Here is a 72089-nt window from a genome sequence, read left to right on the forward strand (position 1 = left end):
GTTTTTGTGTTACAAGCGCGTTATCAAATTTCAAGTTAGATTATGCCCTAATTAACGATATCTATAAACTACTATCTGCATTTTCCAATTAATCTTTGCTGAGTTTATCAATAACATGACTTGTACTTTGTATGTATTTTACTTGTTTAACTTGTTTAAAATACATGTAAGTTGAATGCTTTGAAAAAAAATCTTTTATGTTTATTAGTCGCCGGTAGAAACCGGCGACTATATTTGTAACAGTTTAATATTATACCTATGGTAGGAGAAGGCATTAATTTCTGTAAATAAAAGCATAATAATTACTGAACAATTAAAGACTACAATTGTTTTCAGTAATCTCAAAAATTCAAACATACAATAACGTTGCTCAATGAAATGAAATATTCAAATATTGACATCGTAAAAAGCAACATTACAATTTTTATAAAATGAATTAACGACGTATCCCTATGGACCAGTCATTGAATTTAGGGATGCTTTTACTTTTTTTAAAGTGTCAAGCGTTGCTATTTTATGATAAATAAATCATGCATGATGTTTGAAATGACACCTTTAAAATATCTGGTTGTTGTGTATCTTATGAGACCTATTCTATTTTTTTTTTATCTTATTTATCATAAACAGTCTCTCCCAGAATCACGTGACTACACGTTCTGTGTATGTATGTTATTGTTATAAAATCTATTAATAGTAACAAATGGCTGATAAGACAGACACACAGGTAACTTATGAATGGTTGGCAGCTGATAAAGTGCAAATCAAAGTAATTTTGTATGAAAAATCTCGGTATGACAGTAGGGGCCGGAATCGTATTGGATACAAAGAGAAAACTAATAAACCATCTTTGTGTTGATAGTTTATCGCACTGAAAGGCAATTAAACGTTAACTATATCGTATGTAACGACAGTAATATATTGATTTCAGCCAAATAATACATTTTTTCGATAGTGCATAAGAATATTTTTTTTTTATGCAGACAACACTTTTACAGTAGAATTGCATTGTTTATGCAATAATTAAGCATATATATTTTCATAGTCACTTTGCAAATATTCGATGATCGGTAATAATTTGTCGGTAATTATCGGATGCTGTGAAGAAAACCATACGGAGTTCAAATGTATGGTACAACGATAAATGTATAAAGTAGAATTACAAGTAGAATTATAATCATATCATTTGCTTTACAAGCCTCGATGACAAGGTGTTAGATTTTAAGTTAGTTTCAAACTGAAGACTGTATAGGTTCGATAAAGTGATTTTTTATGTTTTCTTTTATAATACTTTTTGTATTTTGCAAAACTTGACCGTATATCAAAATTATGAAATAAAAAAGTGCTAGCAATGAAACACACGATTTATCAACTTATGTTTCATACAGTTAAAAGATATAATAAAAATCAATTTATGAAAACTACACACAGGATTTGTCCGAGATTCGAACTTGCGCCTACTACATGTAGGTTACAACTTCGTCATACTTACCACTAGGCCATCGAGCAGTATTAATTGATATAATTATACATGTAATTATACTTACAATTAAAACGTTAACATTAATCATAATAAGTTTTGTAAGCAAACGAAACAGCTCCCGAAAATTATTGTGTCTCGGGTAAATATTGCCAAACAATACTTGCTTATTTAATAATGCATAACAGTTTTCTTGACAAAAATTGCTAAGCAAGTTTGCTTCAAATATGATGTTTTATTATAACGTAACATAAAATTTATTGCATAAACTCTCAGCAAGAAAGATATAATTGTGGCAAGTAAATGAAAACGTGTTTATGAATAAACATTACTCAACTTATTGTTCCTCTTTTCTTTATACTCGAACCATTAAACTGATATTTTCTTTTATTTATGATAATACAATCATATTTCTATCCGGCGACTTGATGCTTTAGCATCAAAATCTCTACTTGTTAATATTGAGATCATAAAAGCGCCACTGTCTGTTATATTGATTTTTGTATTGTATTTATTTTAATAACACTTTTACTATATTTCTTAACCAGTATAAAGCGTATAATATGTTACATATAAACCGGGCGCCCTACTGAACGATAAAAGTGTATAACCTTGGTTGTTATCATAAAAAAACGTTTGTTTATATGTTCTGTCACATATTATCTTAGTAAGCACAAAGATAGACAGTTTATTACGCCATATATCACAAGAAATGTGTTTTGTTCCTTCTTTGATAGAATAAACAATGTTACATTTGTTTCTTTTTTAAACGTGCGTTTTTTTATAATGAAGAAACTCCTTTCGATAAAGAATTTAACTTTCTTTAAAGTAACATTCTTATCAAAAGCTCATATTTGGCTAAAATGAGCCGCGCCATGACAAAACCAACATAATGGGTTTGCGACCAGCATAGATCCTGACCAGCCTGCGCATCCGCGCAGTCTGATCAGGATCCATGCTGTTCGCTATTTGTTTCTATACTTGTAATAGGGTTTGCAAGCGAACAGCATGGACCCTGATTAGACTGCGCGGATGCGCAGGCTGGTCTGGATCCATGCTTGTCGCAAACGGACTATGTTGGTTTTGTCATGGCGCGGCTAAAATAGTAAGTTGTTACATTTTAACTGGTCAATTAACGCCAAATACATTTGTTAAAAGTAGTCATGTTACTGCGTTATGTTAATATGGTGAGTTTTGTGGCGTACGATTTATTCAAGTGTTATGTTATACCTATCCTACCTGTACGTCATATACTAGCTTTCGCGTGCACATGTAAAACATATACCTATCACGTGACATGCTTATAACAATCACAAGCGCGCACGTAATGAATAAATGATGTTCTATTCTCTTGACATACCACCGTACCTAACCCATTTTCTCATTCATTAATGGTGAGAGGCTTTTCATTGAGGTAGGGGTCTGTACGAAAATGGTTGATAAAATGTTGACCGCTGAAAGGATAAGCATTCTACCATTCTCGGTCAGAGTAAAATATTTTACAACAACAAAGACAACAACAACATCAACAACAACATAAAAACAAACAAAAACAAAGACAAAAAAAAAACGAACACAAAACGAATCTGATACATATGATATACAGATGTGAATTTACAGCAACAGACATAAATTGTTTTTAATCAAACAAAAAAAAAATTGTAATTTGAAAATTGATTAAAATGTTTAAATCTTTTAATAATTCCATAAGGGATATAACTAGACATAAATAAGATACGCATCACCTCAGGAGTGAACTACCTTGGATTTATTAATGCCTGTAATTATTGACTATATATATGGATATATTACCGTGTTCTTTATTATAATCATACAAGCTACGTTTAAGGATGATTTGGTTGTTTTGAAACGTTTAAGAATTTCATTAAAATGTTTTATCGACTGACAGGACAAATAATTCTTGCATATCAGACTGGCGTTTCCGTGAGTTTTACCCATGCCGGAAATTTCATCTGGCATAGGGGTTCCAGATGAGTCGCGTGCTGTACAATGGCACGATTAGGATGACGTCATTTTACCGTTATGAATGAAGTAATAATTCATCGCTGTTGTAAGAAAGTAGTTACGGTTGTAATGATATAAATTTTCATTAAAAATAAAGATAAAGAATTTAAAATATAATGGAATGTGGTAGAATATGCAAGAAAAAATATCTGACATATGTTTGCGGTTCGGATCGGAATATCCGTCCCTCGGTCACCCGCCCATGGACGGTAACTCGGCAAGCCTCGTTACCACCCAATGGGCGGGTCACCTCGGGACGGATATTCCATCCGAACCGCAAAATATGACAGATATTATTATTAAGGATAATTATACAACGCATCAACAGTAGAGTGTTGGAGTTTAACATTTCCACGTCGTCTTTATAGATAAATATGAATCATATGAGGCATAACTTAAAGAACAATGTGCTCTAAAAATGAGCAGGCATGTTACAATATATTACAGGTCATTCATAGGGAGGGTATATCTCAAGAGTAATCAGTGAACTATGACTAATGTAAATTTGAAAAGTGCATCGTTTCAAACTAGACTATATTATTGTAATGTAAAACCTTGACTCAGATTGTGCATTTATGACAGAGATATAAAATTTCACAGCTACAAAGTACATATATTTAGATGAAAGGACGCATGAAGTATAAACACGTGACAATCACGTGATTTCTTTGCTTAAGAATATGTCAATAGTTAAATGACATAAATTGAAGGCTTCATAACTGAGCTTTCATCTTTACCACACATTGGTGCGAAAACCTGAAATTTGAATTCGCCAGAGTTTTATGCAGTTCAAAAGCGCATCAATTCTGGTTTAATCGATCATATTAGATAAACTAAAGCGTAAAAAACACGTATGTCTAGAGCTTTTTGCATATTTCAAAGGTTTAGCCAGACCCAGAAGATATTTATGCAGAGTAATCATGGATTTTTGTTCTGCTTGTTATTTAAACGTTTATCGCAACGCTATCGCCCCGATAAGGAGTGAATGCTCATTATTTCAGTGCATTTTTATACATATAAACAGTTTAAATTAAAATGAATCATCGACCGTTAAAAAGCACTTATTTACCACCTAAACATGACCAACATTAAAACTGTCATTTATGGCATACTCAGCTTAATAATTATATTGTTATTTCATTATATAGATCATGATATATACATTAGTTGGTTTGATCATTATTTTGATGAATTATTTTATTAAGAATATTTAAAAGATCACCTCTTAAATTTTGGCAGAAAATTATTAAATTCCGAAATAAGAAGGAGAGTACAAACTTCGATGTTCCTTTAGATGAGTTTGTAACATGCCAAGAAACACAGATATGAATGATTTAGAAGTAAACTTTTTAGATACAAAAATCACCAAAGATGAAATCTTAAAAGCGATTTCCTCATGCAATAGAAATAAAGCTGCATCAACGGATAAAATTGTGGCCGAATTTTTTATCGACGCTAAAGATTTCATTACACCATACTTAGTTAAATTATTTAACATTATCTATGATGCAGGGGTTTATCCTGATTCTTTGACCAAGGGGATAATTGTCCCAATTTACAAAAAGGGTGATAAATCCGATCCTAGTAATTACAGGGGTATTTCTCTTGTGAATAGCATGGCTAAACTTTTTTCCCTTGTTTTAAGAAACAGAATAAACAAATGGTGCGAGACAGAAGATATATTTTGTGAAAATCAGTTTGGTTTCAGAGATAAAAAAAGCACAACCGATTGTATATTTTTATTTCATACAATACGTTACCTAGAATGCTACATTCAGAATTTCGCTTGCGACCTACTTATGACTCGCTTGTTTTGGTTAGTGAGTGTTTTCCCAACCTCACTTTCAGATAACCAATCAAGCACGCACTTCCGTTTAGACCACGTGACCTCGCTTTCGTTCTTGGCGACCGTACAAATCGGACGTGTTTTACATCGCTCCAGTAGACTCATATCTTATTTTATATTTGTTTGTGAAAATTATTTTTTGACAATACTATGTCGGAAGAACAAATCCGTCGCTCCAAAGAGCAAGAAGACGGAGAAATATTGGATTATGAATCCACGCCTTCGCGTGAAGCGCAATTAGAAGGCGAGGGAGATTCTGTGCAGTTTCAAGGGAAAACCCCGACTAAGAAACGTTCAAATTCTCGAAGCAAAGATTCGGGAAAAACTAAATATCAGATGCTGGAAGAAAAATTTGATTCGAAAATTCAGTGTATGGACAGTAAGTTAGACCGTCTCTTTAGTATTTTATCTTCCAAACATTCTCCCGGAAATCCATATTCTGATTCTGATAGTACAGATGACGATATTTCGGATAGAAGAAATTCGGATAAGAATTCAGGTTTATCAAAACGTGATGACATCATTACAATTCCATCAAATACGGATGTTGATAATTATTTGAATGACATTGATCCAGAAGCTTCTAATTCTGAATTACAGAAGTCGTGTGATAAAAATGATTCAAATTCAACGTTGTCTGAAAAAACAAAAAGTTGTCTTGTTGAATTATTTGGAGATGACGCTCTTTTACCAAGTAAAGAACCGGAAGAGAATGGTATATTACTTGATGATGCTCAGAAATCTGTAATTTCAAACAGTTATAGGACTAAGAATCCACAACATTTGTCAGCCTATAATGAAAATCTACTTGATGAATTTCCAGTTAGCAAAGAAACAGAAAAATTTCTTCAAGTACCTCAAATTGATCCATTATTTGAATCTTTACTTATAAGAAAACATGGTGAAAAAGCATCCTTCGCAAATTCTAAACCCAAAGGGATGACGAGTTTATATATTCTCAACCTTGCAAGAGTGTAGAAAGAATTGCCTACAAAGGCTCCCATGCAGCTCGCATAGGAATGATAACTCAGGCCTATGTTCAACAAGGACTAGGGAATTTATTACAGGTACTTCTCACAGGTAATTTTGATTCTGAAGATCTAGTTAAACAAGTGAGAAATATTTTTGCTATCACTACCAGAAGTATGGATCAGTTTGGCCGGACAGGAGCCTTTTTCCACATAATTAGAAGATCTTTAGCTATGTCTGACACATCTCTCTTTGAATTACATGATCATGGGAAATTCTCAAGTTTACCACTATCAGGTGAAGGGCTTTTTGGTCCAGATTTTGAAACTTTGTTAAAGCAACGCAAAGAAAGAAAAAAGCAAATAGATGAACTTTTGCCAGATTTTCGCAAAAAAAAGATACAGTGTATAAACGCAAATTGAATTCAAATTCAAAGGCTAATGAACCACCTGCAAAAAAAGCCATTATATGACAGACAGCGCACTGTAACTTCCTCCAATAGTTTCAGATACTTTTCGTATTCCAAAAGTCACAGTATCTGCAGTCAACTCCTCCAGTAAATATCAGGGAGACAGGGCATTCAGCTATGGTAAATCAAACCGTCCCGATACCTCCAAATCTGTTGGCAGAGGACGTGGACGATCAGATAGAAAATGACTCGGTAAGTACTATAGCAAAATTTCCAGAGATACCTGTGGGGGGAAGACTCAGTCATTTCTTTGCAGAATGGCAGAAAATAACAAACGATCAATGGGTTTTAGATATTATTCAAAATGGCTACAAACTGGAATTTATAAAAAAAAGCCACCGTTTTTGGGCATAAAGCATACAAAAGTAAATTCAAGAGTTTCAGATTTAATCGGTATAGAAATTCAAAGAGCTTTTAAAGAAAAATGCTATAGAAACAGTCCATCCGACTATGATAAGAACCGGTTTTTACAGTACATTATTTCTAGTAACCAAAAAGAATGGGGAAATGAGACCAGTAATAAATCTCAAACCCCTCAACATGTATCTCAAGAAAACACATTTCAAGATGGATACTATGAAAAAAGTGCTGAATCTAGTTCGAAAAGGGGATTGGGCATTCAGTCTAGATTTAAAGGATGCTTATTTTCACATCCCTATTCACAAAAAACATCGGAAATATCTCCGTTTTTGTTACAAGGGAATAGTTTATCAATTCAGAGCTCTGTGCTTTGGACCAACAGTAGCTCCAAGAGTATTTACAAAAATCACAGCAGTAGTAGCTGCACATCTTCGAAAAACAAAGCATACGCCTATTGACTTATCTAGACGATTGGTTATCAATAAATCAGTCCAAACATTATCTGATTCAGAATCGTACAACAATGCTGAATCTTCTTTTCGAGCTAGGTTTCATAGTCAACAAAAAGAAATCCAATCTTGTCCCTTCACAATCAGTAACTTACATAGGGGGTCAGTTTGCTTTAGACAAGGGGTTAGTATTTCCAACTCCAGAGAGAGTTGCAGGCCTGAAAATGTCGGCAAAAAATTTACTTTTGGGTCAGAATACAGCCAGAGACTATTTAATACTTCTAGGCAAAATAGCTTCTTGTCTGGATCTGATACCAAATGCAAGGTTGTTCATGCGTCCGATCCAACTTCATTTGCTGCAAAATTGGAGTCCCATAAGAATGTCGTTTTCACATGTAATACCAGTTTCACATTCACTAAAATATCATCTACAATGGTGGTTACAGGAAGTGAACATTCTCAAGGGCTGTGGTTATCTACAGAGTCAAACAAATGTGTCGATAACCACAGATGCAAAGCAGTACAATGGGGTTGGGGTGGACATATGAACAGCCTTACTGTGCAAGGACGTTGGACTCCTTTACAACAACTCCAACACATCAATTGTTTGGAGATGGAAGCTGTGATCAGAACAGTAAGACATTTCCTACCCCGCCTGAAACACAAAAATGTAATTGATACGCTCGGACAATATGACAGTTGTACAATACATCAACAAAACAGGGGGGTACGAAATCTCTGAATCTCTGCCAGAAAACTTGGGATCTTTGGACATTGGCACTAGCCAATGGCATGTCACTGAAAGCAGCTCATATAGCTGGAGACAAGAATATACTGGCAGATGCTCTGAGCAGATACAAGAGTAAAGGAGACAGAGTGGTCCTTGGAACAAAACAGTTGTGAGGAAAGTTTTCAGCATCTGGGTTTTTCCAATGATGGATCTGTTTGCGACAATAGAAAAAAAAACAGACACAACTGTTTTTGTACTTGGATTCCTCACCCAGCGGCATATGCAGTGGAATGCCCTCTCAATCGCATGGACGAACATGTATGCCTATGCATTTTCCACCGATAAAGTTTGATACCACGTGTGGTTTCTGTTCTCACATGCCAGAAATATCAGTGTACACTAATTCATAATTGCTGCCGAATTGGCCCCGCGTCAACATTGGGTTTTCGATTCTACTGGCAAATGTTGATTGCACAACCACTGATACTTACCGTGCATCGGATCTAATTGTGTTCAAGTCAAAGGGGGGAATTTTAAAATCCCCGAACCCGAGATTCTAAATTTTGACGCATGGCCTTCCCTATCGACAAAATACTAATGAAAAAAAGGGGTTTTTCAGGAAAAAAACCCCCCCAAAAATTTAAAAATGGGCCCGCCTCAAAGGGGGGAAATTTGGGGAAATAAGAAAAAATTTTAGATCCCAAATTTTAAAATTTTTCAAATATTTTGGGGGAGTTTAACAACCAAAAATTTACCCTAAACCCGCACTTTTTGAAAAAATGCATAAAAAATTTTTTTTATCTGAAAAATTTTTTTTCAGGTTTCCTCATATAGGAAAATTTTATCTTTCTATTTGCTTATTATGATGATAATATTATTAATATATGTCGTTTTACGACACCCTAGGGTTGAAAATTTTGCGGGAAACATAACACCCCCTGTAGTCATAAGGCATTTAAAAGGGCGTATTTAAATGAAAGACCACCTTTAAAAAAACTTGTTCCTGAATGGGATTTACCTTTTTGTTTTACAGGCACTAACAGAGACTCCTTTGAACCGTTGAGAAAAGCGTCCCTGAAGCAATCTTACATGGAAAACAAGCTTCCTTATTGCTGTAACATCTTTCAGACGATGTAGTGATTTGCAGAATCTCAAGCTTGGTGAGGGAAATGTTAACATACAAAATAAAGGTATAAGATTCATAAGACAAGGCCTTTCCAGCAAGACAGACCAAATCATGTTCCTACACCTGTGTTTATTCGGCGTTTCCAAAGAACAAATTATTAGATCCTAAACGCTGTTTGGCTGTGTATTTAAAACGCACTGAACAATTTTCGAAATATAGGTACAGAATCTGATGTCACTGAACTATTTCTTTCGGTTAACAAAACCTCATCGACCAGTTTACAGCACAGACAATTTCAAGATGGATTGTCAAAGTTATCAAATATGCATACAAGAACAGTAAAAAAAGAACATTAAAAATGTGAAAGGTCACTCAACGAGAAGTATAGGTCCTTCTTGGGCACTTTTCCACGACGGTGCAACAGTGAAAAGCGTGATGGAGTCCGCTGACTGGTCTAAGGAGACCACTTTTGTGAAACATTATTTCACTACTTGTAAATGTAGATTTTCTAAAAACTACTCGTGATAAATAGACGAACTGTCAGTCGTATCTTGGCGAGTCGAATTTGAGGAAATTTCAGTGTTTATAGTTTTTTAAAACTGATATACGTTTAAGTGTTGTACATATGGGTTGTACAGAATATATATACTGTAGATTGTATATAACAATGGGATGTACAGTAATATTGGTTTTTAAAGGTACTTCGGGTACAGACAGTGGGTTGTACAGGATATTTCATATGGTATATCACCAGTGGGTTGTACAGGATATTTCATATGGTATATCACCAAGTTGCATTCAAGTATTTAGATATTCAAAGATGCCTGAAGAAACAGGATTCAGTACTTAGTAAGTACATTTTAGAGTTTATAAACTTTGTTATTTTGGGTTTATATTGTTTTTAGTATATTGGTTAAAACTGAAACCCACCTTCCTGTTTAAATATTGCTTCCAAATCAGATTAAATTCTGAATGTAGCATTCTAGGTAACGTATTGTATGAAATAAAATTGATAAATTTGAAAATCAAAGTTATGATTTTATGAATACAATACTTCCATAAAAGAAAAGGCCCCCAAAAATGAAAACCCCCCTCCTTCCCCCAAGGACCTTCAGGGTTTTTCAAAGGCGATTTGGGAGGTCCCCCCAAGAAAAACGGGGGGTTTACGTGGTCCCAAACCCGGGAAATGCCTGCTTGATTGGTTATCCCGAAAATGAAGGGGTTTGGGAAAAAACAAGCGAGTCATAAAAATAGGTCCCCCAAGCGAAAAATTTTGAATGTAGCATTTCCCCAGGTAAGGGAAATTGGGATTCAAAAAAATCAAAAACCCTTTATTTTCCCCCAAATTTTTCAATTTTTCAAAATTTATTAAACCAAAAAAGGGGTTTAATATAAAAAAGAAATTGTATTTTTGCTTTTTAGACTACGAAAAAGCCTTCCATAAGTTAATAGAGGAATTTTTTTTTAAAATTTTTAAAAAGGGGGGAATTAGCAGTAAAATGGTGAATATGATAAAAGCAATATATGAAAAAGTTTCGTCATGTGTTAAAAATGCTTGTAAATTTTCAGATTTTTTCGATATATAAATTGGATTGAAACAAGGAGAGCCACTTTCACCGATAATGTTTATACTCTTCATAAATGATGTATGCAAAAACATTAACCTTAATAGGTTATCAGACTATGATCTTAACCAATTATGTGTATTTATGTTGCTTTTTGTTTTGGAAAACTTGTTCCGGTTAGGTGGTTTCCTGCTTTCATTTGTTAGTGCATGATTGAACGGGAAACCAGCTGCAATCGTGCCAATCGCAACTTTTCGGCCCTTTCCGTCACTCTTCGGATAAATGATAATAGCCGATGTAGTTCCGATTGCAATCGTGACAATGCGGGCGATTCCGTCATACTGCGGAATCAGTAGAAGTAATATTACGGAAATCTAAGCTATTTTAGTTACTTCGGTAATCCCAGTTTGTTTATATAAATAGGATTTCTATTTTTACTTGATTCCGTTTCAATTCTTTTTCAAGACGCAAAAGTTAGTTTCTTTTATAATTGGTTTTTGTCTTTATTAGTTTTATACAATAGAGAATGGTTACTGTAGTAGTATTCCGTCTCCAAAGGGCGGTCCTGCTTATCAAAAGATCGTGACCGAATCACGCAGAATATAAGTGCATGATCAAGTTATATTTAGATCTACTGACAGAGTTTAAACGTCTTGGTGAGGTAATCTAAAAGTAGCCCATGCATATCATTTACCTTGCCACGTGCTTGATCTCCTGTGTTGTCGATCATATGATATTTTAGGTGTAACATAGTTGATACATGCTTATTAATTTGAACCACGTAACGAAGTCTTTTAGTGCATTTACTTGTCTCTAAAGCTGCTATATAAATGAAATTAGCAACTGCCAAAACGAAAGACTCTCTGCGAAAAAAGTGGAAATGAAATGTGCACACTTGTTTCCCTTCAGTATGATAGATTGATCTCCACGTGAGAGCCAATGTTAGTATTTTTACGATTGATTATTTTCTTTATTAGTTTTATACAATAGAGAATAGATTTCGAATCGTTTTTGACAAAAAACATTCGTTTTTACAAAAGAAAGTTGCTACCGTTATCGTCAGCATGTTCCCGTTCAGTTATAATCAGTGGACTTCTGGTCCCTATTTGGTCCAAATTTGCACGCATAACACTGGTGCTCAAACAAATGGGCACAGGTGCTCGTCCAGTCTTGGGCTTACCCTACATATCCCTTTAAAAGTGAAACTTTTTTTTCGAGAAAAAAAAACAACTAAATAAACCCTTTATGATATACAAATACCGTAATTAAAAAAAATTGTGATAATAAATTGAAACAAAAAAAATTAAAAGGGAAGGGATTATGGCACAACTGAGCAAGCCTTTCCTTTTAAAAGGAAACTTTATTGCAGATGATATGGTTGTATTTTCTACCGATCCTAATACTTTACAGAATCACCTTAAGTATGTATATGAATATTCGAAACAATGTGGTCTTAAGATCAATATAAAGAAATGAAAAACGTAAATCTCGAGAGCAAAGACAATTTTACATTGATGATATTGTTATTGATATTGTAGACAGTTTCTGTTATCAAGGAGTGACTTTTGTTTCAAATGGTAACATTGCTAAAACAACTAAAATTCTTTCTGATCAGGCTTTAAAGGCAATGTACAATTTTTTAAGTCTTTTTACAAGAATACATGTCGATATTATAACGAAGCTTAAACCGTTTGATTCCCTAGTTGCACCAATATTGCTTGTAAGTATGGGGAATATATTGTCCTAAAGAGGTTGATAAGATTCACATAAAATTTTGCAAAACCATATTAGGTGTGAAATCGCAGACTCCAAATTACGCTGTTTTAGGTGAATGAGGGGGATTCCTCTTATAAGTCATTTGCCAAGAAAAATCTCTCAAATATTATATTACACTAAATAAAAATCAAATCCAGAGTCATTAATGTGTAAGTTATTTTCTACTGAGTGTAATGGTAATAATGATCAAAATTGGGCTCTCTCTGTAAAAAAAACTATTGTATAAACTTGGTTTAAATGATATATGGGATAATTTTAATAAAGATGTAAACTATTTTCCTACTTTGTCACTAAGATTGAGAGATCAATTTATCCAACATTGGCATACGACAATCAATAATTTGCCGAAATTATCTTATTATGTTCAATTTAAAACTTATTTGAATCAGAGGAATAACTTAACAAAATAAAAAGTGACAAATTAGTGAAACTGTTTGCATCCTTTAGGTTAAGCAGTCATAATCTAGCTATAGAAACTGGTCGTTATCGAGGTATAGATAGACAGAATAGATTGTGTGAACATTGTACAATGCATGTTGTTGAAAGTGATTACCACTTTCTTTTAATCTGTACTCATTATTCTGAAATTCGCAAGAAATATTTTCCAAACACAGCATGGCCATCTTTACCTAAATTTTATAGTTTAATGTCAAGTACAAAACAGTCAACTTTACTGAATGTATCGAAATTTTTAAATGAAGCATTTTTGAAAAGAAATGAAATTAATATGTAAGTTAATGCATGTCATATACTTTAGTCATATACTTTACTGTTTCTCCAAATCAGCTTCGCAATGATGTAACGATTATGTAACAATTATATGTCATTTGATGCATGTGTGATGCTTTAGCCGGTGCTAGGGGGCGTGGACGGTAACTTGCACTTTCCAGTACCGTCCATGAACAGGCTCAATCAAACCGAGCCTGCAACATTTTACAATTTTGCCGTGTTGGACTTTCTTTAGAGATTCTGTTTTTCACTATTTTATTTGTATATACATGTATATTGTAGTTTGTTAACCTTTGCCAGAGGCATTTTGTATGCTGATTATTGCAAATAAAATATTGAATTGAATTATTGAATTTGATACATATAAACAGTTTAAATTGAAATTAATCATCGACCGTTAAAAAGCACTAATTTAATACCTAAACATGACCAACAGTAAAACTGTCATTTATGGCATACTCAGCTTAATTATTTTATTACAAATATTTTATTTCAACATGATGGTTATTTTGACTAGATGTTATTACAAAATAGTTTGTCTCTTGTTTTAAGAAAATAAGTGTAAAAACTGAGCATTAATGAATTTACATAAAGCTATATTTTATAACATGATGGGTACCTTAATCCTTGTCATGCAAGCTGCAAGATAAGCCTTGTGTGTGTGAATGATAGACAGTAATAACTATGTGTCGTGCACACCAATTCTTTCAATAAATGATAAAGAATTGATAAGTTTATTTAACTTCTGATGAAGACAACAGTCGAAACTAGTAAAGATTAAAGAAATATGTGTTGTTTTGGTGTATTTTAACTGTTTAACTTCCTTAAAAATCTTTATTATATTATGTTTTATAATATCGTTATCTAAGTCTATTATAGGTAATGGATCATTGCAGTTTAGCAAATAACACGTACTATACAGGAGAATGACACAATAAAATCAATGATATCTGCTGTCTGCAAATATCTACGACAAAGGCAGTGGTATTAATTTCCTCTAATATTGATCGTGTGCGTGGGTTCATAATTGTATTGAATAGAGAAATTATTTTGTAATAACATTAAAGATCTGTTACGTAACATGGGTTATTTTCTAAATTAATTTGCAGTTAATTGTTCGTCAACTTGCATTGATGTAAGTAGCTGTATCCGACGATTTCCGGGATGATGAGCCAGACATTTAAATATAGGTTAATCTAGCGTGAGATTTACTGATACAATATTTAAGCGTCGTTTTTACATATACAAAGCGTAACAGAGTCTATTCATAAAAAGGAAAAGGATATTATAAGAATTTTTCTGGAATAAACTGGAAGGTTAGGACCGGTTAGTATTTTATACGTTTTGTTTCTTTACTTAGGAAATAGATATCAATTCTGAGCGCATTGTTGTAGAATAATGCACGGTTTGAGTTCAAATGCGTAGAAATATAATCACGAAGGCCGATAGGCCTGAGTGATTAATTACAAAGCATTTGAACGAAAAACGTGCATTATTATATAATAATGCACAAAGAATTAATATCTTTTTCCATTCTAACACGTCAAGAAAAAATTTAATTATTATTATAATGTTGGACTTTATGTTTGGTGGTTAAATTTGTTTTCGCCTCAGAGTTTCCAATAGAAACGTTCTTTAAAGGCTGTTACAGTGGTATGAAAATCTTCAGTGTGTAGAAACATTTTGAGAATAACGCATTTTGAAAACGTTGATAAAACTTTGTTTATTTTATTTCACTCTATAATTTTTCAAGCGAAATAAAAATGATAAAAAGTGAAAAAAATGTAAAACTTAACTCGTTTGCGACATTAAAATAGCGTACTTGATTTGATTGTTTTGCACGTGCTGTTTGGCGCTACATTGTGACGTCACGTAAACAATACTTTAAACGTCTGTATAGCGTTAACGACTGAATAAAAGATATTGGTGTTCGGATACATTATCTTAGTTAGACCATTTTCTTTCATTCTAGATAGTTTTCACAACAAAATTCGACAAAAAATTGTCTTTATTTATCAGATTTTTCAAACAAAATGGCGCCCTCAATGTGCAAATACACAGGGAGATAATAGGAACGGCGAGTGCATTGTTGTAGAATAATGCACGCTTCGGGCCTTCTTTGTTTATATAGAAAAAAATCCGATAGTGTTAGAATTGTTAATTTGAAATAGCTGTATTGTAAATGATACGGGTCGTCGGTGGCAAAATCAGAAGATCAAGAAGAAGTCCTCTATTGTAAATCGGAGATATATTTTATAAGTCAATGTAGCATGATACTGTCAAAAAGTAACATAAACCGGTGAGGGGGCGTCCGTGTCTTAGTTCGCTGATTGAGGTCGCTGACTTCAACTTGCTTCTCACCGCGCTTGATTCGGATCGCGACAGGGAATTTTGATTCCTAAATGTGAGGAAGTTATCTATACCTAGGTGCCCGTTCGTGCCTGAAATAATGCGAGGAAGAGCACCCAAGGTCTTCTTTCCCCAGTAAATCTGGAAGGTCATATGACCTTTACTTTATTGATGCCACGTACACCCCCCCCCTCCCCCCCCCGAAAAAAATAGATGAATAAATAAATAAATAAATAAAAATAATTAAATAAAATAGAATAAAAAAATAAATAAAACAATAGAAAATAAATGAATAATAAAAACAGAAAAGAAAAAGAAGCAGTGTTCTTGATAGTGATATATATACTAAATAAATGACACAGTTCGTTTTGTTTTTTTCTTTGAATTGTGTGATATTATAAATACATGTTTACCTCGTGACATCTTAAACAATATGATAACGTTTTAGACCGGGATATATAGTGGACTTGACAGCCACGTTACTAGAAAATATATTACATGTAATAGTACAGTTTAATACCTCCGGTTTTATTTTTAAGACATGTATAAACAATTATCAATGGTCTTGTACATTCTGAGATTGCAATATGAAGGTTTTGCACAAATGAGAGTGTAATGTGAATGATTTTACACACTTAAGTGTGAAATATAAACGGTCTTACAAACTTAACAGTGTTATGTAAATGGTCATACACACTTAAGAGTGAATTGAAAATGGTCTTGCACTATAAAGTATGTTATACATATAAACGTTAGAAAGCATACATTAGTTATCTTCATTTCAGACTGTATTGATACATCAATATACTGATTGGTCCAATTGTATCAAATGGCTAACACAAGAAGGGATCGCCAGTGCATAGTGGAGGTATTTCAGCATCACACACGAAGAGACTTTCATATAAGCAGCTTCATTGAAAAACTGAAAAAACACGGTTTAATAAATCAACGGCAATACAATAATTTACATAGCACACATGACGATTCTGGGTATGTACAACTTATCGATCTTCTATGCAATTTGTTGACCCTTCTGTCGTATGACAACATGTGTTTTCTTTTTGAAGAAGAGGGGTATACTGATATCGCCTCTAATCTAAGAACAAAAAGGTTTACAATTCGTTACCGGAGACTCCCACAAATAGAAATGCCTCATTCCAAACGGACTCATGATTACTACCAACATATTAAAAGCTGCATAGATAATAATTCGTTTTGGGGTGATAATAGAGTAATATTAATGCAATTCATGCACAAACAAGATGAAAAAATCATGATGAATAGAGATCAAATATCGAACCATGATCGACAGTTTGCCATGGAGCGAAAAGCAGCAGCTACAGTTTTACTAATTCAACATTATAAAGACATTGAAGAACGCAAACGAATATTGCATCAAGCAATAGGTACAGAAACGAACGGGGTTGATAATACATCATTGCAAATTGTTTTCCATTCAAAAATGGCAATAACAGAAGTTGAAGCAGGTAATATTCGGAAAGCTGAAGAGCATATCGTTAAAACAAAAGAGTTCTGTTTAATGTATAGACCTTGTTTTGCAATAACATCCGCGTTCCATGACATTGAGTATACATATAAATGTCTTTACTTTAAAAACCCATCTGACGAAATGTTGGAAAAGATTCTCGTTGAAGGAGATATAGCTATTCAGAGTTTGAATGAAGAAAGTGAGGACGTTCAAAACCTCTGGAGAAGAATAATGCTATTGTTTATGGTATTATCATTGTTATTCATAACAGCAGATTTCGTGGTTTGCGACATAACGAAGATCAAAACAATTCATAAGAAACGCGCAAAGAAAATTTTGAAAGAAATTAAACGCTGCAGTCATGAAATCCAAATTCGGCGGCAAATGATATTAAATCTGTGTTTAGCCGTGCTCGAGGAAGAAAAAGATATTAAAGCCGCCGAAATGTATGCGAAACATGCAGTAAACAACGCAGAAAACGGTGGTTGTTTTCGTGAAATAGAAAAACAAAATGTTAAGGCATATTTGAAAAGTATTCAAAGCAAAATGATTGCACAAAAAATAAGAACATGTTTTATGCTTGTTTCTATTATAATTGGAATATGCTTTGGAATTCACTATTTCATGGTTTATTTCACAACTGATGATAAATGTATTGTATTCCTAATATATTGTTCTACAACGACTATTTGTGTGGTTCTTGGTAACTATTTTAGTCAGGTTTTACCATTTTCTTTCATGTCACGAGATTAAAAAGACATTATGCATTTTAGATGACTTTAGATAATTCTATGTTTATAATGTACTATAATTATCTCATTGTATACAAGTCGTACAACAATTTAAAACAATGAAAATCACGTGATTTATTTATTATTTTTTAAATTGATGAGCAAAATATTTCAATATTCAATTATTGTCAATAGTTAAATTGCATTCATTGAAGGCTTCATAATACTTACTGAGCTTTTATATTAATCAAACATTTTTTGTAAAAAACTGAAATTTGAAATGCAGTTTAAAAGCGCATAAAATCTGGCTTAATCGCATACATTATAGATATTAATATACTAAAGCGTAAAACCACATACAAATGTAACTTTATAACTCTGTTATATGTTTATTGTTTTCAGTTCAAACCCGGAAGATATTTGAAATATGGAGAGTAATCATGTATTTTTGTTCTGCTTGTTATTTAAAGGTCTATTGCGCAACGCTATCGTTCCGATATGGGGTGAATGCGCATTATGTCAGTGCATTTTATAATATAAACAGTTTAAATCTAAATGCATCGTCAACCGTTAAAAAGTACTAATAAAACACCTAAACATGACCTATATTAAAATTGTCATTAATGGCATTCTCGCGATTATATTTTTATTTAGATCATTATTTGTAAAATATTTTATTTCTACACTACTGTAAAGTCATAATTATACTGTGATAATGTTTTGTACGTTCGTTATCTTGTAAATATGCTTTTATTTTGTCATCATGGGCTTATAAGCCTAATTTTATTGGAATAAATTGTCTGTCTGTCTGTCATGTAAAACATGATTTTTTTAGACATTTAGACAAGATGATATTATAAAATAAGTTTATATTAGTATATTATTTATGAAAATAAATGAACATTAATGAATCTACTTAAGATGTTTTTTATGTTTATATATATTTTTTAACAGGAGGTTTAATATAGAACTTTAATAATTGTCAAGCAAACTGCAAGATAAGCCTTGTTTTTGAATGATAGGCAGTAACAATTATGTGTCGTACACACCCTATGCTAAAAATAAATGATAAAGAACTGATAAGTTAATTTATCTTCCTTAAAAATCTATATTATCTAAGATTTTATAAAGTCGTTATTTAAGTCTTATAGGTAAAACAAAAAGGTAATCGAATCATTGAAGTTAAGTGAATTACACGTACTATACTGGAACGGTATTCCGTAAGAACGACACAATAAAATGAATACAATCTGCTGTATGACAATATTTATAACAAAGGAAAGGATATCAAATTTCCTCTAATATTGATCGTGTAGGTGTGCGTGGGTTTATAATTTTATTGAATGTAATTACATTAAAGACTGTTACGTAACATGGCAGGAAAGTACAAGGTTATTTTCTGTGTTATTTTGCAGTTAATTGTTCGTCAACTTGCATTGTTTTAAGTAGCTGTTTCCGACGATTTCAGGGATGATGAGCCAGACATTTAAATATAGGTTAATCTAGCGTGAGATTTACTGATACAATATTTAAGCGTTTTTACATATACAAATCGTAATACATGCAAATTCATAAAAGAAATGGATGGATATTATAAGAATTTTCGTGGAATAAACTAGGACAGGACCGGTTAGTATTTTATAAGTTTTGTTTATTTACTTATTAATGTAGAATTAATTATGTCTTGTAAATGATACAAAATCAGAAGACCAAGTTGTAAATCGGAGATATATTCAATACGTAAATGTAGCATGAAACTGTCAAAAAGAAAACATAAAACGGTGAGGGGGCATCCGTGACCTAGTGGTTGAGATCGTTAACAATAAAAGATATACTTAAGGGTAAAACCATTTGTCAATATCTGTTAACTTGCCTCTCACCGCGGTGGGTTCGGTTCCCGACAGGGACTTTTTATTCCTTCATGTGAGGAAATTATCTACTTAGGTGCCCGTTCGTGCAACGGGAGGGGACCCGAGGTCTTCATCCACCAGTTAAGCTGGAAGGTCGTCATATAACCTATACTGTGTTGGTGCCACATAACCCCCCCCCCCAAAAAAAAAAAAAAAAAAAAAAAAAAAAATAAAAAAAAAAAAAAATATAAAAAAAAATAAAAAATAAAAAAATAGATAAAAAATAAATATAAATAAATAAAAAAACATAAAAAATTAATATATAAAAATAAATAAAAATAAAAAATAAATAAACAATAAAAAGGACAAAAAAAGGAACAGCATTTATTGATAGTGATATATATACTAAATACATGTAAATGACACAGTTCATTTTGTTATATATGTTTACCTAGTGACAACTTAAACAATATGATAACGTATCCATACCAAAATAGTGGACTTGACCACCACGGTTTTATTTCTAAGCCATTGATAGACAATTATCATGCAACTCACTATAAGCAGGGTCATTTTCGATTAGATAAATACAGATGTATATTATATATACATATATGATACAAATTACATTAGGATATTACATGTAACTTAAGAGCAATTTAAATGGTCTTCTTTTATTCTCCGATTGCAATATGAAGGTCTTACACAATTGAGAGTGTAATGTAAATGATTTTTCACACTGGAAGGTGAAATATAAATGGTCTTACAAACTTAACAGTGTTATGTAAAAGGTCTTGAGAGTGAATGGAAAATGGTCTTGCACTATAAAGTATGTTATACAAATAAACGTTAGAAAGCATACATTAGTTATCTTCATTTCAGATTTCCTTGATACATCAATATACTGATTGGTCCAATTGTAAAAAAATGGCTAACATAAGAAGGGATCGCCAGTGTATTGTGGAAGTATTTCAGCATCACACCCGAAGAGACTTTCATATTATCAGCTTCATTGAAAAACTGAAAAAACTTAATTTATTAGATAAACGGCAATATAGTAATTTGCATAGCGCACTTGACGATTCTGGGTATGTACAAATCATCGAGCTTCTATGCAATTTGTTGCCCCATCTGTCTTATGACAACCTTTGTTTTCTATTTGAAGAAGAGGGGTATACTGATATCGCCTCTACTCTAAGAATAAAAAGGTTTACAATTCGTTACCGGAGACTCCCACAAATAGAAATGCCTCATTCTAAACGGACACATGATTACTACCAACATATTAAAAGCTGCATAGATAATAATTTGTTTTGGGGTGATAAAAGAGTAATATTAATGCAATTCATATATAAACAAGATGAAAAAATCATGATGAGTAGTGATGAAATATCGGTCCATGATCGACAGTTTGCCATGGAGCGAAAAGCAGCAGCTACAGTTTTACTAATTCAGCAATACAAGGACGTTGAAGAACGAAAGCGAATATTGCATCAAGCAATAAGCACAGAAACGAACGGGGTAGATAATACATCATTGCAAATTGTTTTCCATTCAAAAATGGCAATAACAGAAGCAGATGCGGGTAATATTCGGGAAGCTGAAGAGTATATCGTTAAAACAAAAGAGTTCTGTTTAATGTATAGACCTTGTTTTGCGGTAACATCTGCGTTCCATGACATTGAGTATACATATAAATCTCTTTACTTTAAAAACCCATCAGACGAAATGTTGGAAAAGATTCTCGTTGAAGGAGATATAGCTATTCAGAGTTTGAATGAAGAAAGTGAGGACGTTCAAAACCTCTGGAGAAGAATAATGCTATTGTTTATGGCATTATCATTGTTATTCATAACAGCAGATTTCGTGGTTTGCGACATAACGAAGATCAAAACAATTCATAAGAAACGCGCAAAGAGAATTTTGAAAGAGATTAACGCTGCAGTCATGAAATCCAAATTCGGCGGCAAATGATATTAAATCTGTGTTTAGCCGTACTCGAGGAAGAAAATGGTATTAAAGCCGCCGAAATGTATGCGAAACATGCAGTAAACAACGCAGAAAACGGTGGTTGTTTCCGTGATATAGAAAACCAAAATGTTAAGGCATACTTGAAAAGTATTCAAAGAAAAATGATTGCACAAACAATAAGAAAATGTTTTATGCTTGTTTCTATTATAATTGGAATATGCTTTGGAATTCACTATTTCATGGTTTATTTCACAACTGATGATAAATGTATCGTTTTCCTAATATATTGTTCTACAACGACTATTTGTGTGGTTCTTGGTAACTATTTTAGTCAGGTTTTTCCATTTTCTTTCATGTCACGAGATTAAAAACTTAAGACATTATGCATTTTAGATGACTTTAGATAATTGTATGTTTTTAATGCATTATAAATGACATATAGATATATCTCATTGTATACAAGCCGTTCAACAATACAAAAACACTGTATTTGATGTTTAGAAAACTAAGATATTAATTTTAAGTGCATTGTTGAAGAATAATGCAAGGTTTGAGGTCAAATACGCAGGGGTCGATAGGTCTGAGTGATAAATAATATTTACAAAGCATTTGTATGCTTATAAAAAGAGAACTGATATTAATATGATGATGTAATTTTTCTTGATGGCATTTAGTTTATATTTCATATTTGACGTTGCATTCCTTTATTATGTATTAGTATCGTGTTATAATGCACTCGACCGTCCTATTTGTTTCAATAGGGAATAATGTGAAAAGTGTTAGAATAAAAAATGACAATTATACATGTATATTAGTATAAATATAACATTTATTCATTATAAATATTTTTTCCATTTGTGAAATGTAATATTATGTTTTTATATGTGATTAATGAAAATGACATTATATTTAAACTGTATGGCATAATATTAATGAAGTAATTTTGCACAAAATGTTCAACATATAAATTAATACATGAACTTTACAAATGTGTAATCAAATAACCGGATGGAGTTATATTCATGTAAAAACAAGCATTACTTCCAAATATACGCTTATTTTGTAATAGTATCTTAAATGTCCTGTTTAATTTACATATGAAAGGATACTTAAATAAAATGTTGTTTTTGCTTTTTTATTGTTTGTTTAGTTAATAAATTAAATTAAATGTTATTCACTTCCTCAGACGATTTGTTGTTGGTTAAACATATGACTACAAATGTATATGAAATGAAACACACACATTAAAGTAACCTGAAACAGGACGAAAATAGCTACAGTAAAAAGGCAAATAATTGAAAATTAAATTCCGTTTGAGTCAATATGCAAAATTTCAATAACGAATAAAAGCGACTCTCATCCTCTTATTCTCTAAACCTGTGCTTTTCCTTACATGTTTTATTTTCCTAAAGTAAAAAATTCCTATTTTTAAAGAATTTTAAGTCCCTTAAGCCTCGGTCTCACTTACTCCCGGCAGAGCCCAGGACCATCCCGGTAAGTTACCGGGATGATCCGGGACGGTCCGGGATGAAATTATTGTTGCGGTCACACTTACCCCGGCAGCACTACGGTAGATCCCTACTAACCACCCAGGATGCGCTCCGGATCATCCATGCAGAGCCCAGGTGAAGCTACGGTTCATGCCGGTGCTTCCCCGGTCGTTCCCGGATGACGCCGGAAGAGCCCCGGTTGACCCAGGCAGAGCCCCGGTCGATCCAGGCAGAGCCCCGGCAGAGCCCAGGACGATCCAGGCAGAGCCCCGGTAGAACCCCGGTGGATTGAAAACGCCCGAAAATGATAACATTGATACATAATTTTTATTTAATATAATATCTATTGTTCCAGAATAGTAATTCATGATGATTTTCTGAAAAATCCTTATGCCATACTGGATAGAAGGGAAATGGGAAGGGTTTTAATACAAACAAGTGCAATCATCGCAAATTGTCGTTATTCTTTTGAAATGATCCGGGCTTTGCCGGGGCTCTACCGGGATCAACCGTAGCTCTACCTTTATCCTCCGGGGCTCTGCCTGTAGTTACCGGGGCTCTGCCGGCATATACCGGGGCTCTACCGTAGCTCTACCGTAGCTCTACCGGCTATATCATACCCCGGATCATCCCCGGTTTGTGCCGGCAGAGCTACGGTGCTTCCCCGGTATAACCCCGGTCGTTCCCGGCAGAGCTAAGGATGAAGCCGGCAAAGCTATACCTTCCCGGATCATCCCGGACCACCCCGGTGATATTAAATATTTTATTCCATCCGGTGTCGAATGCCGGATGTTCCCGGATCATCCCGGATCATCCAGGACGTTGCCGGCAGAGTTACGGATGTACCCCGGTTGTTCCCGGTCGTACCCCGGTCGTTCCCGGATCACCCCGGACGTCTACCGGGGCTCTGCCGGGGCTCTGCCGGGATGTAAGTGAGACTGTAGCTTTAATTCAAACAGAAATAACATAATTATGGATTGCATGTTATAATGTTTTGTGATCAACAATAAAAAGAGAAAAAAAAAACATAATTCTGAAAAATAATCAAGATTTTATAGACAAACTCGTATTTATAAGTTATCTGGCCTTCAAATGATCTAGAATAAGTAAATAAGTCTGATTCAAGGGCAGATAACTCAACAATGAGATAGGTGACACCCAACTTTTAAATCGTGACAACAAATTCTATTGAACTGTTTTAATTCTGCCTATATGTTTATCTGAAAACTAACTAAAACATCCCAAAAATTTTAGTGTTTTGATATTTGAATCATCTCGGATATAAAATTAATGTCTTCGTACTATTCATTTACATATCGTGGTAACAATTTCTGCCTTATGTCAACCTGTTGCGGTTATTAAATACTTTAAAGTTTATTAGCACGTATTTACAAAATTAAATTGGTCAGGCTAATCAATTTTAACCAGCTTAGTGTTTACAAACGGTCGATTTACTATACTGATTAACAGTATGCCGATTTACCAAAGTAAATGTGTTATGATTTATTTGAAGTACTGCAATCCCATGGGACAATAATTTATTCAAACACTAATTACATCTAAATCGCAAACAATAACGTTTCCATTGTTCTGTCTTATATTTGTGATATACAAGATTGTGCAAGGTATTCAATGTTGTTATTGAATTATAATATAAACACGCAAGTCGTGTAGCGTTTTAAAACGGTTGAAAATAATGTTTCGAGTCTAAATCTCCAAAGGTGCACACGTTTTTGGATTCTAGTTGGTCACGTGATTATTCATTTTATCTTTTATAAACAGAAGTATTATGATATTGTTTCATTCTAATCAATTACATCTAAATGTTTTCCACAGCTGAAAGTTAAACTCAAAAAGATTAAAAGAAAATATAGTGTACATATTTGAATTTTGAAACAGTAATTAAAATAAATTAAATAATTATGTTTATTCTACTTAAAGCTATGTAAAAAACAACAACAAAAAACAAGACCTGCAATTTATATTTATATAAAAATAATATTGCCGTCTTAACGATATTGATGTAAGTCTATAACGATATTGATGTAAGTCTAATCAAATACTGCTCAAATATAATTTATACTTTTAAAAGGAAAAAAAACAAAACACGGTAACGCTATAAAAGCGTCGCCCTTTATGGCTCAACTTTTGGAACGAAATAGTTGTTTATACGAACGTGTATGCAACGCCACAGTGTTAATCAATCTTCTTTATCTGTACCGCCACTCGGATTTACTTGTCTTTACATACAAATGCAAAATGTAATAATAGAATAACTTGAACGACCCATTTTACCATAATGGAACGACCGCTTTATGTAAACAGATTACAATGAATAGCGACTCCATATGTTATAAATAGAAACACATAATTAATACATACAATTTTCAGAAAATGAAACTACGTCATTTTCTATGAATTAATGTAATCAATATTTTCAAGAATTCTAATTGGAAGTAAAAAAAAAACGTTGAAACTTAACGACATGCGCATTATTGTATGCGGGATATAGTTTGTTCAGTTATAAGAGGTATGTGCATTTTTGTTAAGAAACTAGGCCACTTTATGAGTCTATATAAATTGACTATTCGTTTAGCGGCTGATTATTAATTCAGAAAAGATATAATAAGGGCTTTTTGCATATATTTACATATTTTGGTTTGCAATGTATAAATCACTATTTTAATACTATGGGGGCACTTACGAACTTTCGCTATATGTATATGCAGTATTTCGATAGAGCGGAAGTCAGTGCGCGAGCATGCGCTTTGCCATATCTCGTTCAGTTACCGCTCACGTTTTAAACTCGGTTGCTATGAAGCGACACTAAGTGTACATGGCTTTTACAACTTAAATATCAGACAAACACATTAAATAATACACATAAACTACACATAGTTGTTTTTAATATTAATATTTTGCATTTGAAACTGATAGTCAAACAAATATCTCAATATTCTTACCGATTTAATGTATTGTTTACACGTGATGACAACAGCGCTGTGTGTTAGATTACTTTCGGTTCAGAAAATTCATTTGTTTACCATCAAAAATCATATGTTTACCATAGGAACCATATATAGATAGAAAGCAAATTATACAAAGGTAAAGAAAAAAATTGTCCGTTTCTGAACAAAAAATCAAATAAATAAATACAAAGTCTTTTAAAAAGGTCCCTTCTTTGAGTTCATTTGAAAGGGGAATAATTTGGAGGAATTTTAGACAGGGAAACAGGGAGTTATCATTCATGGCTAGGGAATATGGCCGACTGAAATCATGCAAGCAAGTTTGTAAGTGGGGGGGGGGGGGGCAATGCACATATCTCATAATTGACAGGAAAAGTATTTCCTATTTTTAGTTTTGTCCGGAGCATATCTCCTTCATACATGGAGGGATTCTGATGAAACTTCATAGAAATGTTCACCACTACATATAGGTTACTGCAGCCAAGATCAATGTCGCACATAAGGATAAAAGTTTAGATAAAATATGAAAATGTGTGTTCGGACCATTTAGTCATCATTTATTGAGGGGCTGAAACACAAATGGCCATTATAATGATTTCAGGTGTGAAATATAAAATTTAGGGTAATACAAAAATGTATTTGCAAGGTCAAGGTCACTAAAAATGATAAAATATAGAGGTTTTGTCCAGAGCATACTGCCTTCACGCATGGATGGACATTAATACAGATAATTTAGGTTCATATATGCAAGGTCAAGGTCACGGAAGATGAAAACTATAGAGATTTTGTTAAACGGATATCTCCTAGACACATGTTGGAATCCTGATGAAACTTTTTAGCATAGAAATGTTCAACGCTATGAAAAGCAGTGTCAAGTGCATAAACCAGGTCTCTAGGTCAAAGGTCAGGGTCACTCTTAGAGGTCATTGAAAAACGCTTTCCCGGAGCAAAACGTTAACATACATAGAGGGATTTCAATATAACTAGGCACAAAGGTTCACTATTGTGAGACGGAGTCCCGTGTAAAATTTAGGTCTCTGGGCCAAAGTCAAGATCACACAAGGGTCAAAGTTCATATAAATATATGAACATGTGTATCCAGACCATTTGAGGGATTGAAACACAAATGATCATTATCATTACTACAGGTGTGAAACATGTAATTTAGGTATATATATGCAAGGTCACTAAAGGTGATAAGAGAAAGAGATTTGTCCAGAGCATATTGCCTTCACGCATGGAGGGATTTAATAAAAGCATCATAGACATTTTCACAACTATGAGAAGAGCAGTGTCATGCGCAAAGTTCAAGGTCGCACTTAGAGGTCATTTAAAAACGTTTGTCCGAAGCAAAACTTTAACATGCATAGAGAGATTTGAATATAACTTGACATAAATGTTTACTATTGTGTGACGGAGTGTTGCGTGCAAAATTCAGACCCGTGCAGTCAAGGTAAAGGTCACACATAGGGGTCAAAGTTAAGATAAAACAGGAGATGTGTATTTGGACCATTTATTCATCATTTATTGATGGATTGTAACACAAATTGTTTGTTTGTTTCATTCCACGCCTTTTCCCAACAGTATTTCAGTCATATAGGCGGGTAGTTTCCTAAGAGCAATCCCAAGCGAAATCTTCACAGAAGCTTGCTGTATTCAAAATTTGATTAAGATAAGTCAATCTGAACTGATTTATAGATAGGAAACCATCTTTTTTAAACCGACCGCCTAATAACCAAGATTTTCAGAATTGTAAAACCTGAGAAAACATTGCTAAAAAATGCCCTATGAAATAAAAACGCAGCGTGTAATGTCGTTTATTGCCGAAATAATATTGTTGACGCTTTTTGGTGTCTTCTAACAATGATATATCATATTAAAATTATGAAATTAAAAAGAAATGCGTACATTTGTTTGAAATGTAAAGATGCAAAACATTATAAATAAAGCATAATGAGAATAAACTTTTTTGTTATAAATTATGGTATCTCCATTTAAGACATGGACGAGACTATATCATGTTATTTAAAATATTTGCTAATTTCCCTTTATTAATATGCTATATAATATCGTAATATTCTAAGGAGGCGAGAAGTAAATGGGTCCCCAAGTGTCTTATTATTTACTTTGAGCACTTATTTTACAAGAACGAACTAGTAATTTCTGGCTGAAGGTTTGGCTGAAGATCTATGGAGGTGCAAGAAAATAACACTTTTATTTTAGTTTGACTTCCATAGGTCTATTGAAGCTAATTCTGATGGTAAATCTATAAATAATTACGGCCAAAAATTGCTTCAGCTTTGTATTGCTACTATGCTTCGTATATGTAATGGCAGAATCGGTAACGATGCTGGCAAAGGTTGTTGTACTTGTTATACTGATTATTCTCCTAGTCTTATTGATTATATTTTGTCTGATATGTCATTATCTGATTATGTCTTAGATTTTGATGTTGAAAACCGAATTGAATCTATACACATGCCCGTCTACATTAAAATTAAGAGCTCAACACAATTAGAAGATAGTCTTTCTGAACAAGTATTAAGTAACATATCTGAAAACCTATATACTAAACTGAAATGGGATGAAAATAATAAACAACAATACATTGAAAAGTTAATTATAGGTATTGACTCTATGTATGACTATTTTAATACTGCTTTAGATAATAATGATATACATCTAGCTATACAGAGACTAACAGATTGCTTTTACAATGCTGGATCAAACATAAATAGAAATAATCGTGTTAATAATCTTAATACAAATCAGAAATGTCAAAAATGGTATAATTCTACTTGTAAACGACTTCGTACCAATGTTCTTCAGAGGTTAAGAGAATTTCGTAGATCACGCACTGATAACGCTTTAAACAACTACAAATTAGCTAAATCCGAATATCGAGAAACATGTCGTAAGTTTAAGCTAAGATATGAAGCTAATGAACGATCAAAACTTGTCGCTGCTGCCAATTGTAATAACCCGAAATATTTTTGGAATTATTTAAAGACAAACACAGGGCTTAATCGTGTTAATATAACAACTGAAGAGTGGTATAATTATTTTAATAGTTTATTTAATCCCGTTGTTAACAGTGAGTTTGATGATACCACAAACGACAGTGTAATATTTAATGATATTCTTGATTCCGCAATCTCTCCCTCTGAGGTCAGCTGGGCAATAGGTCAACTCAAATTAGGCAAATCAGCTGGTATTGATGGCATTACAGCTGAGTTTATTAAAGCTGCCTCTGACAGACTTATCCCGATTTTATGTTTGGTATATATTAAGCTATACGATAACGGTGAATTTCCCAACAATTGGTCAATTTCACTTATCACACCTGTACTTAAAAAGGGTAACCAAAACGATCCAAGCAATTATCGTGGAATCAGCTTACTACCTGTACTGAGTAAAATATTTACATCCATTTTAAATAGAAGGCTTGAGAAATGGTGTGATGCAAACTCTGTATTAGGTGAAGAACAAGGTGGGTTTAGGAGTGGTTATAACACTATAGATAATATATTTTGCCTGTGCACCTTTATAACCAAGTATCTACAAAAACCTCAAGGCCGTTTTTATACTTTATTCGTTGATTTTGAAAAAGCATTTGACCGAATTAATAGACAGGCTCTATACAATAAACTATGCTCAAATAATGTTAGTTCAAAGTTTTTAAAAATGATCAAATCGTTATATCATGATATTAAAGCAAGAGTTAAATCCCCATCTGGACTAACAGAAAGTTTTGAATGCCCGTTTGGTGTCAGGCAGGGGTGTACGCTATCACCATTACTATTTTCTCTATTCTTAAATGACCTTAATAATTATGTTAGTGATGGTTGCCATGGTGTCTCATTAGAGCTTAAACAAATATTCACTTTACTTTACGCCGACGATTTAGTTCTAATTGCCGAAACAAAAATAGAGCTTCAGAGAATGATTAATCGGTTAAAGTCGTACTGTGATAATTGGAATCTAAAAATTAATCTCGATAAAACAAAAGTCATTGTCTTCAGGAATGGTGGTTACCTGCGTGCTTATGAAAAATGGTTCTATGGCGTAGAAAAAATACAAGTAACGTCTTACTATAAATATTTAGGAATAGTGTTTTCGTCTAGATTATCATGGTATATGTGTCAAAAAACATTATTTGAACAAGCAAATAAAGCTATTTTTTCACTTAAAACTAATTTATACAGATTCGGACAACTTCCTGTATCTCTATTGTTCAAAATTTTTGACACAAAAATACAACCTATATTGACATATGGCTCTGAAATTTGGTTTTCTTATGAAGCTAAAGATACTGATATCGTACATAACAAGTTTTGTAAATTTGCATTGAAATTAAACTGGTCAACTCCTAATAAGTATGTATATGGAGAGTTGGGCCGTTTTTCACTATATTGTAACAGAGTTCTTAAAGCAATCAAATACTGGTTTAGGATTCTAAAAATGAATGAAAATAGATTACCTTTATTATGCTATAAAGTCCAATACCGGTGGGCAGAAAATAACATTGATTGCTGGGCATTTCAAATTAGGCGTGTTCTTTTCATAAATGGATTTGGTCATGTATGGATTAACCAGGGAGTAGGAAATATTGACTTGTTCTGTCGCGAATTATCTCAAAGATTGCGCGATATTGATGTTCAAACATGGCGGGAGGCTCTTGATTCATCTAGTAGACTGTTGTTTTATAAAAGTATTAAAATTGACTTTATAAGAGAATCGTACCTAGATCAAATTGAAAATTCATATTACAGGTCGCTCATTGTAAAATTAAGAGGCGGTTTACTGCCCTTGGGTTATAACACTGGATTCTTCAATAATATACCAATTGATCAAAGGATATGTCCTCTCTGTTTTACGGGCTTAGACGATGAATATCACATTCTCTTGATTTGTATTCACTTTAATACTATACGTAAAAATATTCTACCAGATATATTGGTGAAAAATCCTTCACGTGAAAAATTTATATCTGTTCTAAGAAACGCAGATGTGACATTATATAAGACTATCGCACGTTTTCTCGATCATGCACTTAAATATAGACGCCAATTCAGTACTTAAAAAAAAATACATACATAAAACTTTATAAAGGAAATTATATAGTGTATTCTACAACTGATCTACGAAATTCTCTTAATATCTCTATATATCTTCAAAGAAAAATTGATATGATGTCTACCAATGTTTATATTACAATTTACTATGTACATGTATATCTATGATCATCTCATTGTATTTTACCATTGCTATTTCATGTTTGTTGTATTATGTTGTATTTTGGGCCGGAGGCCTATGTTACATAAATAAACTTTACTTTACTTACTTACTTACTTAATTGAATGAAAATACAATTCTTCTTCCATAGGTGAAATAAATGAAAATGAAATCAAGGTGTTTCTGGAAGACGGATAAACCTACCAAAAATGAGTGTCATTCTGCTATACAAGACGACAATGTCCTAATCCTACAGCCGTCGGAAACTCTTATCGTTCAGGTAGATGACGGAAAAGGTCCTTTAAATCCGTCAGACACTTTGATATTAAAAAAGTATCAGAGTCTTTTGAGTCAAATGAAAGGTTTAAAAGCATGGACTAAGTTTCTGTCATGCGTGAACATATTATTTATGTGTACTCTTGTTTTCACCATCGTCGAGAACACTTGGCATATGATAAAGAAAAAGCAGACAACGACCTGTCCTTGAACATGCAAACGACAAGTCAGGATGAGAGGACTTTTCCACAAAATCTTCTCTCAAAAGATTCCGGAAAAATCGTGAAAGAACATGTTTTCTGCACTGCATGCGAATCTGTTCGTGGTATGGAGCAACTTTTCTTCGAGACGATTGACACAAACAAATGCTGCTTGAAAGACATTTCAAACCTGATTCAACTTATGAGTTTAATGAATATGAAGGTATATTGAGACTTTATCTTATTGTGTGCATGTTCGTCTTACAGTTTACTGTATATGAACGTGATAAAAATTCACTATCACGATTGATAGAGGAGTTAATGTTTGTTCAGTTGTTTGTACAGTGATTTTGAAGGTCATGCACATAAATATTATTTAGATATGCACATTGCATAAAATGCAATCCCTTTCTTGTTGTTTGAACATTTCTTCATCAGTGAGCGTACGAAAATTGTAAATTTTAGGTTTAATTTAACTTTAAAATGATAGACTGAGACTGCATTGAGCGATACCACTAACAAATTCTCAGCAAAATAAAATTTCAACGTAATTAAAGAAATCGAAAGCGTATAGAATATAGACATTTGTTTAGTTATGATATAAAGATTGTAACTGATTACTAGTCTGATTATTTTAAAAACTGGTTTGTTGCAGCAATTTAACACTTTTGAATATACTTATATTTTTAGACCTTGAATGAGTTCTCATCTGACATTAAAGGTTTGGCGTCAAGTAAGTAATATATTTTGTTATCATATATTTTCTTGCGTGACCAAAACAATCTTACAATCGCTGTCATTTCATAAATATAGTTATAAAAAACCCGCCATTGAATATGCTACTAAGCTCATTTCTGGCCAGGTTTTTATAAAACATATTTATGAAATAACAACACATTACATAGACTTTCCATAAAGCATTTCTACAATTCCTCCAGGTATTGCTGACGTAAGAGAAGACACAGATGCTTTAACTAAGGAAATATTTAACTCCAATGAAACGGATGATGCAGTCGCAACCACCAATGGATCCACCCCGAAGGAGAACATCATGTGGGCAATGATTATGAAAAATAACAAAATACTCAACCTCATACTGAACATAAGACGTTCAGTTATATATCTAGTTGGAACAGGTATACAATAACTGCTTATACTCACATACACAGTTCTGTATGTTTTTTTTTATTTTTGTGTTTGTTTGTAACATTATGCTTCACTGAATCTAAGAAAAGTAACTAATAGTGAAATATACCTACCAAAGACATGCATGCATATGCTATGTCATGAAAAGGAAAATTATCAAACCAAAGATTCGTAAATTTCATTATTATACAATGTTGGTTTGATTTTTATAGTTATACATATATAATCAGTTCAATGTAAACAAACGCTTTCCTTCAGCTTTCGAGGTTTAGTCTTCTACAGAAAATATGGCGTTTATAACATAACAAATGACAAATGACGCAATGTTATGTTATGATAATTGAATTATTCCTTTCACATGTGCTCAAACAGACTGTTGAACACACAGAGATGAACAATCATGGTCTTAGAATATATTGCTTTCTATCTTTCAAAAGCTGGTATAGTTGAGGCACACAGTATATATGCTCTAGCTTTTATTTATGTATAACCTTTAAACATTATAGACTGTACATTTAATATTTAGTTTCAACTCTCATTAATAGTTATGGTCTTCAAGAATTGCCATTGTATTGTCCAAATGATTTACAATGTGTTATATTAAACAATTTGTTCTCTTGATTTAAGCTTTGGACGATGGCATATATTGGTCAGTGGAGACGGCAACTGGCGATTTATCATATGAAGGAAATAGTATTCATGTAAAAAGTGGTGGACAATATATGATAAATTGCAACATCCACTTCTCAAAGAACGTCTGCGACGGAACAGAGTATGCTTAGTTTTGTCACTTTAGAATTATTAAATATTTTTGCATTTAAAAAAAATTGAAATTGAAATATTATAATGTGAACATGAGAGACAAGATTTCTAATTAGTTTTATAATAATGGCATACATGATGTTGTAGAAATTTTTCAATGCAGTTGGTATTATCATTTCAAGTATAAATTTTGTTGATATTCATTTTCAATTACAATATAAAATCACCACAAAATATGTGTCTTCACATTTATTTTAGAAACATCGGTTATACCATGAACCAAGAATATCGACCTAATGAAGTGCTACCTCTGGCTCGTACTCGAACTGTTTGTCCAACCGGAAGAAGTATAGACGAGGACCTACATTTACAAACCATTCTTCAAGTCGGACTGGGACAACGATTGACTCTCAAGCTTGAATATGACAAATCCTTACAGTCTATGATATCGAAATCAAATCGAAATCATTATATTATCATGTATGAAATATAAGATAATAATAACTCCAACACATAAAGGTGGAGGGAGTAGGCCATACTGGAATCACTGTGTTTTTCTTCTTCACACGTTACTCTAATTTTATGTTCACCTTCAAAACTAATTATTAATACACCTACAATACTGTACTGTACCATAATAAATACCGGGCTATAAGTTTTTTCTTTAGCGGCTGTAGTTAAAGGATAGTAATTCAATATAATTTTATCTAAAATATAATTAAACCGTATTGATTGGTATAAAAATAATATTTCGATCTGATGTTCATATCTATGGCTGTTGCAAAGACAATTTTCTTTTTAGAAATAAAATTTTGAAATTACTGCCACTGTTCAATATACAAATGTACCAAACAAGCTATTGTGCTATCCGGTTGGCATCGTGGGGATACCCACGGTCGAACCATTAACAGCTATTAATTTTATTATTAAGTTACATGTTTATCAACCGTGGGTAAACCAACGATGTCCTGTTGATTGCTCTTGACCATTAAGCACATATTATGATATTTTCCCGCACAATATATGCTACACACTGAAATACTAATATCACATAGTATTATGCCATTAAACATAACCTTTAAATCATAAAATGTAAAATCACTCTACTGAAACATGTAAAAGACTTACCTTTAACAATTACAGCTCGATTAGGATAATAGTAGAGTGACTCGACGGTCCAGTAACACCCTATCATATTATACAAGTTATCTCTAGTGAATCAGCTTAGTGACATTTCTTACAAATATCGAAATATACAAACTGTCGACGTAAAGATGTAACGGACTTAGCCGTACATTTTTCGCAAAATTGAAATTCTTGTATTTTTTGTTTGTTTTTGTATGCCTGTATTTTTGAAATATATATTTAATATGTTTTTTTATACATGTTGTATATATTAACTTTTTAAATTGTCATATTTCTCAATTTAGATTAGTTGGCGCTCTGTGTACAACGTGCTACACTGGGCAAGTATTCATTGTATCCGGTATATCTTATATCATTGAATAGTTAGACAGTATGACAATATAAGAAATCTTCTTAAGTATTATAAAATGAAAAAAAAAGCAAAAAAAAAAGCAAAAAAAAAAAAAAAAAAAAAAAAAAAAAAAAAAAAAAACCAAAAACCCACAAAAAAAAAGGAAAAAAAAAAAGAAAAAAAAGTAAAAAGGTAAAAAAGAGACATTTTTTTCTAAGCTCGAACTCGTGTTTGCTTTTAAGCGCTCATGACGGCCGACTTTACCAAGGTCACTATCCAGTCATTTACCATTCGTGTGCAAATTAAACTGTACATAGTATTCTATTCTTTATGTTTTACCGTTTTAGTCCATTGTTGAAAATGTTGGTATACTCAAAAAAGGAACGTCACTCTCGCATGATCATAGTCAAACAGTTCTTCTCTTATACTTAAGTTATTGATATAGAAACTGAGGAATAAATTAAGTTTTTTTAGTTTATATTTATATTAGTCACGCTTCTTCACTCGACGGTTTTATTGTGGCTAAAATCTTTAATTAAGACATCTGTATCACTTTTGATCAATTTTTATTCATGTACCAGCTTTATTCATAACATAAATATTTGTTTCTACGTGTTATAATGTTTTGCCGATAAACGTCATATAGCGTGTTTCGCGCGTTAAATTTAACGCATGTTCCGTCATGATGTCCCTTCCGGTAATAACTACTGAATGATCAGGGGCTTGTTTGTTGATTTTAATATGTTATTCCGCTTTTACACATCTAAAAAATGTTAATTATTATGCAGTTTGATAACAATATGTTCCAAATATGTATATGTTTTAATGTGTTACCTTCTGTAAATAAAGTTCTTGTTATTTGTTATTATTATTATCATCATTATCATTATGCAGGTGAGTCGATTGACAATACAGCGTGACCACTATCATTTAAATGATGGCAGGTTTCGATGTTACCCATCGGCAGTTTCTTTGATAATTAATGCTAAATGTTACTATGTTACTGTTTATTATATGAGTAATGATATTCTTGCTTACGTTAAAAACTAGGAAAGTCGGTTGTTATAGTCAGGTGCCCGATTGTGCTTGCTTGATGTAATATATAGATAGGATCTTCTTCCATAAGCAAAGCAGAAAAGTTGCCATGCGACTTTTATAGTGTCAAGGTGACTTGAAATAAAATAAAATAACAACAACAACAACAACTGAAATACCCTTAAATACATATATTAAATATCGCTTAACTCGTTTTAGAAAGGCAGGCACATTCCCAGATAGTGCCATTATAATTATGTTCGCATGATTTTATAATATTTTATATTTGTTATGATATTTGTCTAGTTATTTGTGTATACAACACTAATATAGCATATAAGATTGTCACACGTGCATGTTTTAGAAGAAATTACTCTTATTCAGTTGTAATTTACACATATTTTTCTTTCCGTGTTGCAACCTTAATAAATAAATAAAATTTACGTATCTTTATGTGTTTAAATGAATACCTACTAGTCATACGATAAAACGTAAGAAAACGAAAGAAAAACAATAAAATCAAGTTAATAGAAAACGGGAATCCATTTCAGACAGGCACAGTTTCAAGTATGACGTGTAAAGTATATTTATTTGCTTTCGACGTGACAGCTGGTTTGCAGATTCGATTTTATATATAACTAGGCTACTGATTTTCAGGGAAACTCATTATAATATTGAAAGTATGCTGATCAAAGGCATGTTTTTTATTACAAGCGGCCTTCAGCTTTCATTTCATGTTGGAAAACAATTATGTGTTGTTTCAAACTAAGTATTTCAGTAATATTATCTAGAAAAAGCACATCTCCTTCGAAACAGTGTTCCGACGCACAAATGTCGTTTGTTTCCAAAAAAAGAAGATAGGGATAGGAGCTGTACTAATTTCAATACAGAGAGCAAACCGGTAGATGGTTTCCTTATTGTCTATGTATTTCATCGTCGGCAAATTTATTTTCTACCCTATTTAGTTTTATTTTACAATTATATGAAACGATTTATCGAAAAATATCATATTTAACCTTAAAAAAGCTGACGGCTGCTTTAAGCCTTGATACGATTAAGCCTATCATTCATGACTTAGAAATCTACCTACCAAACCTCATGATAAAAGGACCAATCTTCTTTATGCAAAGAGCAGTCGCAGTAGTTACAGTAAGCAGGAAGACATGGCTTAGTACTGGCCACTTGTTCATATTGTCTCCAATCAAACATGGAACCACTACTATAAATGATATACAGGCAGGCGGATGCTTACGCATTTTGAAGCTTTTTTGACACCAAAAAATAACCTTTTTATTCCCCCAATATTTAAAAGCAAAAACAATTTTTTACAAAAAAAAACAATTTAAAGGGGATGCCCTATGTATAATTTATTACAAAACTAAAATCAAAAAAATATTATTTTTATTAAAAACCCTTTTTTTCGGATAAAATTTTTTGGGGAAAATTTTTTTTATGTTTTTTTAATTTTTTTAATTTTATTTTAAAAAAGTTTTTTTAAAACAAAATAAAAAACACCCAAAATAAAGTCTAAAAAAATTTTAGAAAAACGGTTTTGACCAGAACAAAGGAAAATCGACCGATGGGAAATGCACCTCCGGTCCGGACGCCAAATGTTTTTTCCAGCCGGAAAAAGTAAGACGGAACCCACTTTACAAACCACCAAGCGGGGGGACAACGATTTACCGGAAAACTTTAATAGACAAATCCTTACAGGGAATAACCCAAATCAAATAGAAACATTTTTAATTACATGTTTTGGAAAAAAAATAATTTTAAAATTTTTTACACATAAAATGGTGGAGGGGGTTGCTATACGGGTTTCATTTTTTTTCTTTAAAAAAATTAATTTCACCTTTTCAAAAAAAAAAATCCAAAAAAAACCTCAATAGTAACTAAACCCCCAATTTAAAATCGGGGGTTAAAAAAGGTTTCCCTTTTTATTTTAGTTAATCGGGGGTGGGAATTTTAAAAAACTTTAATCTTTAAAATTAAAAAATATCCTTTTTTTAATTTACAAAAAACATTTAAAAGAATTTTTTCTTTTAGAATAATATTTTGAAAAAATGCCCAAATTTTTCAAATACAAAAGGGCCAAAACCCCAAAATTTGGGAAAGAAGGGTTTTTAAAATGGCATAAACCCCAAAATTGGTTGCTAATCCGTTGCACCCTTGGGGGAATTTTCCACGCCCCAAACTTAACAGTTTTTTAATTTTAATTATTTAGTTAAAAGCCCCAAAACCCCCGGGTACACGAAAAAATCGCCCTTTGATTGTTTGCCCTTCAAACAAAATTTGCTAGCCCCACATAAACTAGCACTTTAAAAAATACATTTCCTTCAAAAAACAAATTTTTTCATAAAAAATTTAAAAACAATGCGGGGGCCTTAAATTTTCTTAACCGAAAAGGGAGAAATAAAAAATTTTTTGAAAAATTATTGAATAAAAAGTTTCTTTTAAAAATCAAATTTTTAATTTTTAGGGAAACCAAAATTTTTTTAAGACCCACCCCAATTTTGCACAAAATAAAAATTTTGGGAAAAAACCGAAAAATGAAACCTTAATTGTTTTGGCCAAAATTTTTTGATTACATTGGGAACTAGATTTTCCGCTTAAAAATAAATTTTTTTAAAATCCAAAGATTTAACTTTTAAAAAAATTCTTTGGAAGCCTGTATATTTTTTAATATATATATATTTAATATGTTTTTTATTCATGTTGACTGTATATATTAACTTGTTAAATTGTCATATTTCTCATTTTTACTTTATTAATTAATTTTAGATTAGTTGGCGCTCTGTGTACAACGTGCTACACTGGGCAAGTATTCATTGTAACCGGTATATCTTATATCATTGAATAGTTAGTCAGTATGACAATATAAGAAATCTTCTTATGTATTATAAAATGAAAAAAAAAATGAAAAAACCAAAAAAAAACAAAAAACCACCAAAAAAAACACACAAAAAAAAAAAAACACAAAAAAAGAAAAAAAAAGAAAAATGTAAAAAAGAGACATTTTTTCTAAGCTCGAACTCGTGTTGAGGTGTTTGCTTTTAAGCGCTCATGACGGCCGACTTTACCAAGGTCACTATCCAGTCATTTACCATTCGTGTGAAAATTAACTGTACATAGTATTCTATTCTTTATGTTTTACCTTTTTAGTCCATTGTTGAAAATGTTGGTATACTCAAAAAAGGAACGTCACTCTCGCATGATCATAGTCAAACAGTTCTTCTCTTATACTTAAGTTATTGATATAGAAACTGAGGAATAAATTCAGTTTTTTTAGTTTATATTTATATAAGTCACGCTTCTTCACTCGACAGTTGTATTGTGGCTAAAATCTTTAATTAAGACATCTGTATTACTTTTGATCAATTTTTATTCATGTACCAGCTTTATTCATAACATAAATATTTGTTTCTACGTGTTATAATGTTTTGCCGCTAAACGTCATATAGCGTGTTTCGCGCGTTAAATTTAACGCATGTTCCGTCATGATGTCCCTTCCGGTAATAACTACTGAATGATCAGGGCTTGTTTGTTGATTTTAATATGTTATTCCGCTTTTACACATCTAAAAAATCTTAATTATTATGCAGTTTGATAACAATATGTTCCAAATATGTATATGTTTTAATGTGTTACCTTCTGTAAATAAAGTTCTTGCTATTTGTTATTATTATTATCATCATTATCATTATGCAGGTGAGTCGATTGACAATACAGCGTGACCACTATCATTTAAATGATGGCAGGTTTCGATGTTACCCATCGGCAGTTTCTTTGATAATTAATGCTAAATGTTACTATGTTACTGTTTATTATATGAATAATGATATTCTTGCTTACGTTAAAAACTTTAGGAAACATATATATATATATATATACATGTAAATCGCTGTACTATAATAAACTGCTGCATTGCATAGAAAACAAAAAGGAAACCAGAAATGTTTTCAGTTAAAACGTTCAGATTGAAAACTCTGATAAAAAAAACTGTTCACCATCTATTACATATAATTTTTGTTTCTGGAGAGAAAAGGTAATTCAATAAATATGTTTGTTTTCACGCCTACTTTCTCTTTAATCCTATGTATTTCTATGAAAAAATGTCAATGATATTATAAACCGAGCGTCTAAACTAACAGCTGTTCTCTTGTGCATCGCACGAATGTAAAAAAAAAAAATGCACACATGCGTTATAGCGTCGGTTAATCAGTTCATGCGATTTACCTGGTTAGTAGCACTGGTTGTCTGGTTAGTAGCACTGGTTGTTTAAAGTTCATTTACTTAAATAAATTCTTTCAAAATTTGAAAAATACTGCCATCTCATTGGACAAAAATAATCTTTTAAACACTAAGCCGGTTTAAATTTATAAGTACGTATTGACAATTGTATACACACCGGTCTCTCACCGGTAGGACCAGTGTACACAATGCATTTTGACAAATTTATACGCATTATCAAACATGTAGTATAAGAAGAACTTGTACAACCCCAACCGATTTAATTTAAACAGATAACCTTCATATGTTATTTATAGAAACACAATCTATACACAAAATTATCAGAAAATGAAACTAGGTTATTTTTTATGACTTGATGTAATCAATATTTTCAGGAATACAAAGTGAAAGTAAACAAACTAAATAGTTTAACGACAGCGGGAATGTAATATTTTAAGATTAACTTCAAGAGGTATGTGCTTTTTTTACTTTGTTTTACCTCTTTTTGAGTCTTCATAAGTTAATCATTCGTGTTCGTATGGTGGTTGATTACTAATTCAGAATAATTATAATAAGGGCTTTTTGTATATTTTAACATTTATTTGGATTAAAAGTGTCATTTGCAATGAATAAATCACCTTTTCAATACTATAGGGACAAAAGCAACCAAAGTATTAGCTTGTCATCCACAAATGTTCCTTGAAATATTCCATAATTGACCGGAAACGGTTTTACTATGTCCAATTTTATCCGTAGCAGTTCTTCTTCACACAAAGAGGGATTCTAATTAAACTTCATTGAAATGTTCACCGCTAAATTTAGGTCCCTGCAGCCAAGGTCAGTGTCACACATAAGGGTCAAAGTTCAGATTAAAGTATGAAAATTAGTCATCATTTATTTAGGGGTTGAAACACGAATGGTCATATCATGAATACAGGTCTATAACATGTAATTAATGATAATAAAAATATATGTATATGCAAGGTCAATGTCACTAAAGATGATACAATATAGAGGTTTTGTCCAGAGCATTTCTCCTACACGCATGTAGGGATTCTCATGAAACTTCATGGAAATGTTCACAACTATGAGGAGTGTCATGCGCATGATCCAGGTCAGAGGTCTCTAGTTCAAGGTCACACTTAAAATTCATTGTCTGAAGCAAATCTTCAACATGCATAGAGGGATTTCAATATATCAATGTTCATTATTGTGGGACAGAGTGTCGCGTGCAAAATCCATGTCCCTGTGGCCGAGTTCAAAGTCACAAAAAGGGATTACAGCTCAGATAAAATATGAAAATTTGTATTTGGACCATTTAGTCATCATTTGTTATTGGATTAAATACAAATGGTCATTGGACACAGGTGTAAAACATACAATTTAAGGATATATAGTCATGGTCAAGGTCACTAAAGATGTAAAATATAGAGATTTTGTCCAGAGCATATCTCGTAGCCGCAAAGTGGGATACTAATGAAACTTCAAAGAAATGTTCAACGCTATGAGAAACAGTATCACATGCATAAACAAGGTCTCTATGTCAAAGGTCAATGTCACACTAAGAGGTCATTTAAAAACGCTTGTCCGGAGCAAAGTTTTGACATGCAGAGAGGTATTTCAATATAACTTGGCACAAATGTTTACCATTGTGAGGCGGAGTGTCGCGTGTCAAATCTTGGTCCCTTCAGCCCAGGTCAATGTCACATAGGGGTCAAAGTTCATGTAGAAATATGAAAATGTGTATCCGAACCATTTAGTAATTATTTATTGAGGGATTGAAACACAAATGGTCATTGCCATGACTACAGGTGTAAAACATGTAATTTAGGTTAATATATGCAAGGTCAATGTCACTAAAGATGATAAAATATACATATTAGTCCAGAACATAAAATATACATATTCGTCCAGAACATATCTCCTTCACGCATTGAGGAATTCTAATAAAAGCTTATAGAAATTTTCACATCTATGAGGAGATCATGTCATGCGCGTGAAATTGGTCTCAATGTCAAATGTCAAGGTCACACTTAGAGAGGTCACATACATAGAGGATTTCAATATAACATTCACCATTGTGAGACGGTGTGTCGCGTGCAAAATTCAGGCTCCTTCGGCCAAGGTTAAAGTCACACATAGGGGTCAAAGTTAAGATAAAAAATATGTGTATTTGGACCATTTATTCATCATTTATTGATGTATTGTAACACAAATGATAACTATCATGACTACAAGTGTGACACATGCAATTTTGTTTATATCTGCAAGGTCAAGGTCACTATGGATGAAAAATTGTAGGTATTTTGCCCAAAGCATGTCTCCTTTATGCATATCTATAATGCCCACATCTCTGTCAGAAGCTATTGTGACGCGCAAATTTTGCGACAACGTTACCCTTGTTTTATTATTAATGACATTGACCTTCACCCTACATAACCCAAAACAAATTCCAAGATAAAAGTTTACACATTACATTACACAACATTGCAATATCTCATTCCTAATTCTTGTTATTGACCGGAAATCTATTTCCTAATTTTAGTTTAAGCAACCTTGCCATTTTACCCAGGGGGCCTAGAACTTTCCTTAGCGAGGTCTCACTTAAGCTTGCTACACACCAAGTGTCATTGAACTATCCCATTCTAAACTCAATTTATTTACTGGAAACCATTTTTCTATTTTACTAATTGTGACTTTTGCTCTAGTGGGGGGGGGGGGGGGAATCCCAAGCGAAATCTTCACAGAAGCTTGCTGTATTCAAAGTTTGATTAAGATAAGTCAATTTGAACTGAATTATGGATAGGAAACACCCGACCGTCTAATAACCAGTAAAACCCGAGAAAACATTCCTAAAAAAATGCCCTATCAAATAATAACGCAGCGTCTGATGTCGTTTGTTGTCGAAATATTGTTCACGATTTTTGATGTCTTCAAACAATTGAATATTAAATTATAACTATGAAATTAAAAAAAAATGCGTACACTTGTATGAAATGTGAAGATGCAAAACATTATGAATAAAGCATTTTGAGAATAAACTGTTTTGTTATAAATTATCGTATCTCCATTTAAGACATGGGCGAGACTATATCATGTTATTTCATTGCTTTAATTAGAATATTTCTTACTATTTACTTTGAGCACTTATTTTACAAGAACTAGTAATTTCTGGCTGAAAATGGATTGGAGTACCACACTAAATACCGTATTCCGGTATATACCGGACAAGGCGCTTGAATGATAAAATGCTAAAATCTTGCCTTTTTACCCAACGTAATGAACTTTAACAGATCTAATTCATCTTTTCACACCGATTTATGTATAATAATTATGAATGAAAAATCGACCAAACAAACCTATTTTGTGATCATGATTTATGCAAGCGTCTAGATGTACTGCTCCAATACTGTATTGAGTTAAATCCAATGAAAATACAATTCCTTTTCCATAGGTCAAATAAATGAAAATGAAATCAAGGTGTTTCTGGAAGACGGAAAAACCTACCAAAAATGAGTGTCATACTGCTGTATTAGACGACAATGTCCAAATCCCACAGCCGTCGGAAACTCTTATCGTTCAGGTAGATGACGGAAAAGGTCCAGTAAATCAGTCAGACGCTTTGATATTTAAAAAGTATCAGAGTCTATTGAGTCAGGTGAAAGGTTTAAAAACATGGACTAAGTTTCTGTCATGCGTGAACATATTATTTATGTGTACTCTTGTTTTCACCATCGTCCGGGAACACTTGGCACATGATAAGAGAAAAGCAGACAACGACCTGTCTTTGAACATGCAATCGATAAGTCAGGATGACAAATATTTTCTACAAAACCTTCTCTCAAAAGATTCTGGAAAAATCGTGAAAGAACACGTTTTCTGCACTACATGCGAATCTTTTCGTGGTATGGAGCAACTATTCTTCGAGACGATTGAAACAAACAAATGCTGCTTGAAAGACATTTCCAACCTGATTCAACTTATGAGTTTAACAAATATGAAGGTATATTTAGATTTATTTTAGTGTGATCAATGTAAGTCTTACTATTTACTATATATGTATATGAACCAGTTAAAATTTCACTACGTGTGAGCAGTTATCGCTACAGTTGTTTGTACAGGGAATTTTAAAGCTACTTTGATGATTAGATATGCACATTACGTAAAATTGTAATATAATCTTTGAAATTTGAACGTTCCATTGATTTCAACTGCAAAATTTAATATGCATTCTAACATAAGTACTGCGCACGCAGGTATACATTAACGGAAAAGAAAACATGCATTAACGGATGGATTCCCGTGACCACTCGCCTTTGCTGCATGTTTTTTGTAAGCGTGACTCGGGGGCACAATGTAAAATAGCTTGTTGCAATATTGGCCCGGTAGTATCATAACTGCCAAATGTTACCGCACTAACACGTGGAAAGCATGGCACAATCCGTGGTGTCTAAATACGAAATACAGATAACAAAACGCTGAATTGCCGATTTATACCTATACCTTTTTGCAAGAATGACACTAACACATCTTTTTTTGTCGTGCATTAACATCTGCAGAAGCACGACGATTTATTGATTAAGTAATGGGTCTTCATGATTCTGCAGATGTTTATGCACGACAAAAGATGTATTTGCCATCTATTGTATCTTTTCCATGTAATCAATCAAATTTCTGCATACTAATGATTAGTTGTTTCTTTCATGATTATTCATGGACTAAATTTATTTCAGCAATGTAGACCCTTATTGACTTATCGTTTGGAATGCTTATATAAATTATTGTTATTTTCACCGTTTCAATAAGATGTCTGAAGGTGCATATAATATAGATCTAGATTTCTTCAAACTTTAAAGTTTATTATAATACATGTTATTTGTACATTTCTTCAACAGTAAGCGAACGAAAATTGTAAATTTTAGGTTGAGTTAAACTTAAAAATACGCGAGTATATATCCTGCATTGATAACACTGATAATCTTTCAGTAAAATAAAATTTCAACGTAATTAAAGAAATCGAAAGCGTATAGAATAGAGACATTTGTTTAGTTATGATATAAAGATTGTAACTGATTACTAGTCTGATTATTTAAAAAAAACTGGTTTGTTGCAGCAATTTAACACATTTGAATATACTTATATTTTTAGACCTTGAATGAGTTCTCATCTGACATTAAAGGTTTGGCGTCAAGTAAGTAATATATTTTGTTATCATATATTTTCTTGCGTGATCAAAACAATCTTACAATCGCTGTCATTTCATAAATATAGTTATAAAAACCCGCCATTGAATATGCTACTAAGCTCATTTCTGGCCAGGTTTTTATAAAACATATTTATGAAATAACAACACATTACATAGACTTCATATAAAGCATTTCTACAATTCCTCCAGGTATTGCTGACGTAAGAGAAGACACAGATGCTTTAACTAAGGAAATATTTAACTCCAATGAAACGGATGATGCAGTCGCAACCACCAATGGATCCACCCCGAAGGAGAACATCATGTGGGCAATGATTATGAAAAATAACAAAATACTCAACCTAATACTTAACAGAAGACGTTCAGTTATATATCTAGTTGGAACAGGTATCCACTTTCTGCTTATACTCACATACACAGTTCTGTATGTTTTTTTTTATTTTTGTGTTTGTTTGTAACATTATGCTTCACTGAATCTAAGAAAAGTAACTAATAGTGAAATATACCTACCAAAGACATGCATGCATATGCTATGTCATGAAAAGGAAAATTATCAAACCAAAGATTCGTAAATTTCATTATTATACAATGTTGGTTTGATTTTTATAGGTATACATATAAAATCAGTTCAATGTAAACAAACGATTTCCTTTAGCTTTCGAGGTTTAGTCTTCTTCAGAAAATATGGCGTTTATAACATAACAAATGACAAATGACGCAATGTTATGTTATGATAATTGAATTATTCCTTTCACATGTGTTGAAACAAGCATTGTCTCAGAATATATGCTTTCTATCTTTCAAAAGCTGGTATAGTTGAGGCACACAGTATATATGCTCTAGCTTTTATTTATGTATAACCTTTAAACATTTTAAACTGTACACTTAATGTTTAGTAATAGTTATGGTCTTCAAGAATTGCCAATGTATTGTCCAAATGATTTAAAATGTGTTATATTAAACAAGTTGTTCTCTTTATTTAAGCTTTGGGCGATGGCATATATTGGTCAGTGGAGACGGAAACTGGCGATTTATCATATGAAGGAAATAGCATTCACGTAAAAAGTGGTGGACAATATATGATAAATTGCAACATCCACTTCTCAAAGAATGTCTGCGACGGAACAGAGTAATGTTTAGTTTTGTCACTTAAGTATTATTGAATATGTTTGTATTTAAAAAAAAATTGAAATTGAAATATTATAATGTGAACATGAGAGACAAGATTTCTAATTAGTTTTACAATAATGGCATACAAGATGTTGTATAAATTTTATCAATGCAGTTGTTATTATCATTTCAAGTATAAATTTTGTTGATATTCATTTTCAATTACAATATAAAACTCACTACAATATATGAGTCTTAACATTTATTTTAGAAACATCGGTTATACCATGAACCAACAATATCGACCTGATGAAGTGCTACCTCTGGCTCGTACTCGAACTGTCTGTCCAACCGGAAGAAGTATAGACGAGGATCTACATTTACAAACCATTCTTCAAGTCGGACTGGGACAACGATTGACTCTCAAGCTTGAATATGACAAATCCTTACAGTCTATGATATCGAAATCAAATCGAAATCATTATATTATCATGTATGAATTATAAGATAATTATAAACCCAACACACAAAGGTAGAGGGAGTAGGTCATACTGGAATCACTCTGTTTTTCTTCAAACGTTGCTCTAATTTAATGTTAACATACAAAATTAATTATTAATACACCTACAATACTGTACTGTACCATAATGAATACCGGGCTATAAGTTTCTTCTTTAGCGGTTATAGTTTAAGGATAGTAATTCAATATAATTTTATCTAAAATATAATGAAACCGTATTAATTGGTATAAAAATAATATTTCGATCTGATGTTTATATCTATGACAGTTGCAAGGACAATTGGCTTTTTGGAAATAATATTTTGAAATAAATATACAAATGTACCAAACAACTTTGGATGCATGTTTACAATGCATTAAAAGCTATTGTGCTATCCTGTTGGCACCGTGGGGATATCCACGGCCGAACCATTAACAGTTATCAATTTTATTATTATTTAGTTACATGTTTATCAACCGTGGGTTAACCAACGATGTCCTGTTGATTGCTCTTGACCATTAAGCACATATTATGATATTTTCCCGCACAATATAAGCTAGACACTGAAATACTAACATTACATTGCAACAAATAATCATAATTATATTAAATACAATATGGCGACGCTCTTACTTTTCTAAACACCGAAAGGCAGAACAAAAATATTAGAAAAATATTGAATCATAGTTACTTTTAAAAGCATGTTAATTTTACAGTAACATATTTTAATAGACCAGCACAATGTGTCTACAATAAGTAATTGGTAGACTAGAAAATTGAAACTGGTACTTGTTTTGGCATATATTCTGAGTATAAGTTGTTGGACATAGTATTTTGCCATTAAACATAACCTTTGAATCATTTAACTTAAACATTTCTGAGAGGGATAAAATGTAAAATCACTCTACTGAAAACATGTAAAAGACTTACCTTTAACAATTACAGCTCGATTAGGATAATAGTAGAGTGACGCGACGGTCAAGTAACACCCTATCATATTATACAAGTTAACTCTAGTGAATCAGCTTAGTGACATCGAAATATACAAACTGTCGACGTTAAGATGTAACGGACTTAGCCGTACATTTTTCGCAAAATTGTAATTCTTGTATTTTTTGTTCGTTTTTGTTTGCCTGTATTTTTGAAATATATATTTAATATGTTTTTTATTCATGTTGTATATATTAACTTTTTTAATTGTCATAGTTCTCATTTTACTTTATAAATTTTAGATTAGTTGGCGCTCTATGTACAACGTGCTACACTGGGCAAGTTTCCATTGTAACCGGTATACCTTATATCATTGAATAGTTAGACAGTATGACAATATAAGAAATCTTCTTATGTATGATAAAAGGAAAAAAAAAAAAAAAAAAAAGCAACAAAAAACAAACAAAAAAACAAAACAAAAACACAAAAAAAGAAGAAAAAGGAAAAAAAGAAAAAGGTAAAAAAGAGATTTTTTTCTAAGCTCGAACTCGTGTTGAGGTGTTTGCTTTTAAACGCTCATGACGGCCGGCTTTACCAAGGTCACTATCCAGTCATTTACCATTCGTGTGCAAATTAACTGTAAATAGTATTTTATTCTTTATGTTTTACCTTTTTAGTCCATTGTTGAAAATGTTGGTATACTCAAAAAAGGAACGTCACTCTCGCATGATCATAGTCAAACAGTTCTTCTCTTATACTTAAGTTATTGATATAGAAACTGAGGAATAAATTCAGTTTTTTTAGTTTATATTTATATAATTCACGCTTCTTCACTCGACGGTTTTATTGTGGCTAAAATCTTTAATAAAGACATCTGTATCACTATTGATCAATTTTTATTCATGTACAAGCTTTATTCATAACATAAATATTTGTTTCTACGTGTTATAATGTTTTGCCGCTAAACGCCATATAGCGTGTTTCGCGCGTTTTACGCATGTTACGTCATGACGTCGCTTCCGGTGATAACTACTGAATGATCGGGTGGCTTGTTTGTTGAATTTAAGATGGCATTCCGCTTTTACACATCTTAAAATGTTAATTATTATGCAGTTTGATAACAATATGTTCCAAATATGGATATGTTTTAATGTGTTACCATCTGTAATTAAAATTGTTGTTATTATTATTATTTTCATCATTATCATTATGCAGGTTAGCCGATTGACAATACAGCCTGGCCACTATAATTTTAAATGATGGCAGGTTTCGATGTTACCCATTGGCAGTTTCTTTTATAATTAATACTAAATGTTACCTATGTTAATGTTTATTATATGAATAATGATATTCTTGCTTACGTTAAAAACTTTAGGAAAGTCGGTTGTTATAGTCAGGTGCCCGATTGTGCTTGCTTGATGTAATATATAGATAGGATCTTCCATAAGCAAAGCAGGAAAGTTGCCATGTGACCTTTATAATGTCAAGGTGACTTGGAATAAAATAAAACAACAACAACAACTAAAATACCCTGAAATACATATATTAAATATCGCTTAACTCGTTTTAGAAAGGCAGGCACATTCCAAGATAGTGCCATTATAATTATGTTCGCAAGATTTTATAATATTTTATATTTGTTATGATATTTGTCTAGTTATTTGTGTATACAACACTAATAGTGCATGTTTTAGAAGAAATTACTATTATTCAGATGTAATTTACAAATATTTTTCTTTCCGTGTTGCAACCTTAATAAATAAATAAAATTTACGTATCTTTATATGTGTTTAGAAATGAATACCTACTAGTCATACGATAAAATGTAAGAAAACGAAAGAAAAACAATAAAATCAAATTAATAGAAAACGGGAATCCATTTCAGACAGCGCACAGTTTCAAGTATGACGTGTAAAGTATATTTATTTGCTTTCGTTTGCAACTTCGATTTTATATATAACTAGGCTACTGATTTTCAGGGAAACTCATTATAATATTGAAAGTATGCTGATCAAAGGCATGTATTTTATTACAAGCGGCCTTCAGCTTTCATTTCCTGTTGGAAAACAATTATGTGTTGTTTCAAACTAAGTATTTCAGTAATATTATCTAGAAAAAGTGCATCTCCTTCTTCGAAACAGTGCCCTGACGCACAAATGACGTTTGTTTCCAAAAAAAAGAAGATAGGGATAGGGGCTGTACTAATTTCAATACAGAGAGCGAACCGGTAGATGGTTTCCTTATTGTCTATGTATTTCATCGTCGGCAAATTTATTTTCTACCCTATTTAGTTTGATTTGACAATTATATGAAACGATTTATCGAAAAATAACATATTTAACCTTAAAAAAAGCTGACGGCTGCTTTAAGCCTTGATACGACTATTGCCTATCATTCATGGCTTAGAGATCTACCTAGGCAACCAAACCTCATGATAAAAGGTCTTATCTTCTTCATTCAAAGTTTAGTCGCAGTAGTTACAGAAAGCAGGAAGACATGGCTAAGTACTGACCACTTGTTCATATAAAGTCTTTTCAGGAAATCAATCATGGAACCACTCCAGGTGTATTTACTATATGTTATGTACAAGCTGGCGGATGTTTATCGGCACTTGGAAGCTTTTATGGCACAATGCTTTCATTTGTCGGTGTTTCTTTTCGATTCTGTTTATTGCTCCGCGTCCAAAGGCGCGGATATATTTGTTTTTACTTTTTTGTCAATGGAATTATTCCGTTTGATTTACAGCTAAAAATAAATGCGGAATCAAGAATTCCTTCCGATTTCTATTACGTAAAGTCATATACTTGTTTCCGCCTCAGTGATTCGCAGCGTGTCATATTAATGAATGAGAACGGGAACAAATTTCACGCCCCAACCGCTTGGAAAGCAGTATAAAAGACAAAAAAAACAACAACATAAATTCGGTAATTTATTACTTTCATTTGTATTTTCTACAGGAAATTACTCATTATTTTGTAGTACACAGTGAGGTATGTATGTATGTTGCTGTACATAAATTCAAAAGCTATAAATAGATGACCTTAGATGACCTTAGCCTTGTGAAAGTCCGAAAATGTATTTCTAGAGGTAGTTTTAATTTTGATTGTTTTTCTTTGAAATCTGTGATTAAAACATATCAGTTATGAAACATGCGATAATATACGATATTGTCTTTCCGTTTTAGTATAAAAAAGCGTTTGTTTTATTGAACTTGTGACATGTTTTAGTATAGGTAAGTCAAAAACGATATGCGATCACAGTTTCCGACAAATCTGTCTTAAAATATTTTTTACATCAATCGCCGCGTCCAATATGGTAGATGTTCAACCGTCCAATAAATTTCATTATAACCCTATACTTTCAGATTTACTTAAGTGATCATTTGAACAGAATAACGAAAATAGAAAAATAAGAAATAAATCGATAATGGGAAACCAAGTCTTGTCTAAATAATGCATTGAAACGTAGTTTGCTTTCGATTTGTGCAATCGGTAAAATATAAATGGGTTTACTTTGTGGTTTTCAGAAAAAAAAAACTTCAGTATGCTGAATAATCAATCACAGGTGAACGTCGCGTGGCCATGACTTACACTATACCCCCGTTCCCCCTCTACAACCCAAAACCCTTTAACATCATCCAAACATCATAAGTATTATCAAAAATAAATTTTATGAAAAAAAATCTTTTATGACTCTAAAAAATTATAAAGGTATTTTACTCTACTTTCATTTTGCATAGAAATATCACTAGCATCTCAATTATCAGCGCATATATTCATCAATTTTACACCGATCGTAACAATCCTGGTGTCAAATCTTAGATAAATAGATACTCTTGAAGAAAACAAAACTGACACCTTCGCTGATTATACGTAGCAAGTAATATTCAAGCCCATACTGTCAACAAATGAAACTCGGTACATGTCTTCGCGCGTACAGGACGTAAATTATGCATATTCAAATCAACCATTTAGGTAATTCTTTAATTTAGCGGATTGGTAGTGACGTAATAAAGTGAACATTAATGAGGCCAAATTAAGTTTGACACTACATATGTGAGTATTCATCCGTAGCTATTCTACAGAAATTAGAAACATTCTCCGGTCGCTATCGCTCCCGTCAAAGTTTCTCGTAATTACTGTAGGACAGCACGGCTGAACACTAACATATACTTATACAGTTATTTCATATGTGATTTGGGTACAGTCAAATAGTTGGCCTGAGGTCGAAGGGATAGTGTCTTTTGAACTGTTGCCGTAGGCCGAGGGCAACAGTTGAAAACACTATCGCCGAAACCGGTCTGTTCCCAATAACTGTTTAGTTACCTAATTAATTACTGTTTTAACACTACTTGCAGAAGAATAAGGAACAACAAAATAGTTTTGCAAATATGTTAATAATTAAACTTTCTCAATTAACAGTCTTTAACTATGTTACGTTACGTCTGGTTTATGATCAAAATCGATGGACGCTTCAAGGGGCGATCCTCTATGACGTTAGAACGAGCAATTGAAACAGTCGAAACTTTTGACCTGTCAACAGTTCGCGCACGTGGATGTTTTTTTGGAAATTCAGAAAACAATAAAAATACCAAATTACATTTATGTAAGGTATCAGGTAATAATACTGAATGTTTGTGATTGATTTTGACTAAGACGCATGCTTTTCTGCGGAATGATACGATTTATTTGCGAGTCGTCAATAAAAACACAAGTACATAAAAACATTCACATCCATCAGCTTTACACTTCATGACCAATCAAGTTTCTGACTTATACCCTTGAAGAAAAGTTTTACAGCAACCGGAATTGTAAATACATTAATAATATCGTAATAGTGGATAAGCTTTTCTGTGCCGAATCTGGACAATTAGTTCATTTGAAATGTTAAATAGTTGAATTAATTTAAAGTAGCGTTAAAAATGTAACCTTCTAAATTCAAAATTTTACTATTTCATGTTTAAATGTTGAATTCTGCTTAAGCCGGTGCTAGGGGGCATGGACGGTAACTTGCACTTTCCAGTACCGTCCATGAACAGGCTCAATCAAACCGAGCCTGCAACATTTTCAATTTTGTTGTGTTGGGCTTTCTTCAGGGATTCTGTATGTATCTATTTTATATGCCAAAAAGGCATGCAGATCAATAAATGAGTGATGAGGTTCATATTTGCATATCGTTAAAATACTCTAAATGATACTATGGTGAGGGTGATATTTTAAGCCTTGATACGATTATGCCCATCATTCTTGTGGTAAAGAAGAGATCTACCTAAGCAACGAGACCTCATGATATGACCTTAAAGGGCCCAGTGTTTTTCTTCACTTTAAGAGCAGTTATAGTAGTTAAAGTGAGCTGGAACGCTTGTTCATAAAAAGCTGCACGCCTCCAGATGAGCCAAAATATTTCAAGAAAATCAATATTGAGAAAAATATATTAAGTTTTAAAGAAAGGTGAAAACATTCAAGATCCAAGTGATATTTTACATGTTATATGCTGTTTTAGACTGCTTTTGCAGTATTTTATCACCATATTTCTACTGCGTTACTAACGCAGTAAGGCTGTTTTTGCATATGTTGTCAACATTTTGGTAATTTTCTTGGATTGTAAGTGCCGATTGCAATACGTAAATTTATGCTTTATCTGTTCACCTCACAATATTTTACTTTTGGATACATTTCCAAAATGTTCATGAAAATTAACATGAATCTGGAGGCGAGCTGCTATAAAGTCTCCACCGGAAATCAAACATGGAACCGATCTAAGTGTATATTAGTTATATAACTTTTTTGAGAATAGTACACAGGTAAAGTGCAATGATTTCCACATATATATAATAATATATGTATAGCATTAAAAGCGCTAACGGAAATAAACGTATAAAAACTGAACGATATTTATGTTTTTCACTTCCTAGAAGCTTATTTTTACAGTAACAGTATATTCTATTATGATTCAAGAGCATTGGAATGAAACAAACTCAAACTAAATAATTATATATTTTAATGCAGTAAAGAACGCTCTACGACTAAATCATCCTTTTTCTTATAAGCCTACGTTTTTGCAACGTAAACTAGAACTATATTACTTACTAGTCGTAGGTTAAGGGTATGACGGTACCGGTATCATGCCAGGCAGGAATCGTGGAGTACAAACATGTTTTGCAGAAACATATATGAAAGCCAAATACGTGCCATGTTAAAAGCACACCGCATAAACTTGGCCAATAGTTATGCATGTAAGTTCCGTTTTCCCGTCCATGTTCACCAATGCAGATGATATATATTGCTTTTATAAAATGCTCGCCGTAAAGACTTGCTTTTTTTACAACAAAAAATGTGACAGTTGAGAAAAACTGAGGAAATTCTACCCATCCATCTAGATAGTCCAATCGGTCAGAGTGCGTGTGTGCTTTCTACAGATTATTATTCTGCAACATCGGATGCCCTGATTGCATGGTTCAAAATAAAAGTCTACAGCATCGTCAAAAAACAATACTTTTGTGTGACTTCGTCATTTCTATTTGTAGTTGCCCCAACTTGATATCGTAATCTAAATGTTAAACCGTAATCTTATTTAGTGAAAGCATCAGGGTATCTATTTTCGCAACATGGTCACCTAAACAATACGAAAAATTGGTCCAGACGTATTTTTTCTGATATGACAGACATTTATGTCAATGTTGCTGCACAGCGAAGCACTCCAGTTACCCGAGGTCCGCTGCTAGACAGACTCACAGGGGCAACATTGCAAATATTCTAAATGAATACTGGAGTTTGAACTTATACCACCCTTTCATGGACCATCTATTGACTGAAGTGGAAGAGAGGCTTTTCATTGCTTTTCTGAGCATGAAAGCACAAATAAAATTATCTAATAATAAGGCAGCTTACCCCAGATATAATGGTAATTCAATATGAGTATGTTTTTTTAATGATAAGGAAGCAATATATTATGGAAGAGTTGTATGGAAGCAACAGATATCTCTATATTTATGTGCAGTTGATTCCGCCGTAGAAGAGGCCTTGTAAATACAACACGAGTACACCGTGTAAACGCAATTCACCTAGGTTAGAAGGCAATACTAGTAACACAACACCTACAACTTCTGCAATCTTTGATTTGAGAAAAATTTGCCACATTGACTTAACTATAGCACAGTCCTGCCACCGCATCGTTCATAGGCAGACTGTGGAGACGTTTACCTTTAGTAGTTGCTTTCACTTTCGCAAGAATCTGTTTACTTGAATGTTTACTTGAATGTTTACATGCCAGAGCGAATTTACATTGAAAATGACCATAGAAAGGATTTCATGATAAATTACAATGAAATGACCTGCATCGTCTGGGAATCGAACCTTGATCGCCTGATTCACAGTCCAACGCTCTACTTATTAAGCTACCCGGAACGTATCACTGAAATAGTACTTATAAATATCTGGAAATAAATGATCCCTCGAAAGCATTATAATCAATAAAATAACATGAAAATTGCAGACTTTGTTTGATTGAGTCTGTACATGAGGGATAATGAAAAAGGTACATCCATCATGCCCCCTCCCCTAGCACCGGCTTGAGTGGTACTCAATTCTCATCACTAAAAAGTGCTGGACTCAATGATCCCGAAGAACCAGAAAATTATAACAGCACTGAAGTGTAGAACAGGAGAAATTTTTAATTTAAAAAATGGATTATTCATGCCAAGGCACGACAGAACGGGCTTACATTTAGAACTTGTAAACCAGCTAAATAATTTTTCATTTCTTTGCTTTTCGTCGTTTTAGCGTAGTGATAGAGTAAGAAGTTATTTGTTGTTTTAAACGGAAGTCCGATAGGACAAGTCTGTAAAATATTGAGCTGAATAGATATAGGTATGTATGAACTTCAAGGTATTTAAAGAGTGTTCACTTTGTGAAAGTAAACATGGTAAAGACGCTGACTCGTATCCTTGAAAAAATAATTTTGTTTTTATTTCGTTTTGTACAACTAACTAGGTTTCGGTTCTCGTGAAATTCATTCACACAATGCTATCTGAGAACATTTAGTTTTACACACATCCGCATTCAACAGGTTAAGTTAAAGACATTACAGTCGTGATTAGGGTGCTAAATGAGCAATGAGGTGTTAAATGAGCAATGTAAGAAAATACAGTTATTAGAGTTTTAAAAGTGTTGAAAATGGAATTTAGTGTACTGAGTTGCGTTCATTGAACGCCATCTTTCCATATTGATCTTGTTCATCATATTTCAAACAGATTAAAATTGATAATAATGTCAACTTGTTCAATAGAATGACAGTTAAGTTAGATACATTCAATTTAACTTCACAGTCATAAGTCGAACTTTAAATTGTGCAAAACATTTAATAATTTACAGATTTTGTAGAAAAAATGAAAAGTTATGTGATACACTATAAAAGATATCTTCTGAAATTATAAACCATACTCTAGTAAAGCGCAGATTTGAACTCGAAAAACTATATATAAATAACCTGAAATCTTAATAATCTGAACTAACTACTACGCTTTTCGATTTTACGTCTCTATGTTCACTTTTATTCTTCTATATTGCAATCAAAGTGCAAATATAAAAACTGAATAACTTGCTTAACCCATTATATCATTTATATAATGGGCCGACCGATTCACTTTTATAGCGCGCATGATAACGCATGTAAATCAATTGACGTTTTCAGATAATTTGGTCTAAAATAAAACTTGTTTTCCGAAAATGGTTAAATAAACGTCTTCTATTGATAAAATTTTAAAAAACCTGTGAACAATGATCCCATTTTAAGTATTTCACAAAAAGATGTTATGTAAAAAAACATGAGCAATGATTCTAAAGGAAATCTAGTTGGGAATTTACAAATAGGTTTCGTCATTGCTTACTAATATTTAAAAATGTAAAGAACATTGTTTTATGCTTTAGTTATGTAAATAAATATCTTATATATTACATGTTAGCATACCTTTACAAATACTTACTAGTGTCTTACATTGATATAAGTGTGTACGAGGGTTGTCCCAAAATATCGTAGACAAAGCCTGTTACTCAATCAATTATAATACAATTGAGTCCTCCAGTCAGAGAAAAGTCAATACACCTTTTATGTGTGTCTATGCAAAATAAAATCAAAATACCTCCAAAATTGACCAAGTTATCAAAATTTAAAGAATGCTACCTATACATACCCGGCGCACGCCGTCATAAACGTCATGACGTTATAACATTTTTTTTAAAAATTTCAAAGTATTCACCGTGTTTCGCGATGCACTGACAGTGTGGGGTAACCAATTTATATCATAAACGTTTTTCAAAACAGTTCCTGCTTCAATGTACTCAACACTCGCCAGAGTTGAGTTTCCTGGCGGAGTTCGCTGAAGTTTTCGAACCTGTGACCTCGTAATTTTGATTTCAAATAAAGAAACACTGCAAAAGTCTAAGGGCGTACGGAAGTCTCTGAAAAACCTATCACATCAAGTTCAATCTGTGTCTCCTTAGATCTATCGCAAGGCTGCATTATCTTGATAAAATATAATGTTTCTCCATATTGTCAATTAAACGCTGGACGCTTCTTCAACTTAAACATATGTATTCAGTGACATTGCGTTGCGCCGCATTTTTTCATTGACTGACGTCGCCATTTTGGGGCGTTTTCAAAATAGCACTGCTTTACGTATTTTGCTACAGACTTTTCAAAATTAACGTGACATAAACGTCTGATTGGTGATATGACGTAAAAAATGAATGAGGTAATTCCACATGAATGTATTTCCCATAATTATTATTATGCTGGAAGTTAAAGGCATTATTTTTTAAGAAGCATGCTCTCAACACTGACTAATATTTATCGTGCTCCGGGTATGTTTTACTGTTAAATATAAAACCCTAATTTAAAAAGCGTTACCTAATATATTGGCTATTGACTTTCAGTAGGTAAATTAACAAATGACCAAGGAAGATATCTGGTAAATTTTAATAAGTTATGACGTCAGGTTGAAGAGAAAATAATGTAGTCTACGACATTTTGGGACAACCCTCGTATTATTGCGCAATTTGGAAACCGATACTATAGAATAGAACTAAATAATAAACAAAGACAAAAATGTTAAAATTTAGATCTTTCAGATTGTTATATTGCAACACAAAACATGTTTAGGCAAAATATAGCAATTAGTCTTACCAAACAACTATGTTGAGGTGCAAAATAGTTACATAACATTTTCAGGGAATAGTCTTTTTTTTTAATCATTCATTTTCTGAAAATAGAAAAAATATAAACTTTAACAACGAGGAAACATTGATTGAATATTAGGCCTATCATTAAGATCGGAACAAAAGATCGGCTCATTAAAGGTATGCTTTCTCTTTCTCATGAGTGTTTAACTTACATGTTTTAAGTAAAGAAGCAGGTATAAAAGTTAATTATACTTCCGGCATGGCAGGCCTAAATGCATGTGTGGTGTAGTCGTGGGTCGTATGTCTCTGAACCCTGTTACATTAGAAAAAAAATGTTGAAAAAATATTTTATTTAAAGTTGTTTGAAATTGTATGTAGTTAAAATGTTTTCAATCTCTTACAAGAAGGACTTATATAATTTGATATGATCTAATACGGCATTGTCTTCCAAAAGCAATGCTTATATCGGGGTGTATTGATTCGTTTCAAGAGCTTGATTTTTGACATTGTTTATATTGACTATGAGAAGTGATACGAATATCGTTACAAGCCACTTATAATAAAAGGTTACTGAATTTCAAGAGCTTACTAGTGTTCATTTTTATGCACCCACATAAAATATAATCTGCATTTAGTGGCTGTATGTTTGTTTAAGTACATTTGTTTCTTACATGTATAAGTATTTCTTATGCAAACTCTGTTACATATATCATAACATTTGTTCATACTGGTTAACAATACTTCTCGGCTAATTGTAACTTGTAACACTTTACACTATACAGAATATGATTTGACTATAAATTGTATGTTTACAATTTTATGTTAAATAAAATTTATGTTATGTTATGTTATGTTATGTAAGTACGTCCTGTCGATCAAAAAGGGATAAGCCGTGGTTTATCTAAATTAGTAGGGATTACCTATAGCCAAAATATGACTTATGATGATTGTGAGACTTATTTAGACCATGGTCACAGTGGAACTTGAGGTGAAAACCTAATACTTCAACAGTCATAGGTTAGGAAACCTAATAGCTTTAGTAATATTATTTCATATGTATAATTATATCAATAATCAATGTAAGACTTGACCTTAATGAATATGCATTAAAACGTCACTGTGACAAGCGAATGACACGGGGGATTTGTTTCCAAACGATACATGTATATTTCAAGGCTTATATGTTAACCAGGACGCAATTAGTTATAAACCCTATTTCTTATTTCTTCAGGTAAGCCGTGAAGAGCAAAAAATAAAAAATAAAAAAAAAAACAAAAAAAACAAAAAAAAAAAATCAAAAAAAAAAAAAATAATAAAATAAAATATGAAAATTGTTAGTTGTTCTGGAAAGTCATTTGAATCATTGAAACATGAACTTATGCATCCTAAGCAAATGGAGTATGAACCCAGGGGTGATCAAATCGACGTTTCAAATAATGCCGGTAAGTGTACTCCAGAATGCAAAGAACATATGGTTGAAGTGGCCCTTGAGCAGAGTTTGGGACTATGTAATGAAATTAAAGTAATCAGGCGGGGATGTTACTTTGTCACCTGCTTAAACATGGTACTTTTATGTATATGTTTCATCGTCAGTTTTAAGCAAATCTCAGAGGATGAAAGAAAATTTGCAAACTATACGTCAATAGCAGAGACTTCGAATAATAAAGATGACAACACTTTACACAAATATCTGACATTGAATGAGTCTTTGAAGATAGTTCAAGAGCAGATTTTCTGTACAACATGTGAGGCTATTAGTGGCATCGAGAGATTATTTGTTAGAACAGTTGACGGAGACAGATGCTGTGTAAAAGATGTTCCAGATCTTATACAACTCATCAGATCCACTAGTTTAAAGGTATCGCTTCATTTATTATTTTCTTTTTGAGACACTTCATGAAGTTTACTTATAATAACTATCAAAGTATATTTACTACTTTGATTTCATTTACTGTCAAAATTATTTACGGCCATGTTGCAAAGTCGTTTTGATTTAAACATATTTTAATTCAAAATACATATTCTAATCTAGATAATTTACATATTAAAAAAGAAAGGAATTGGATTGAGGGCTGTTATAGCTCATTGTAGTCCTCTCCTGTAACAAAAACGGAACGCTCATATAATACATGGCTTATTATAATAACAATCTACTCTATTAAGTAAAAAAGTAAAAGAAAGCAATTGACAGAGAATAAAGGATAGACAAAAGAGGAGAATGCGGATACTTTTATATAGAAATAGTATAACATTTACAACCGTTTTGGTATAAACTGAGTCTAGGGAAATTATGTGAAAATCGTTTTAAACACACAAGTACAATTGTACAGTGCCATTAAGCGCGAAAAAAAATAAATATTTCATTTTGCATTTTTATATAATTTATATACATTTTTGGTTGCCTGTTACAGTTTATAAAAATAATCATTGACCATATGTCGATATATACGGGGGTTATCAAAAAATTCGTGGACTTTTAAATATGTCTTGAAAGTCAACGTGTATTGTAATGAAATTTTATCAGCATACCTTGTAGAATATTATTAACACATTTTGAAAGGAATAGTTAACTGCGTCAATAAATAATGATTTTATGCTGCTTATATTGCTCGTATGTATTGACTTTTCATGTTTTCATGAACAATTCTGAAAGTATCCATTCATTTAAAAGATTTGAAACATAGATATTGTATAATCTTCCTTAAGACCACCCAGAGTAATAAGTTTTGAAATTATTTTATGTTTTTTTAATGAAATAACATCTGTTAAATGTGTTTATCATTTTAGAGTTTGAGCGAATATTCGTCTGAGATAAGCATTTTGAGGGCAAGTAAGTACAATCAAGCAAATTTTGTTACTCGTATCATTATTTCATCGTGAAATAGATCGAATCTGACAACCATTGCCAATTCATACAATATTGTTATGAAATTGGCCATTGCGAATGCTACTGTACTGAAAATCGGCTGACAGTCCGACCGCGTTATATTGAATTGTATGACTGAAGTAACAAAATATAATATAAATTACATGTGTAATGCGTAACTATTATATTCTTTTGCGACAGATATTGATGATATAAGAGAAGATACAAAAGCGTTAACAAATGAATTGTTCAGCTCCAACAAAACAAACGATACAGAGAGAAATATTGGATTAACTGCAAGAGAAAATATCATGTGGTCAATGTTAATGAAAAATAACCGGCTGTTTAACTTAGTGCTCAACAGAAGACGATCAGTGTTGTATTTGATAGGAACAGGTATTTGGTTACTGATTATACGAGAGTAAAGCGTCCTATACGTGTCCGTTTGTATTGTGCGTGTTGGTACATATGTAACAATATATATGAATTTCAGTCATCTTCTGTGTTGTTTTAATTACCTAATCACCGTCCTAAGAAAAATTAAATGCACGTACAAAACGGGATGAGCCGAAAATTCTGTCATGTTGGCTTGAATGATGATAACTTGAGTGAAGTTGGAAATTTTAAGACATTTGTCAGATTTGTAAAAAAAGTTTCTTTTGTGAAAAAAAGAACCAGTTTACATAAACGTGCACTAGTATATTTTACTTTCTATATTTATTTTTTCAGTTTTAGTTTTAAGTTCTATATTTATTTTTATTACTTCTTTTGTTTTTTGCCTATTTTAAAGGTAGGGTTTACGTCGCACCGACACAGTATATGTCATATAACGACTTTCCAGCTTTACTGGTTGAGCAAGCCCTCGGATGCCCACTGTGCATTTTTCTTAAAGGCACAAATTGGCACCTGAGTAAAACCACCGGCGTTCTGTAAGCTAGCTTGAGAGTTTCCTCACATGAAAGAAGCCAGAGTCCATGTATACATTAAAACAAGACGATGCACATGTCATGAAATTAAACATCTAATTCATACATTTTTTATGCTATCATGCATTACTGATAATTTAAAACTAAGGATTGTCAAAATAACTTATATGAATATATAATATCTTGCTTTAAGCTGTAGACAATGGTATGTATTGGTCAGTGGAGACAGCAACTGGCGATTTATCATATGAAGGAAATAACATTCACGTGAACAGCGGTGGACAATATATGATAAATTGCAACATCCACTTCTCAAAGAACGTCTGCGATGGAACAGAGTAAGTATACTTTTTCCGTTTTATTATATAAGATGAATTAATACAAATGTTTTCAAATGTTAGAGTTTAACACAAATAATTACAAATACAAGATGGGCATTATCAATTCACATATCATCTCCATTATTTAGTATTTAAATAGAGCTTTGCACATATTATTCCGTATTTTCCTGTATTATTACACAAACTTTCCGTTACCTACCTGGATAGCTTTCTCACATGATGTACCAGTCCCTGACGAGATTCGAATCCACAGTGGTGAGGGTCTAGTAGTTATAAAAGGGTATTACTGTTGAATTTTAAATGAAAGATTTCAGACATTGATAGAGATAAGATTTGAAAGATATAGAAGTCAAAAGGCGATAATTAAATTAATACACAAATTTTGATACAGAATTCTAAATGTATTTCAATTATAAAAGAAAATAATGATAATTATATTTATTTAGAAACATGGGCTATACCATGAATAAAGAATATCAGTCTGGAGAAATACTCCCTATAGCCCGTGCACGTGCTAGTTGTGCAAGCGGAAGTAAAATAGACGAAAATCTTCAACTGCAGACGGTACTACAAGTGGGTCTTGGACAACGCTTGTTACTTGAACTTCAATGGGACAACAAGTCAATGTCAATGATATCGAAATGGACTAGAAATCATCACATCATTATATATGAAATATGACATTATAATGAAGAGGTTTTATATCTTTGGTGAATTAATATTGATGTGAATGTTTTGTTATCATGTTATCTTAGTTTTGATATAGTCGAATCTAGGATTTTATGACGGTAAATTTTATTTACCTCTTACATATATTACTAGGCTCCATAAGTCCGAGTCAGCAACATGTCTAATTGTGCTGTGATTTGCCAATCTCTAATGGCTCATTATGCTTTAGAAATGTTTTTTCTTTTATTTCTATTTTTTTTTACTTTTGGTGTACTTTAATAGTATCCAAAAATTCCTCATTTGCCAATTACCCGAACTATCATTTTTTATTTGTTGCTTTTTTGGCAAAATGTACAGTTTTTGTGAATTTGTATTTTGTATTGAAATCAAACTTCTACCATGTTTACATTTTGCTACTTTTATGACAAATTATTTCACATGTATTGTTACTTTCTTCACATGCTTCAGGGAACAAGCATAGAACATTATCTAAATTCATTATTCAAACATTATGAAATTCATGTTTGAACTTTCTAAACAACTAAAAATCGATTTGTTTCTGTGTGCCTTTGTGATGGACTTTGCTAATCATATCCTTTAATACATGCATGTGTGCCATTTTAATACAATTTATTTTAAATAAAAAAACAATTAGGACGTGTAGTAGCTGTTTCATTTTTGAGTGTAAATGAAATTCGGGCTTTTATATCTACGGCTGGTAAACACATAATATCTTAAAATTGAAAAAAGACGTTTGTTACATTGTAACTGTTCAATACGTCTTTGAATGTGTCAGGGGATGCGTCCTGTGAACGTTGCATTTGCCTTGTTGATCTTTATTCTCGTCTTTTGTATTGTACGGAACGTACGTATGTTAATTCATTAATCAGTTTAAGATGTACAACCTCTATGGTTTTAGCTAATCTGACCACGAAGTGCTCAGAGGTGAGCTTTTGTGATAACATTTTGTTATTTTGTCGTTCGTCGTTGGAAATACAGCGTCATCGGCATTTTGAGTTACTCTATGGAATTATTTAGAATATGGATAATGATGCCCATGATCGGTAAGGTTCTCTCTTGTGCTTAAACTATACATTAATTGGGCACCTGAGGTGCCATAGAAATTCGCCATATGACCTTTATATTGTTGTTTTTTTCCACTCACAAACCGACCTCTCGTCCCCCGCCCCACCCAGGATAAATGTAAGAGAATATCTATAACTTTGTTCTGTTATAAGTAAAATGTACGAATATAGTGCTTACAAACTATTCATATGATTTGCAAAATTTCATATGATATTTGTCTTGTTATCAGTGTAAACTACAAGTGTAGCATGTGCTGTCAATATTCTGTAATATACTGCAATTGTATTGGGCAAAAAAAAATTCAAACGCTAATGATTTATCAAGATTTAGTTGTTTGTAAAATTATACCAAATCTAATACTCATCGTTGTTATTAATGTTATGCTTTTTCTATTAGAGAAAATGAGACGGGTCTATAGTTCTTCTATCTGAAAAAAAAAATCAATGTAGTCAATTGCCACTGTGCAACATAAAGTTTAATTAAGTTCAAAGTTAATTAAATCTAGTTCATAGTTCGTGTTATTTAGTTATTCGTGATCATACAGGGTTTTGCCGAAAAAAATATTGATAACCATGTTAGTCCGCTTGACCATATCAGGCCATGAATAAAATATTGTTTGCTTCCCCTTCCGCTACCTACCTACAAAAATCACAGCTACCAAAAATATTTTAATTGCCTAATTTACTAAACATTGAAGCATAGTCTGTCAATGAGAATCGCATATCTTCATGTCTGTCTCATGTTTTTTAATTGTTAATATACAGACTGGGATAATGTTGAATATGAATAAATCTTTGAAAATATGGTTCTTATCTTTAAACAGATGTGTAGCATTCACAATTAGTTTTGAATTCGTTATAATTAATGAAAGCCCTTGTACTTTTAAGATGCTGGACCGGATAAGTATTTCAGAATACAAACTTTAAATTTGAGATTATCATGTTGGGTTTGCTTTAAGTACTGTAGAACAGGAAAAATATAAGAACAAAGATCAACAATGCAAAGCGACATTAAGAGAATGCAACCCATGACAAAATACAGTCACACTGGACTACCGCAAAGGCATTCAGTAGGGCACCGGACAAAAAACAAGGAGAGGGCACAAAAGTCTGGGCATGGGGTGGCCGTACCAATAAATTGAAAAGTGACAATTAAATATACCCCTAAATGTCAAAGCTATTTAAAACAATTTAAAAACAAGTGAAAAAACAACTAAGTTGTATGTATTCAATAAGTTTTCAAGGAACATCTGTGACTAATCAATAAGATCTTTGTTAAATCATTTGGCAGTTTAATATTTGACTGAAAAAAAGAGTTTGCGACTAGAAATCCGTGAACTACAAGTTTTCAACTCAAATACGCTTGAATAAGATATTTTCGTGTATTGAAATTTTATTTGGAACATGCAAATTCAAACAGTTACACAGTATTGGAAGATACATATTTTGTCTTGTTTGGTGTACTTAAGGACTGTCAGACAGATGCGAATAAATGAGCATAAATAGCCCTGGACTGTCACATGTCAAATCTTAAAATATGTACATAACCAGTTTATATCTGCAATAGCTTCGTCATATCAGAAGCTAGGAGGCTATGAGCTGAAACCGAGTGTGCCTTAAACATTGTTTTAAAGAATAGGCATATTAAAGAATTTCAAAATAACATACAGACCCCCTAACCTGGAGAAAATACGTGCGAATGTTGTAAATATTTATGACTCAGTAGCCATTTTGTAAAGTTTGCAACCAATTTTCTCGCTTGAAGCAAGTGTGCAACCACTTCACGTCCTGCCCCTTGTAGATATTTTGCTATAGTCTCCCCTCTACATATCTCTGAATCTAGCGTTGGTACGTCAATATATTTTGACTATTAATTCCTCAAACCTGCTGAATTTCAGTAAGGACTTATCGACTAGTAAATCACTATTTACTGTTTATCGCCTATTTACACGTCCACTGAGTTGAAAGTGCTGCCATCACTAATTGGCTTTCTGAAGGATAGGTTTCTGAAGAGGCAGCTTTTCAAGATACACACAGTTTATATAAGTGTTTTTTTCACAATTCTATTGCGAATATTACATTTCTGTATTTTTAAATATAGTCTATACCACAATATTAATTTTAGCCAATATAAAATGAATCAAATGTTGGGAAATTCCTTTATTAGTGATAATTATCTTCTAAATAAACAAAGTTACGTAGTTAAAAATTTTTAAAATCAGCCTTGTCAAGAACATGCCCATCGTTCTTGTGGTACAACAGATTTTACATCAAAACAAATGAAATTGGCTTCAAGCAAGTTTTCAAATAAATCTTCCTAACACATACATATGTAAGATTATAGATTCTGTAAGCAGATTCTATTTATATAACCAATGATTACTTGCCAATGCACTGTTGTTTATTTCATTTTTGTATTCAAATAAATTCACTACCAATTCACTAAGTCAAACATATAACCACTCAAGAAATATATTAATAATACTATGATATTAGAATATTGATAATAGTGCTAATTTATAGGGCTATAAAGTCACCAGTTCATTATTGTACATAGTTGCCAAGAACTGATGTATGAGACCTCAATTGAAAGTTCATTTTGATACTATAAGAATTTTCCGTTGAAGATACTGCATCGACAACAACTAAATACGCCAAATTATAAAAAAAACATAAAGCGCAAGCTGCATTCAAACATTGAGTGGGCTGCATTTAGTCAATTAATTAATTTTTTTTCTTCTATGTGCAATATTGCGTGAATTGTATTTAGCGTTTTCTTTCCTTTTTCAAAAAATTTGGTTAAAATTTAACATTTTTCCGAAAATTATAGTATTAAAAGTTAGCATGACGTTATCACAACCGAATCATTCAATACGACAATGTAAGGCTGGTGAATAAGGTGTCATTTAAATAAAAATGACGATTGATTTTAAACCATGAGAAACATGTTTGAAATATTTTGAGTTATTATTCATATAGTTTCCTCATTGATTACTAATTTTTAAGAATATGAAGATAACAATGTATATTATGTTTGTAAAATTAAGCTTATATAAGGTAATGGTATCCCATCATTTTTGACACTTAAATATACATGTATAAAGTAATTAGTTTTGTCTTAATATATTTAAGTCGTAATATGGAATAACAATGCCCCGAGCTTAGATATGTTGCATGTAGCATTGCCTTGTTAACATCTACAACACTGGTTGTAACAATGACCCTTTGGTTCAATATAGTCACCGCCACGAGAGCCACTGGGTTAATATAGACTTGTATAGGGAATACAATGCAACCTAAATGTATGTATAATGCCCAGACCTTTCAAATACGACATATTGTAGTCCCTTGTATACCCCCACAATGCTGATATAAAGCCGCCATGAAAAAAATAAAAAGAATTCCTATCCAAGTTTAAAGGAATTGTATTTTGAATTTTACAAAAGATAGCATATACATGTATAAGAATAATATATCAGTTGTTTGGATCGTTGATAGACGTTATCTTTAGCTTTTATCGAAAACCGTCCACTGCTATTTATAAACTGATTGTAACTTTATCAATTGTAGGTCAATATTCAAATGGAAAAATGCCATATTTCGAGATTTATATAGTATTTCACAGTGAATGAAACTAATTAATTGAAAATATATCACGATTTCAGAAAATTAGGAGAGTAAAAGAGTAAGCTGATTTCCGAAAAAAAAGTTTTTGGACTTTTAGAGATTCATCGCGATTTCAGATAATTAAAATAAAAGTGAAAGTAGTTTTCCGGAAAAAAAAGTTTTTTCAAAAACAAAAAGAAGAAAAAAGGAGCTGTCTAACAATAAATAAAATGTAAACAAACACTCAATATGATTTTTTTTCTCCCATTCATATCATTTGTTTATGGTGTTGCATAAATAGAAATGAGCAATTGTCTTAGAGGAAACCAGTTAAAAGAATTTTTAAGAAGTGATCTTACACTGCTAAGATAAATATGTAAGATAATTCTTATGTAATCGTTATGTTCTAGTTCTCTCCCCTGATAAAAATCAACAATGAATGTAAACAATACATTAAAATGCTGGCTCTCTTGTGGATATTAATTCTGTTCTCGGGTTGCTAATATACACTATTACCCTAAGTGGCATGTTTTTATTATTATACCGAGCCACTATTTAATTATACTCAGTAGAGTTAATGTGATAAGAGCGTCCAGGGAAGAGAACTACAACAATACGCTTTCTTAATTATATATAGATTACTCGCCCCTTGAATATTGCACAAACAAAAAATAATTATAATAAAAAGATTGATTATTTTGATATAAAAATAACTTAATTAAAGGTACGACAAAATCAATTGATACGTTGTCTTTTGACTACGAACTATATTCCGTAATTTTCCAAAGACCTTAGTCACTTGCCATGCATTTTTGCTCAATCTCAGATACGCTACTTGTATTTTAGACCGGTGATATTTGCAACTTTAACTGAAAACTGTTCTCGGCTATTTATAAACCAGTTGTCACACTAAATTACTCGTAGATCAAGGTTAGGATGGAACTATCACGGTTTCTATTTGAAATTTGGGGAAACAAATTTTATTTCACTCTATAAAGAAGTAAACAAGTAACAAAAATCAACTTGTTTTTTAATCGGCACCAGCTTGTCACTTTTAAAGCATGTATCATATTCGCAAAAAATTAAGAATTCAAAATATAGATGATATAATTAAATAGCATAGTGTTTGTTTATAGTTTTCAGAGCTTTTCCGCGGCAAATGATATGAAAAATTTTGATAATCTATTTTGCATAATCTACCCTCAATAGCTTTCTTTTGAAAGAAGGTCAAAGATTTAAGTCGCATCGTCGCATCGTCTGTTTAAATCGTTAAACTTTGATGTTTTCTTATTAAAGCGTCTAACCTTACCCATCTGATAATTCAGACTTATAATTAAGTTAGTTGTAAGCTATACGGTACAACAATGCATAGATTACCCAATCGAGACAAAGAAAGATATACACGTATATATTGCATAAACATATTTGTATTGTGTATATTTATAATAAATTACGTAATAAAATTTTTTCTATATTTTCTGAAAATGGTAATACATATTTTCTGAAAATGAAAAGAAAAGCAATATAAAAGTGCGCTGAACAGTGGTTTATGGAAGGTATGTTTAAGTTTTTTCCATTAAATTTAAAGGGTTGGTGTCCTTTATAAAACAGATAATAATATTAATACGAGCACTTATTGTGACAATTTTAGAATGCCAACATAATTATGTGAGATATGACGAGTCATGCGTTGCAACATGTGTACGGCGCTTAGCGGCTAGCTAGATTAGTAACTAGTACCCCAACCTTTCTACTCCTCACCCCTATCATCCAATCATTTTTTTTTAAATAATATAATTGAAATATTACATATCAGTAAAAACTAGAGCTTATTGTGTAATCAATATAAAACATACTACATGTACATGTATTTATAAATTTATAATTATTAAATTATTTCTTCTGGTAAGCTGTGAGGAAACAAGATGAAAATCCTACGTTTTTCTGAAAAGCCATCTGACTCAGTAAAACAGAACTTAGCGTATCTGGAACCAAGGGAGTGTGACACCAGAGCTGATCAAATCGAAATCTTAATAGATTCCCACAATGGAACTGCAAAAGGCAAAGAACAGGTTGTTGATGTAACCTATGAGCAGATTGCAACACAATGCAACGAAATCAAAGTTTTCAGAAGGTTATTTTGTATGGTCATCTGCATAAACACAGTTATTTTTTGTGTATGTATCATAACCGTTGCATTGCAAGTCTCAGATTTTGATGGAAAGTTTGAAAACTTTACTTCTATGACAGTGACATCGAACAATCGAGATGTCAGTGATTTTCAAAAATCTCTGATTTCGAACGAGTCTATGAAAATAGTTCAAGAGCACATTTTCTGTACGACATGTAAAGTTTTCAGTGGAATCCAGAGATTGTTTGTCAGGACAGTCGACGAAGACAGATGCTGTGTAAAAGATGTTTTGAGTCTTATACAACTTATCAGATCAACTGGTTTAAAGGTATCGCTGGATTCATTATTTTCTTTTTGAGACATTTCATTAAGTTAACTTATAACTTTGTTAATATATTTACTGCTATTTCATGTACGGTCAAAATTATTTTACAGACATGTTGCAGAATCGTTTTGATTTAAACATATTATTATTTAAGATATAATTTTATTTAGATAATTTACACAATAATTTTTTATCTGAAAGACCCTGTTTACATATTAAAGAAGAAAGGAATTGGACCGAGAGCTACAATATCTCATGGTAGTCATCTCCTGTAACAAAGGCGAAACGTTCATATAATACAAGACTTATTATAATTACAATTATACTCGATACAGTAGACTCCCTACTTAAGACCACCCCAGAAGAAAGACCACCCCGCTTTTAAGAACATTTTCTATAAGAACGGAATTTTCTGTTCTTAATGTCAGTGGTTACATGATCCAGAATTAAGACCAACTCGCTTATCCACTTTTAAGACCACCAAATTCAGTTCAAATTCTTTTTTTATTTGACCCCACTATCGAGACCACTGATTTAAAGTCAACACCCACCTAGATCTTAAATTTGTTGTTATGTTGTTATCATCTGCTTGAATGCTATTGGGCATGACACTTGATTTCACAAGGTGTCAAAAACACCATAATAATATTTTGGAATATTCTATGAAATAAGGTGAATATGTAGTTTTTAGAGTGGTTTAATGTTGTTTTAAGCATATTGATTTAGCGAAGAATTAATTGTTCATTTGATGGGTGAATTATTTACATCATATAATAATTAATAATTAATATTGAAATCAGACCAAATAGAATTTGATAATACATTTCATTAGAAATATGTTTTCTTCCCATTATAACATTAACGACATTAACTTTTATATTGCATTTGCGGGTTAAGATACATATTGTTTGTACACAAAATATTATAGACAAAATGACTAAAATAGACCATTGTCATAAAGTGTGTAAGAAATGAAAAGAATATTCACAAATACGACCACTCTGCAATTAAGACCACTTTGGTCCGGTCCCAATAGTGGTCTTAATTGAGGGTTTTTACTGTAAATATGTAAGCAGTTGACAGAGAATAAAAAGGTAGAGAAAAGAGGAGTATGCGGATGATTATATATAGAAATAGGGTAAAAATTACAATCGTTTTGATATAAACTGGGTTAGTTAAAAGGAAGTTATGTGAGAAATGTTTTAAACACACACGTACAATTGTAAAGTGTCATTTAGCACGAAAAATAATACAACTTTTGTTTCGCATTTTTGTTTTCACATATATCTTTGGTTGCCTGTTACAGTTTATAAAAATAATCATTGACCATATGTCAATACATACATGTATATACAATTATGAAAAGACGACTTTTCATGTTTGCATGAACAATTTTGAAATTAAAAAGACTTGAAACAAAATGATTGTATAACTTTAGTTAGTATTACCCAGAGTAATGAGTTGGATCTTTTTATATGAAAAGTTTAA

The 72089-nt window shown here is 32.3% G+C and overlaps 6 protein-coding genes across 7 annotated transcripts in view; all 6 read left to right on the forward strand.

The window, feature by feature from the left end:
• Window positions 1-14536: 14536 nt before the first annotated feature.
• On the forward strand, window positions 14537-18978 carry LOC132718220 (uncharacterized). The gene is made up of 2 exons (XM_060701863.1): window positions 14537-14847; window positions 16656-18978. Exon 2 carries the CDS (start codon window positions 16700-16702, stop codon window positions 18110-18112), a length of 1413 nt encoding a protein of 470 aa, XP_060557846.1. The 5' UTR covers window positions 14537-14847; window positions 16656-16699; the 3' UTR covers window positions 18113-18978.
• Window positions 18979-19324: 346 nt separating this feature from the next.
• On the forward strand, window positions 19325-23008 carry LOC132718221 (uncharacterized). Its single transcript, XM_060701864.1, has 2 exons — window positions 19325-19719; window positions 20823-23008. The coding sequence occupies exon 2, from the start codon at window positions 20868-20870 to the stop codon at window positions 21912-21914; it is 1047 nt and encodes a 348-aa protein (XP_060557847.1). The 5' UTR covers window positions 19325-19719; window positions 20823-20867; the 3' UTR covers window positions 21915-23008.
• A 2775-nt stretch (window positions 23009-25783) lies between these two features.
• LOC132718223 (uncharacterized) lies at window positions 25784-50247 on the forward strand. Of its 2 annotated transcripts, none has more exons than XM_060701868.1 (6): window positions 25784-25931; window positions 44183-44731; window positions 45877-45919; window positions 46124-46321; window positions 46919-47063; window positions 47316-50247. In XM_060701868.1, the coding sequence occupies exons 2-6, from the start codon at window positions 44192-44194 to the stop codon at window positions 47548-47550; spliced, it is 1161 nt and encodes a 386-aa protein (XP_060557851.1). In that variant the 5' UTR covers window positions 25784-25931; window positions 44183-44191; the 3' UTR covers window positions 47551-50247. The 2 variants fall into 2 exon arrangements, with proteins under 2 accessions (XP_060557851.1, XP_060557850.1); XM_060701867.1 differs by lacking the exon at window positions 25784-25931 and adding an exon at window positions 39201-41200.
• LOC132718224 (uncharacterized) lies at window positions 32127-35516 on the forward strand. The gene is made up of 5 exons (XM_060701869.1): window positions 32127-32301; window positions 32769-32811; window positions 33017-33214; window positions 33852-33996; window positions 34245-35516. Exons 1-5 carry the CDS (start codon window positions 32206-32208, stop codon window positions 34477-34479), a joined length of 717 nt encoding a protein of 238 aa, XP_060557852.1. The 5' UTR covers window positions 32127-32205; the 3' UTR covers window positions 34480-35516.
• Window positions 50248-59923: 9676 nt separating the features above from the next.
• Window positions 59924-64111, forward strand: LOC132718225 (uncharacterized). Its single transcript, XM_060701870.1, has 5 exons — window positions 59924-60510; window positions 61440-61482; window positions 61720-61914; window positions 62638-62782; window positions 63232-64111. Exons 1-5 carry the CDS (start codon window positions 59977-59979, stop codon window positions 63464-63466), a joined length of 1152 nt encoding a protein of 383 aa, XP_060557853.1. The 5' UTR covers window positions 59924-59976; the 3' UTR covers window positions 63467-64111.
• A 5461-nt stretch (window positions 64112-69572) lies between these two features.
• LOC132718222 (uncharacterized) overlaps window positions 69573-72089 on the forward strand; it is a 3127-nt gene continuing 610 nt past the window's right edge. The window contains exons 1-2 of the mRNA XM_060701866.1: window positions 69573-69701; window positions 70056-70604. Of these exons, the coding sequence (XP_060557849.1) occupies window positions 70071-70604 (534 nt within the window). The 5' untranslated portion in view covers window positions 69573-69701; window positions 70056-70070. The remainder of the gene's footprint in view (window positions 69702-70055; window positions 70605-72089) is intronic.

Source organism: Ruditapes philippinarum, unplaced genomic scaffold, assembly GCF_026571515.1.
Source record: "Ruditapes philippinarum isolate M1 unplaced genomic scaffold, ASM2657151v2 ctg1035_1_1_1_1, whole genome shotgun sequence".
NCBI classification, from domain to species: Eukaryota; Metazoa; Mollusca; class Bivalvia; order Venerida; family Veneridae; genus Ruditapes; species Ruditapes philippinarum.

Excerpts from the sequence above, each read along its gene's own strand:
- LOC132718220 (XM_060701863.1), top strand. The coding sequence starts at position 16,700 with ATGGCTAACACAAGAAGGGATCGCCAGTGCATAGTGGAGGTATTTCAG.
- LOC132718221 (XM_060701864.1), top strand. The coding sequence starts at position 20,868 with ATGGCTAACATAAGAAGGGATCGCCAGTGTATTGTGGAAGTATTTCAG.
- LOC132718224 (XM_060701869.1), top strand. The coding sequence starts at position 32,206 with ATGGAGCAACTTTTCTTCGAGACGATTGACACAAACAAATGCTGCTTG. Across the intron at positions 33,215-33,851 it reads TATATATCTAGTTGGAACAG|CTTTGGACGATGGCATATAT; the intron begins GTATACAATAAC and ends TCTTGATTTAAG. Across the intron at positions 33,997-34,244 it reads AACGTCTGCGACGGAACAGA|AAACATCGGTTATACCATGA; the intron begins GTATGCTTAGTT and ends CATTTATTTTAG.
- LOC132718223 (XM_060701868.1), top strand. The coding sequence starts at position 44,192 with ATGAAAATGAAATCAAGGTGTTTCTGGAAGACGGAAAAACCTACCAAA. Across the intron at positions 45,920-46,123 it reads CATTAAAGGTTTGGCGTCAA|GTATTGCTGACGTAAGAGAA; the intron begins GTAAGTAATATA and ends CAATTCCTCCAG. Across the intron at positions 46,322-46,918 it reads TATATATCTAGTTGGAACAG|CTTTGGGCGATGGCATATAT; the intron begins GTATCCACTTTC and ends TCTTTATTTAAG.
- LOC132718225 (XM_060701870.1), top strand. The coding sequence starts at position 59,977 with ATGAAAATTGTTAGTTGTTCTGGAAAGTCATTTGAATCATTGAAACAT. Across the intron at positions 61,483-61,719 it reads GATAAGCATTTTGAGGGCAA|ATATTGATGATATAAGAGAA; the intron begins GTAAGTACAATC and ends CTTTTGCGACAG. Across the intron at positions 61,915-62,637 it reads GTTGTATTTGATAGGAACAG|CTGTAGACAATGGTATGTAT; the intron begins GTATTTGGTTAC and ends TCTTGCTTTAAG.